This window comes from Nicotiana tabacum, chromosome 13 (assembly GCF_000715075.1).
Source record: "Nicotiana tabacum cultivar K326 chromosome 13, ASM71507v2, whole genome shotgun sequence".
NCBI lineage: Eukaryota > Viridiplantae > Streptophyta > Magnoliopsida > Solanales > Solanaceae > Nicotiana > Nicotiana tabacum.
Window position 1 is genome coordinate 14,779,519 of NC_134092.1, and position 72,089 is coordinate 14,851,607.

Here is a 72,089-nt window from a genome sequence, read left to right on the forward strand (position 1 = left end):
CAACAATTTCACTGCAGTCCATGTTTTCTTTAACTAAAAGAAGCTTCCTCATACCGGCCAAAACCTCATCTTCTTTGGTTACCCACATCATGTCGGCTTGACGGAATGTCTGGTACAGTGGTGGTACGGGTTGCTCCAGCGAATAATAAGGGGCGCGCCATGGTGGTATCCAATCCTGATGCTCTTGTACAGTGTATTCATATCCGAGTCCAAAGGTCGTTCCATGCTACTGTGGTTGTACATGTTTAGTGATCCCCAGAAGCTTTTTGCCAAGACCCTTGCGCGGTTCATATCCCGTCCACAACAATATGCTTTCTATCTTCTTGCTCCACCATCGATCCTTTTCAATTGTATTCACCCGTTCAATGCGGTGATATGCTTCCCCACCCAACTTTCACCTGTTTTTGATGACTGAAACAGTCTGGTTGGTGTAGATAGGGTTGCTTCCATCTCCATGAATGATCACCTCCTGATGATTCCACTCAAACTTCACAGCCTGGTGCAGAGTAGAAGCCACAACCCCAGCTTTATGTATCCATGGTCGTCCCAACAATAAGTTGTAAGTCGCAGACATATCTAGCACTTGGAACTCAACATCAAACCAAGTCGGACCCATCTGTAGATCAAGGTTGATTTCCCCGATAGTGGCTCTCTAAGATCCGTCAAATGCCTTCACATTCATGCTTCCCATTCGTATCTCGTGCAGGCCTTTACCTAATCTTTTTAGAGTGGTCAGTGGGCATATGTTCAGGCTCAAACCTCCATCTATCAGGACCCTGGCAATGAACTTGTCATCAAATTGCACTGTGATATGCAATGCCCTGTTATGACTGAGTCCTTCAGGTGGTAACTAATCTTCGTGGAAAGTGATTTTGTGACTTTTTAATACATGTCTAACCATGTTAGCCATCTCTCCACTAGTGATGCCAGCTGGTACATAAGCTCAACTTAACACCTTCATCAAAACATTCTTGTGCGTGTTTGAGTTTTGCAACAGTGATAAGATGGATATCTGAGCAAGGGTCTTGTTCAGTGGTCAACAATAGAGTATTCTCTTGCTTGTATCTTCCTCCAAAGATCATCAGTGCCGGTCTCAACAACAGGCGGTTTAGGTGCAGCTTCCTTGCTTGTTCCTCCTAGATTCTCAGGTGTGTAAACTCTGCCAGTTCTAGTCATACATTGCGCGACGTCTGTTTCTTCCATTTTGGATTTTCCCTTTCTTCTTGCTTTTACAAAATAATCCCATGGGACGGCATCAGGATTGTAAGATGGTGTGGGAGCTACCATTACAGTGAAAGGTGTAGCTATCTGTTGATACCCAATTTTTTCCTCATATTTTTTCAAATAATATATATACTTTCAAAAAAATATTTTGCATCACTATTTAGCTTACAAATCTATACAAGCACTTTTGATAATTTTTCATAATTTTTAGAGCTTTAAAATTAATTTTCTTGCATTTAAATTACATAAATATTTAGTAATTATCCCTTTGAATTATTTATGATGACTTAATCATCCAAAATTACTATTTTGTATCCTCATATATTTCTCATAATATTTTCACTTCATTATTTTTATAAAATTACATTAGCATTTTAAAGCTATTTGCACAATCTTGCAATAATAGCCTATATTCATATACAAGTGCTCCTTATTTATATTATTGGCATCAAAATAGTATTTTTATATTTTTATAATGCTAAATCATTATTTTAAATTATTTTAGTACATAAAAATATTTTTATTCATTTACTAATTATATTTATAAATTATTTTGATAAATTATGTGTGTTTAAAAGGCAGGCCCAATTTTTAAACCAATATTCGGATTAAATAATGGCCCAACACCTTAGCCCAGTAACCCCAGCCCAAATTCAAACGACCCCTTTACAAGGCCAGGCCGGTACCCGTTTTAATTAACCCGTCCCGTTCATTTTAAATCCCAGTCGTTGATCATTCAAGATCAACGGCCCTCATTTATTCCCCTCATTTTAATTACCCACCCCAACCCTAATCCTCTCATTCTCTTTAACCCGCCGCCCTAAAATTCTCTCTTCTCCTCTCCACAGAAACCCTAGCCGCCTTCTCAAATCTCTCCAAATCCGTCTCAACCATGGATTCTCTCCATGATTTCCTTACCTTTTGTGTGTTATCTCGTTATTTTCTACAAAACTATGGTATCACCTAGTACTTGCCTAAACATGGCAAGTACTATCTCTCAGAATCCAGTCATTCAACTTCAATCGCTTGAATCTGAACAGTATTTAGTTCATATACATCATGACTAGGCTATATGGGTCTGATTAACCAAGATTTTCGGCCAATTTTTGATTTCTCTCAACTAGGGTTTGCCTATTTTTTTCCCTAATTCGATTTTTATTGATTCTGCTATTATTACTTCCTTATTTATGTTTGATTTACAGTGTTTTCTTATTTACTTGTTTGATTTCTGTCACTATATAAACCCCTCCTCATTCCCCTTTGAAAGGGAGCTGAATCGATATACTTTCACTAAAAATTAGAGCTTTATTCTATGATTCCCTCATTCTCTTATTCTGTACTTTGTTTTTTGGCCGGCTGAAAGCCGAGGCCACTGAGATTCTATTATTCAAACTTTCTCTTGGTGCGAGAATTGCCCGGGGTTCTTTCGAAGCTCTTGGGAACTTTGATACATTGAGATTCTAGGTTCTTGTGGAATTTTTGTTCTTTATTATCGTCCGTTTAACTGGTAAGTCGCTTGACATTTGCAATTTCATTTTTTATGTGTCTCTGATTTGCATGTGCTCTCGTTTCGGAAATCTATGGCTTAATGTGTTTTGGGGCTACTTTATGCACAACTCTGTTAGTTTTACACTCATTTTAATCTCTTTAGCATTTAACTTCTCCTAATGCTGCTAGTTCTGAGATTGTCTATGTCTAACTTGGATAATCTGAACCCTCCTAAGCTCATTTAACTAGTGTATTGGGGCCTGAATGTTCATGAATATGCTTACCTGCTTTGTCCCGAATCTCTATAATGAATGCCTTACATCTGTGATAATCTGTGTTAAGACCTTCACTGTTAACTATGACTTGTTTCCTTGTTATTGTGTCACTCAGCATGCTCACTTGATCCTATATTGCTTTAGTGATTGCTTGAGGTTTTAGAACAGTTATCTCAACTTGTTTTCCCTACCATGTTTGAACTATTTTGTTTCATGATATTAGGATGAATCTCTGGCATAACTTGGACTTTCTCTAGTTAATTAGTTTATTGTGTCAATACCTGAATGCCTACATTTGCTATTTGACATGTGTTTACTTTCCCACTCTGTTTTGAATCTCTGTAATGATAGTCTTGCATATGTATTGTGTTCTAATATGTGCTAAGACCTTTTCTATCAACTGTGATCTACTCCCTCACAGCATGTTTCTGTTTTACTTAGTCTTATATCCTTTAGACTGTTTGAAACTTTTAAAATGGACATCTTAGTTTGTGTTTCCATACCATGTTTGACATAATTATGACCTTTAGGCTTCGAATCTCTAAGTCGGTGCCTTACTTAAACTTGTTTGGTATTATGCACCTGTGTATGATACCTTTTGTCAATCCTGCAAACTTGTTTCTCCCCTAACTCTTTCAATATGTGGCTACTTATGTGCTACTTTGCTAAGTGTTGAAGTCCTACTGAACCTGCTTCTAAGTCCCATGACCTCCTTGATTAGCTGCTCTTTATGCTTAACTTTGCTATGTCTACTTTAAGCTATAAGTGCATTTCCTCAACTATTGTCCCGTAACTGTTGTCCATTCTTTCTCATTTGTTACTTATGCTATTCTGAACCTATCATTCTTGGTCGGCTAAAAGCCAAGGCCACCAAGACTCTTGCTACTGACCTCCCTAGTGTGAGCAGCTCGGGGTCCATTTGAGACTCTTGTGAACTCTGACACACTAGGGTTTGGGGTCTTTTAGCCACTTTCTCTACTACTGAGACCTGAACTACCCCACTCAATCCCTTCTTCCTATTATCTAATGAACATGTAAGCTGGTTGGTTTAAGTGATTTAATGCCTGGGTAATATGGTTGATCTATGGTTGTATGATTTGCCTTTGAGTTCTTCTATGGATTCTGAGTTGTGCTGATGAATATGGTTCTTTGTTAAAAATTTGGGCATACCACGGGAGAATTGTTGCAGGCCCAGTAGTGTTGGGCCTGTAATAACTTTGTAATTTGTATAATATTTGTAGTAAGGTCCTGATACGACACTTAGTATTACCATATCATAGTGGTAAGCGTTCAAAAAAGGTAAGACGATCTCTGGTTCGAGGAAAAAATACATAGGGAAAAGGGTGCGAAGATTTCGGTCGCTAGGGTTTAGGTTTAAGAGACGAGAAGAATAGAGAGGCAGAGGCGGCTGAAGTAGGGAAATGGGATTAGGGTTTAGGTGAGGGGATATAAGGAAAGGTGATGATTTGTTATGGGTCGTTGATCATTTGAGATCAACGGCCAGGATAAAAGGGAAACGGGGCGGGTCGTTTAAACGGGTTGCGACCGGGTTCATTAAAAGGGTTATCTGGTTTGGGCTTAGGGTTATTGGGCTAGGTTTAGGTCTGAAATTAACTCAAAAATTGGGCCAGAGTTTTTAAATACACAAAAATTATAAAAATAATTTATATGGAGTAATTAACAAATAATAAAAATATTATTTGTGTAGTAAGGTACTTGAAAATAATAATTTAACATTATAAAAATACTATTTGGGCACAAATAATGTAATAAAAATGTAATTATGCACAGCATATAGGCTATTATTGCAAAGTTGTGTAAATAGCTCAAAACTACAAATATAATTACATGAAAATGAGGTAAAATACTATGAAACATATATGTGGATGAAAATAATAAATTTGGATGATTAAGTCATCACAAACTAATTTAAAAAGGATAATTAATACATATTCAAGTAATTTAAATGCAAGAAAAATTAATTTTAAAGTTTTAAAATTATAGAAAATACTTATATGACCTCCGTAAATTAGGTAATAATACAAAAAATAATATTTTGTAAATATGCATGATATCCATAAAACATGATTGCAAAATTGGGTATCAACACCCGGTCAAACTTTTCAAAAATTATCCAATTTCTAACTTTCGCCAATTAACGCCGAAATGACCTAAGGACCTCCAAATCAATATCTGAATACGCTCCTAAGACCAAAATCACCTTACGGAGCTATTGGAACCATGAAACTGCATTCCGAGGTTGTCTTCACACAATTCAAACTACGGTCAATTCCTACAACTTAAACTTTCATTTTAAGGATTATGTGTCCCATTTCACTCTGAAACCAAAAATCAAACCTCCCAGCATGTTATGTAACCATAAAAATGAAATAGAGGGAGAAATAAATATGGGTTCGGGGCTAATTCTCAAAACGACCGGCCGAGTCGTTACATCCTCCCCCTCTTAAAACAAACGTTCGTCCTCGAACGAGTATAGAGACATACCTGAAGTGGTGAAAAGATGAGGATAATGGATGTGCATGTCATGCTCGGTATCGCAAGTCACCTCCTGGATCGGATGACCCTTCCACTGAACCTTTACTGAAGCGATGTTCTTCGACCTCAACTTTCGAACATGCCTGTCAAAAATGCCCACCAGCTCCTCGACATAAGATAGATCCTTGTCTAACTGGACTGAGCTAAAATCCAACACATGAGACGGATCGCCGTGATATTTTCGGAGCATGGAAATATGGAACACTGGATGAACTGCAGAGAGACTAGGTGGCAGTGCAAGTTTGTAAGCCACCTATCCAACCCTCTCAAGAATCTTAAAAGGCCCGATATATCTAGGGCTCAACTTGCCCTTCCTTCTGAACCTCATAACACCCTTCATGGGCGAAACCCGGAGCAAGACCCGCTCCCCAACCATGAATGTAACGTCGCGAACCTTCTGATCCGCATAACTCTTCTGCCTGGATTGGGCTGTACGAAGTCGATCCTGAATCAATTTAACCTTTTCCAAAGCATCCCGCATTAAGTCTGTACCCAATAGCCTAGCCTCGCCCGACTCTAACCAACCTACTGGAGACCGGCACCGCCTACCGTACAATGCCTCATAAGGTGCCATCTGAATGCTCGACTGATAACTGTTGTTGTTGGCAAACTCTGCAAGTGGCAAGAACTTATTCCAAGCACCCCCAAAATCCATCACACATACACACGGAACATATCCTCCAAGATCTGAATAGTGCGCTCGGACTGTCCATCCATCTGAGGGTGAAATGTTGTACTTAACTTCACCCGAGTACCCAACTCATGCTATACGGATCTCTAAAACCGCGATATAAATTGGGTATCCCATCAGAGATGATAGATAAGATCCAAAACCTTGCTCGGCTCGGAAACATCCAATCTGACAAACTGGTTGGCCAAGGCCTAAACATCCAAGGCTAAAGGCCTCTCTGCTACCGGTAGATATGCTAAACTGCCCAAACTCTCTGCCTTATGACTCAAGGAATCGTCCACCACATTGGCCTTCCCGGAAGATAGAGAATGGTGATATCATAATTCTTAAGCAGCTCCAACCATCTCCGCTACCGCTAGTTAAGATCCTTCTATTTAAACAGATGTAGTAGACTCCGGTGATCGGTGTAGACCTCACAATGGACACCATACAAATTGTGACGCCAGATCTTCAAAGCATGAACAATAGTTGCTAACTCGAGGTCGTAGACATGATAGTTCTTCTCACGCACCTTTAGCTGTCTAGACGTGTAGGCAATCACCCTACCATCCTATATCAACACCGCGTCGAGACCAATGCGCGATGCATCACAATACACCGTATAGGACCACGAACCAGTAGGCAATACCAACACTGGATATAGTCAAAGCAGTCTTGAGCTTTTGAAAGCTCTCCTCACACTCCTCGGTCCACCTGAACGGAGCACCCTTCAGGGCTAATCTAGTCATAGGTATTGCAATAGACGAGAAACCCTCTACAAATCGACGGTAATACCCCGCCAAGACAAGAAAACTCCAAATATTCGTAGTTGAGCATGGTCTGGGCCAACTATGCACTGCTTCAATCTTCTTCGGATCTACTTTGATCCCCTCACTCGATACCACATGACCCAAGAATGCCACTGATTCTAGCCAGAACTCACACTTCAAAAATTCTGCATACAACTTCTTTTCTCTCAAGGTCTGAAGCACAGTCCTCAGGGGCTGCTCATGATCCTCCCGGCTCTGGGAGTACACCAAAATGTCGTCAATAAATATAATGACGAAGGAGTCAAGATTGGGATGAAATACACTGTTCATCAAGTGCATAAATGCTGCTAGGGAGTTGGTCATCCCAAAAGACATCACAAGGAAATGTAATGACCATACCGAGTCCTGAAAGCAGTCTTCGAAATATCTGACTCCCGAATCTTCAACTGATGATAGCCAGAACACAAATCGATTTTAGAGAACACTCTAGCACCCTGAAGCTGATAAAATAGGTCATCAATACGTGGTAATGGATACCTGTTCTTCATTATAACCTTGTTCAACTGGCGATAATCAATACGGATTCGCATCGAACCATCCTTCTTCTTTACAAACAAAACAGGATCACCCCAAGGCGATACACTGGGCCGAATGAAGCCCTTATCAAGCAACTTTTGCAACTGTTCCTTTAATTCTTTCAACTTTATTGGGCCATACGATAGGGTGGAATAGAATGGGCTGAGTGCCCGGTAACAAATCAATGCCAAAGTCGATATCTTTGTTGGGCGGCATGCCCGGAAGATCCGCCGAAAATACATCTGGATAATCCCTCACTACTGGAACTGACTCGACGGTAGGAGTATCAGCACTAATATCTCTCACATATACTAGATATGCATCACACCCCTTCTCAACCATCCGTTGAGCCTTTAGAAATGAGACAACCTTGCTAGGAACATGATATAAGGTACCTCTCCACTCTAGCCTCGATAGATCTGGCATAGCCAATGTCACCATCTTGGCGTGATAATCGAGGATAGTGTGATAGGGCAACAACTAGTCCATGCCTAAAATAACATAAAAATCCACCATACTGAGCAATAATAAATCGATTTTGGTCTCAAAACCACTAAGAACAACCAAACACGACTGATACATACGGTCAACAATAATAGAATCACCCACGGGTGTAGACACATACACAGGAGAACTCAGAGAATCACGGGATACACCTAAATACGGAGAAAAATAAGATGACACATAGGAATAAGTGGAGCCTGAATCAAATAAGACCGATGCATCTCTATGACAGACCGGAACAATACCTGTGATGACAGAATCGGATGCAACTGCCTCCGTCCTAGCAGGAATGGCATAATATTTGGCATGGCCTCCCCCCTCAGGGAGACCTCTACCTGTCCGACCTCCATCTCGAGCTAGTTGTACAGGTGGAGTGGTAGCTGGTTCTGTAACCATAGCCTGAGGACCCGGTAGAGCACGCGGTGCCTGAGTGGTCTGTGGAGGTGCACCCCTCCTGAGTCTGGGACAATCTCTCACCACATGACGAGTGTCACCACACTCAAAACAAGCTCTCGGAGGATGTGGCTGCTTAATGCGGTAAAATTTATAAACTTCTCATAACAAATCGTTGGGAAGTTCTTTCATCGGTGTTTTCAAAACATCAAATAAATACACTATACAATCAGGGGTCGTTTGATATGAGGTATAAGAAGGTATAGTGCTGGTATAAAATTTACTACTACTTTAATACTTTGTTTGGTTAGTAAACCTGGTATAAGTTATTTCGGGACTAAAATTAGCACCGGGATAAGTTATACCTTGTAGAGGGTGGGGTAATTAGTGTCGGGATAACTTATACATTCTTCTTAGAAATTATGCAATTGTCATTTTTTATACAACATACCAAACAGTGGATAAAAACTAATACCAGAATAACTAATCCCAGCATAACTAATCTCAGCATAATTTATCCCAACATAACTTATCCCGACATAAGTCGTATTCAAACCAAACGACTCGTCAAAGGATTATATATACCAAGTACTGACATATGATAATAAAAATAAAAAATAAAAGTATAACACATGGCACTTATTCAATACATATTTTTCTCATCATGTTTTAAAAGGGATAATATTTAATTATCCATTGAGATTGAACCAATTTGTGAAGTGCACCTTTTATCTTTGTAAGGGTTACTATGATCCCTTATACATGTTTGAAGTGAAATTATTACCCCATTTTTTGACAAGCACCAATTCACACAAATATATGAAACATGCGCACCAACTAGGTGATGTCGCGTTATTTTTTAAATATTATTTTTTATATTCTTTTTATTTACTATTTTTAATTTCACCTTTTATTTTCTTTTTTATTTTTTTTTGTTTCTTCTTCTACTACAACCTATATCAAAATATTTCCACCATAGCACCATCATTATTTCATAGCCATCACCACCCTCCTTCTTCCCCAACCTCCTTCTCCAGCTAATCACCTCCCTTCCCTGCCCTTTTCTCCTTTTTCTCCAACTAAACAACTTCAACACTATTAGAAGTATCATTTCTCTCTAATCACCAATTGCCCAAAAATTATTTTTAACTACAAAGATGATAAATTTCTCTCTCTTCTTCTCAATTTCTCTATTTCCTCGTCTTGTGGCACACCTTCTCTTTCCGGTTTCAACATCAACAACAACAAAATCAATATAATTTCACGAGTGTGATCTGAAAAGGATAGTGTGTACGCAGATCTTACCCCTACTTTGAGGGTAGAGAGGTTATTTCCGATAAGCAGCAACAACCAGCAATAGAAGCAGCAAGATAATAAGACAACAAACAGTATCAACAGCAAGATAATAAGAAAATATGTAATAATAAAGATTACCTATAACCGAATACAAGGGTAACTACTAATACTGCTAGTGTGGAAAAGACACACATTCGACTATCTACTAATTTTTTACCCTAATTCTCGACCTCCACACCTTTTGTTTTAAGTTTCACTTGCCCGAAATTTCCACCGGAGAACTCCTTTGTTTCTGACTAAGGAGCAACACTCTTTCTTCCTCTAACTCCTCCTATTCACGATTTCTTCCATCTCTCTATTTTAGAAATTGCATCGTTAAATATCCAAAAATAGAAAACACAAATTTTAATCTGGTGTGTTAGATTGGTAGAAAGAACAAAAAAAATTATGAAAAAGTTAATCCCCCAAGAAAAGAATTCTGATATCTGCTTACGAAGGAGAACTTTTACTGCAATTGGTTCAACCCTAATGGGTAATTACGTATTTTTCCTTTATAAAAGCTAAATCTTCCCGTCATAATTTCTTATGTTATTTACATAGTTTGTTGAGTTCATAAAACTTTTTTTCAAAGGGGCCCCACATGATAAGTTGGTATATTTATCAACTTCTCTTATACTTTGTGCTAGATTATTATAATCCATAGTAAACATATCCTAAGATATACAAGTGACATTTAATAGCTTATGACTTGTCAAAGCTACAATACAAATTTTATTCTTTTAATATATAAATATATTCGGATGAGTTTGTAACGGGGGATTGAAATTTCAAGACTAAAAAAATCCATATTCAAGACTAACTCCAAAAGACTGAACTATGAATGTTTCTTGATCTCACGATCAACATAAGCCAAATTATTCTTCTCTTTGTTCCCCTATTTAATCTCATACAATTTTTGTCTTTTCTCATTCCTTTACCGTAATGTTAATAATACAAATATAGAAGAAAGCATCTCGCTTCCCAAACTAATTAATAGCTTGTTTGGCCAAGCTTCTCAAGAGGTCAAAAGTATTTTATTTTTTTTCTCAAAAGCACTTTTTTCCTAATTTGAGATGTTTTGACCAAGCTTTTTTTGGGGAAAAAAATATTTTTGGGAAGAAGCACAAGTATTTTTTGAGAAGCAGAAAAAAGTAGTTTCTTCCCAAAAGCAGAAGTAGAAGCAATTTTGACTTTTCTTCTTACCAAAAATACCCTTAACAAAATATAGTATATATCAAAATAACCTTTAAACCTAATACTTAGGATATTAATGTATAAATATTTTTTATTATTTTTAGGATAGTTTTCTAATACATAGTGACTTTAGGGGTGAATGCTTTTATATTTGTTGAATGATTTTTAATATATTTAACATATATTAAAAGAATTAAGTACTTTCAAATTTTATTTTCATATTTTACTTAAATAAAATAAAAATATTTAATTATTGCCTGTAATAAAAAAAATTAAGATTATTTATTTACTTATAATATTAACTATTAAGTAAACTTATTCATGTCCTTATTCGTAATTTGATACTTAAAAGCACTTTCTGAAAAGCTTGGCCAAACACAAATTATTGCTCAAAAGTCTTTTCAGAGTGATTAGCCAAACATAAACTGCTTCTCTCTAAAAGTACTTTTTTCAAAAGCACTTTTGAAAAAAACACTTCTCAAAATAAGTTGATTTCTCCAGCTTGGACAAACAGGTTATAAGAGTTCATTCTCGAGAGAACCTAAGTGGTGAGTGAATCACCCCCTTAATTATTAGCAGTCAAACCCTATGTTATTACGTACAATGATGTAATTTTTTAATATGTATGGTAAAAAGGAGAGTGTCACGACCTGGAAATCCCACCATCAAGATTGTGATAATGCCTAACATTTCACTTGGTAGGCAAGCTAACGTTAGAATAGTTTATCCATTTTTAACACTTCAGATTAAATAATAATAAAGAAGCTGAAATAACTGAAATAATCTAAACTAAAGTGCGAAAAATCATAAAAACTAAAATATCTTATACAACCCCGACTCTGGTGTCACGGGTGCGCGAGCTACTAGAATGATACAGATAAAGGTCTGAATGAAAGTAAAATTGTCTAAAATAAAAATATACAGCTAAGATAAAGTAGAAGGGGACTTCAGGGCTGCAAACGCCGAGCAGTTGTACCTCAAATCTCCACACTGATAGTCAACCTGAGTAATCTACTGACCGCCGCTGGGACCGACACCAAAATCTGCACAAGAAGTGTAGAGTGTAGTATGAGTACAACCGACCTCATGTACTCTATAAGTGCCGAGTCTAACCTCAACGAAATAGTAAAGAGGTTAAAGCGGGTCACATACTATAACCTGTACGCAGTATAAAATAATGACAAGAAAGGAAAACACGAAAACGAAATAAAGTAGTTAACTCATGGAAATAACTCAATCCTTAAAGAAAATCAATACCAATCCTTAGAGTCTCGTACGAAAGTATCGAAGCGACCACAATATAATAAGGAATAGAAAACACATAAATTGTTGAGGCACGCAACCCGATCACACCATGCAACACTATCATCCCTTATTCCACAGTATAAATGTCAATAATAATAATAAGTAAGTAAATATATGTTGCGGTGTACAACCCGAGAGCGCAACCTGATCCCACCGTACAATATATATCCTCCCTTATTTAACCATATCAATCCACCCTTATTTCACCTGTTGCGGCGTGCAACCCGATCCCCCATATCAATAAATATACATATCTAAATATGCTCGCTAGTCAAAGATAGTATAAAAAATTATCGTATCTACGGGGATTGGAGTAAAACGGTATTTTCGTAGCTTGTAGCTAGATTTCTATCCAAGATGATCAACAATTGAGATTATATGATTAAGAACTAAAATTAACTAAGACTCTAGATCTAATTGTCTAATGACAATTGAACAAAATTAAGCAAAGAAGATATCAATAGGAGAAAATAGGGGTTGATTTGATAGGTGCGAGATAATTGTCTGGGATTTTAATTCTCGTTAATTCACTTCTAATGTTCAAGTGAGTCTCTCGAATTTACTCAATTATTAATTCAAATGTTTAGTAGAAACTCCTCTCTCGATTAAGTCTCAACCTTACAATATGAATCAATTTATGCTCGGTGAAGATATGCACGAATTCTTAGTGGACTGGTCTCCTAACTAGGTCTAAGCAATAATTCAACTAGCCTCTTTTAATTACTAAGAAGAATCAATAAATTCAACCAATGAGATGATGCAAAAACATCCCAAGTTATGCTTCTCTCGATTACATGAACATGTGAATATAGATAAAATTATTAAATCACCCAAAATAATTCAATACATAAAAACTAGAGTTAATATCCACAAACAATCATCAAAACACTAAATCCATCAATCCCTAAAGAGAATTACTCCATAGATATGGAGTAATTCATCACAAATATAAAGAAAAGCATTAAACGATCCAAACTCTTGTCTCAAGTGAGGATTGAATGATGAATTCCTTGTGCTTTGGCTTCTCCACTTCTCTCTAGCCTTCTTAGGTATTAGATGTGTCAAAAGTCCAAAAAATACTATTTTTCCATGTATTTATACCAAGTAGGGTCGGACCCAAACGAAATCACCCTTTCCTAGCCGAAATAGGAAAACTTGCAAACTTATTGTATTTCATGCGTCACACTGTGCGTAGCAGGGTGCGTAGCATCAGTGCTTTTTCTAGACAGACCCCATAAACCCAGCCTCTAAAGTTTGCTATTTTCTGACAGATTTTTACACCGATGCATCGCACTATGCGTCGCCCAGTGCACCGCACCAGTGCATTTTTTCAGCAGATTATTCTTCCTTGAATTTTGACGCCCAGAAGTGATCCTCGACCCCCGAACACGATTCCGGCTTACTCAGACTTCAAAGCTCCAATTAGTTCCATAATATCTATATAGCTCGGAATCACTCCTACAAGGCATAAAATACATAATTAGTGCAAAACACTAGAAATTAACGCTCAAACTCAATTAAAGTGCAGTAAATTAGAATGTAATAAGCGACTAAAACACAAGATTATAGCCTATCATCAACACCCCACATTTAAACCATTGCTCGTCCTCGATCAATCACACCACACTTTATATAGACACAACATTACTAAGCAACTCTCCTAACGCATTACACCAAGAAAATTTAAAATAGACTAAGCACAATAGTGTAACATCTTCACCTCAAGAATTGACTTAAAAGCACCATGCATTATTTACAACTCACTCACTTACTCTAATATAGAGGTCAACAACATTGCCTTTCCTTCATGAATCAATTGCCCTCACAATAATAGAGAATAGTTTCACACACAATAAAAGTTAAGAATAATTAGGAACTCAAAATAGAAAGAATTCACTCACTCTCAGAAACAACATTCATATGCCACAAAAGATGCACCATAGGCTTGCCCGTAGTGTACTACTCAACTAATCGAGCCCATTCAGTCAAGGATCAAATAGAACTTTCATTGGTTGTAATGTAAGCTGCGGGACGGGTAGGATACATTTAGATATAAGAGTGACTACACCTCCTCCCTAAGCACTTTAATACATACATTTTATTGTTCGAAACCCCACACTTATGTCAAACCATAACTCCACCTTCACATTAATATACATTAACTCCCAACTTATTTAAGCACAACTACATCATAAGTAACCACTATCAAGGAATATTTCACAATCGTACAATTAATCTCTCTTTTTTTTCAGTTCAAGTGGCTCTTACTTTTTCAAAACAGTGCACATTTTTCCTTATTTCAATAGTTCCACTCGAAAGCCCAACCAACACCCCACACTTTAACTTTTACAAAGTTCATACTAAATTCAAGTGCTCACAAGAGGTAAATGGTTCAAATAGATGGTCAATTCAAACAAATGGGTAAGGCTTGTAATGTGGTTGCCAAAAGAAACAGGATTACAGGCTCAACGGGGTTAACTAAGGTACATAACAATTAGGTGGGTAAAAGCATATAACTGGCTCAACAAAAAAATGCCTATATCACTTCCCAGACTAAACAAAACTACTATTTCGCTTTGCAAACACACGGGGCAAGTTCTAGACATCAAATGCAATGCACAGAATAACACAAAAACCTCACACACACACACGGCACATAAATCACTCAAGATTGAATGATCAAGACTCTCTAGTCAAAGCAGTTAAGCAAAGTTAAACTTATACAATTTAAGGTGCTTATGCAAAAGTCAAAAACTGAGCCTAAGCGTCACAACTAAAGCACTCACTATTTTCAAGGCATAATAAAGTCAAGAGACATTGCTTCCAATTCAAATCATAGCATAAGGTTTCCTACTTCTAAAAACAAAAACTAACTACACCCGGTTCAAACAAAACCCTTGGAAAAGAACTACGGCACAAAGAAAAATCAAGGGGGAATTATTACTCTACCTAACAAAAGAAAATCTTTCGATCTTTTTATTTCGACTTAAATCCCTCAAGAAACCTGTCGAATGATATCCATCGTCGGGAAAAGTCTAAAATTTTAAAAAAAATTATGTTTTTTTTTTCAATTTTACTAAACAAAAACTAAAACTAACATACATACAACATACAACATATAATTATCCCCCTACCCCATACTTTAAGGTGTGGCATGTCCCCATGACACACAATTAAAAAGTATAAAGTTGAGAAAACTTCCCTAAATATCTAGTCGGGGTTTGAGTCGAAGTCGGGCTCCATTCCACGCGCCTGAACCAGTGCAGACAGCTTCTTCTCAACCTTTTTGGGGTACACCCCACACTTATTTTTTCCACTCGTTGTAGCCTTTTCTTTCGAACTCTTCACTTTCCATTCAACACTTGTAGCTGGATTCTCTTTTTTAACCCCCGTTTCTACATTCATCTCAAAAGTTACAGTCTCATCCCCCACTCTAAGCATGATTTTTCTATCATGTATGTCTAATATTGCTCTGCCCGTTGCTAAGAATGGTCTTCCTAAAATGAGAGTGACCTCCTTATTATCCTCCATATTTACTACAATAAAGTCCACAGGAAATACAAACTTATCTACCCGTACTAAAACATCTTCCACTATCCCCTCGGGTATCAGAGTTGTTTGGTCAGCCAGCTACAAAGATATTGGTACCGACCTTATCTCTCCAATCTCACTCTCTAACTTCCTGTAAATAGACAAAGGTATTAAATTAATTGAGGCGCCAGAATTACATAAAAATTTATCAAATTTAATAGAGCCTAAAGAGCAAGATATAGTAAAACTTTTTGGATCTCCACATTTTTGTGGGAGTTTATTTTGCAAGATAGCACTACAATGCTCTGTGAGTTTGACCATTGATGTCTCCTCGACCTTCCTTTTCTTTATAAGGATCTCCTTCAAGAATTTTGCATAAGTTGGCATTTGGGAGAGCACCTCTGTGAATGGCAAGTTTACATTAACATATCTCAGCATATCTAGGAACCTCTAAAATTGTTTATCCAGCTTCTTTCTATAAAGCTTTTGGGGAAAAGGTAAAGCAGGCATGTGCTTGCTCTCTTCATTAGATTTATCCCTTCTCGAAGTGTCCTCCTTCTTCTTCTTGACAGCTCCCTTCTTTATTGTCTTCTTTGTTATCAACTTCATTTTTCAGTTGCTCCCCAATTTCTTTTTCAGGAACAATCTCTTTTTGGACCGGAGTGGGCTCTTCCAACACTTGCCCGCTTCTCAAAGTTACAACATTTACAGTTTCTTTGGGGTTCCTTTCAGTGTCAGCTGGCAAAATACCTGGGATCCTCTCAGACAATATGTTGGCAATTTGTCCCACTTGCTTCTCCAAATTTCGCAACCCTGTGCCAAGTTCTTTGATAGCTGCACCATGATCATGTAATCTCTCATATGTCTTGACAATGAAGGACTTCATTAGATCTTCTAACCCAGACTGAATTGGCTGTTGAGGGTGAAACTGCTGCCTTTGCTGATTTTGGAAAACAGGCGCCCCTTGTCCTTGAGGTCTTGCATTATTTTGTTTCCATGCATTTGTTGTACCTCCTGGTGAACTCCATGAAAAAGCGGGGTGCCTCTCACCCATTGCATTAAAGTTGTAATTTCCAACAGCATTAACTTCCTTAGTTGAGGCTTGACACTCATGAGTAGGGTGTCATCTTTCACAAATATCACATGCTGCATAAGTTTCACTCTGTAAGTCTGTATTGAAGCTAAGGTCAGCTTCCTTATCTCCTTCGCCATATCGTCAAGTTGTACCTACACAGATGTGTTAGCATCAACTGGGTGAACATCATTCGCCCGTCTTCTTTCAGGACTTTCAGAGGGCCACTGATTTGCATCTTCAGATAATTCATTGAGAATATTGACTATCTCCTATGGTGTCTTCTTCATTAATGGACCTCCAGTTACATTGCTCAATGTTTTGCGTGAGGCCGGTGTCATCCCATCCCAAAAATCCTGAAGTTGCATCCAGAGTACAATACCACTGTGTTGACACTTTCTGACTATCTCCTTAAACCTCTCCCAAGCTTCAAAAACTGTTTTATTATCTTTCTGGCAGAAGTTATGGATCTCTCTTCTAAACTTGCCCGTTTTAGTTGAGGAGAAATATTTGTTAAGAAATTTTCCGGTCATCTCCTCCCATGTTCGAATTGATCCTTGAGGCAAGCTTCGAAGCCACTGCTTCGCATCATCTTTCAGTGTGAAGGGGAATGCCATTACATAAACTGCATCTTGTGAAACACCATTATATTGAAAGGTGTTCATGATCTTCTCGAAGTCCATTAGAAGATTGTTTGGATCTTCGTTCATCTTTCCTCTGAAGACACAACAGTTTTGCCGAGTTTGAAGCAACCCTTGCTTCAATTCGAAATTGTTTGTTATAACTGGAGGTAGTCGAATGCTTGACAAACCTTGGTTGTAGACCTATCTAGAGTAATCACCAAGTGGTCTCCCAGCACCGGGAGCTATGTTTCTATAATGTCCTGCACCCACACGTTGAATTTGATTAAGTCTGTGACCCCTCTCTTCTTCATAAATATGTTGTGCATCTCTAAAACCTGCTTCTTCAGTATTTCGTGCCACTTTTTCTCTTTGTTGGGCTACCTCTCTCGTAGCCAGGTCCACATTATCTTCACCATTTCCGGCCATATCTTTGGTTGAGGATTGCCCAACCTTTTCTAACGTCTTGGTGAGATTTCTTTCCTTCTTCAATTGTTGTTGTTGTTTTTCTATTTCTGGCTCGTATGGCAGTAATTCTTTCCCAGAAGATCAAGTCATGCACCAATCTAACCTGTAACCTGCGCACAGTCAAAGAACACCAACCGTAAAAAGGGAAAAAACAAAAAAAAAAAATTCTTGAATTAGCACTAAAAACTATTTCAAACACTATTGATTGCCAATTCCCGGCAACGGCTCCAAAATTTGTCGAGCTCAAAACACACACTTAAATATGCTCGCTAGTCAAAGATAGTATAGAAAATTATCGTATCCTCATGGATTGGAGTTAAACAGTATTTTCGTAGCTTGTAGCTAGATTGCTATCCAAGATGATCAACAATTGAGATTATATGATTAAGAACTAAAATTAACTAAGACTTTAGATCTAATTGACTAATGACAATTAAACAAAATTAAGCAAAGAAGTTATCAATAGGAGAAAATTGGGGTTGGTTGGATAGGTGCAAGATAATTGTCTGGGATTTAACTCTCTTTAATTCACTTCTAATGTTCAAGTAAGTCTCTCGAATTCACTCAATTATTAATTCAAACGTTTAGTACAAACTCCTCTCTCGATTAAGTCTCAACCTCACAATATGAACCAATTTATGCTCGGTGAAGATATGCACGAATTCGTAGTGGACTGGTCTTTAGGAGAACCTCTTTCAATTATCCTCCTAACTAGGTCTAAATAATATTTTAACTAGCCTCTTTCGATTACTAAGAAGAATCAATAAATTCAACCAACAAGATGATGCAAAAACATCCAAAGTTATGCCTCTCTCGATTACATGAACATGTGAATATAGATAAAATTATTAAATCACCCAAAATAATTCAATACATAAAAACTAGAGTTAATATCCACAAACAATCATCAAAACACCAAATACATCAATCCCTAAAGAGAACTACTCCATAGATATGGAGTAATTCATCACAAATATAAAGAAAAGCATTAAACGATCCAAACTCTTGTCTCGAGTGAGGATTGAATGATGAATTCCTTGTGCTTTGGCTTCTCCATCTTCTCTCTAGCCTCCTTAGGTCTTAGATGTGTCAAAAGTCCAGAAAATACCATTTTTACATGTATTTATACCAAGTAGGGTGGGGCCCAAATGAAATCACCCTTTCCTAGGCAAAATAGGAAAACTTGCAAACTTATTGTATTTCATGCGTCGCACTGTGCGTAGCAGGGTGCGTAGCATTAGTGCTTTTTTCTGACCGACCCCAAAAACCAAGTCTCTGAAGTTTGCTATTTTCTCACAGATTTTTACACTGATGCGTCGCCCAGTGCGTCGCACCAGTGCATTTTTCAGCAGATTATTCTTCCTTGAATTTTGACACCCAGAAGTGATCCTCGACCCCCGAACACGATTCCGGCTTATTCCTCTGGGCTTTTACCCAAACTTCGAAGCTCCAATTAGCTCGAATTAGTTCCATAACATCTACATAGCTCGGAATCACTCCTACAAGGCATAAAACACACAATTAGTGCAAAATACTAGCAATTAACACTCAAACTCAATTAAAGTGCAGTAAATTGGAATGTAATAAATGACTAAAACACAAGATTATAGCCTAACATCAACACCGTATCAATATAAATCCTTCTTTATTTCACCATATCAATCCACACTTATTTCACCTATTGCGGCGTGCCACCCGATCCCACCATATCAATAAAAATAAATAATTAAGTGCAATCAATTTAACAATTCGAATCACAAGAATCTCTACAGTTAATGAATATAAAAACTACACATCAAGAAGGAATCTCGTACCAAATCTTGGAAGGCTACACTTAATACTAATCAGCAAGACTGTCAAATATATAACAGATAAAGGGGTACCAGTAAGACAATTAAGGCAAATATCAATTAAGCATAAAAGCATGAAAGAAATTAGCATTATAATGCGAGAATAATATATGACAAGTAACAAGTTAAGGCATGGGACGCAATTAAGGCATGTAACAATCAAGACATGAAATGCTATAATTAATGAAATACGGGTAGACATGGAAACAAGTAATTGACGGCGTATAGACACTCGTCACCTCGCATATACGCCGCTACTCATGAAAATAGCATCAAGGGTGCCTAATTCCGTCAAATCAAGGTTGGACCCAATAGTTACCTCACTCTGCAATCCACTCAAAATTCAACCACGGCCTAGCCTTTCGAATAAGCCGCTGAACCAACCAAATCTAGCAAATTATCAACCAAACGATTCAAAATAAGCCTTAAGAACTACCCACGAATGAAAGAGGTTCAATTTAGACTATTATAGAAAAGTCAACAAATATCAACCTCGGACCCGCTTAGTCAAAACCTGATCACCCATTTGCCCCCGAGTTCGGTTATGCAATTCAATTCGAAATCCGACCTCAACTTGAGGTCTAAATCCCAATTTTACAAAAATTCCTAATTCTACCCAAATCCCTAATTCCTACCATGAAAATTCTGGATTTGATGTTGAAATCTTATAAAATGTAACGGGTAATTAAAAGAAAGTAGATTAGAGTCACTTACCAATGAATTTAGGAAGAAAAGCTCTTGGGAAAATATCCTCTAAGGTTTTTAGGGTTGAGAATTTAGAAGAATGAGCTAAAATCCCGTTTTTCTCCTCTTTTACCAGCTGCAAATATTGCAATTGTGATATTTTGTTCGCAATTGCGAACATCGCAAATGCAAAAAGGAGGTCGCAAATGCGAGCCCTTCTAAAAAAACAGTCATCGCAAATGCGATGTTTTGGTAGAAAATGTGAAATAATGCCCTCGCAAATGCGTACCACCCTTCGCATATGCGAAGATTGCCCAAAAACATGCTCGGTCGCAAATGCAACTCTGCCTTCGCAAAAGAGGAAGAAGCAAGTTCGCAAATGTGAACTTTCACCTCGCAAATGCGAAAGTCCCCCAATCAGCCCATGCTCGCAAATGCGAAGCCTTGTTCGCAGAAGCGAGGCTTGTAAATGCGAGCCAGATCTCGCAAATACAAGACCTGTAGCAGAGAACCAGTAACAGAAGAGGCATCAATTATTCTAATAAGTCCGAAATCACTCTGTAGCCTATCCGAAACTCACCCGAGTCCTTGGCCCTCGAAGCCAAACATGCACACAAGTTCAAAAACATTATGTGAACTCGCTCGCGCAATCAAAATACCAAAATAACACTTAGAACTACGAATCAGACACCAAAAAACTTAAGAACATGCAACTTTCAACCGGACATCTCAAATCAACTCTGTTTTGCACCAAATTTTGCAGATAATTCATAAATACAGTAATGAACATAGACCAAGTTTCGAAACCAAAATCTGGACCCGGTAGTAACAAAGTCACACTACGGTCAAGCTTGGAATTTCTTTACACTTCTAAACTTCTAATTTTTAACAAATGGCGATAATTCGGGCTAGGGACTTCCAAATTCGATTCTGGGCATACACTTAAGTACTAAATCACAATACGAAGCAATCGGGACAGTCAAAACACTGGTCATGCTCAAAATGTTGACCGAAGTCAACTTAAATGAGTTTTAAAGCACGATTTCACATTTTTATTAACTTTTCACATAGAAATCTTCCGGAAAAAGACACATATTGTGCATGCAAATCGAGAAAGGCTAAACTGAGCTGCTCGGGGTTTCAAAACACAGAATTGAGGGTTAAAATCATAAATGACCTATCGGGTCATTACATTCTCACCCTTTAAACAAACGTTCGTCCTCGAACGGACATAAAAAGTACCTGGACTGGTAAAAAGGTATGGATATCTACTCCGCATGTCTGACTCGGACTCCCAAGTGGATGCCTCGATCGGCTGACCTCTCCACGGCACTCAAACTGAAGGATAACTCTTAGACCTCAACTGACGGACCTGACAGACTACAATAACCACCTGCTCCTCCTCATAAGTCAAATCCTTGTCCATTTGGACTGAGCTGAAATCTAACACATGGGCGATCACCGTGATACTTCTAGAGCATGGACATATGGAATACCGGATGGACTATTGATAAACTAAGTGGAAATGTGAGCCTGTAGGCCACTTTACCCACTCTCTCAAGAATCTCAAAGGGTTCGATATACCTAGGGCTCAACTTGCCCTTCTTTTCGAACCTCATCATATCCTTCATGGGTGAAACCCGGAGCAATACCCTTTCTTCACCGTGAATGCAACATCACAAACTCTACGTTCAGCATAACTCTTCTACCTACACTGAGCGGTGCGAAGTCGATCCTGAATAATTTTGACCTTATCCAAGGCATCCTGTACCAAATCTGTACCCAACAATCGAGCCTCCCCCGGCTCGAACCATCCAACTGGCGAACGGCACTGCCTCCCGTACAATGCCTTATAGGGAACCATCTGAATGCTAGACTGGTAGCTGTTGTTGTAGGTAAACTCCGCAAGAGGTAAGAAATGATCCCAAGAACCCCCAAAGTCTATAACACAAGCGCGAAGCATATCCTCCAAAATCTGAATAGTGTGCTCGGACTGTCCGTCCGTCTGGGGATGAAATGTTGTACTCAACTCAACATGCATGCCCAACTCACATTGTACGGCCCTCCAAAAGTGCAAGGTGAACTGTGTACATCGGTCAGAAATGATAGACACGGGCATACCGTGAAGACGGATGATCTTGCAGATATAGATCTCAGCTAACCGCTCTGAAGAATAGGTAACTACCACTGGAATGAAATGTGTTGACTTGGTCAACCAGTCCATAATGACCCATACCGCATTGAACTTCTTCTGAGTCCGTGGGAGTCCAGCAAGAAAATTTATAGTGATACGCTCCCACTTCCACTATGGAATCTCTAACTTCTGAAGCAAACCACCAAGTCTCTGATGCTCGTACTTAACTTGCTGACAACTTAGACACCGAGCTACATATGCAACTATATCCTTCTTCGTCCTTCTCCACCAATAATGATGTCGCAAGTCCTGATATATCTTGGCGGCACCCGAGTGAAGAATACCCAGAACTGTGGGCCTCCTTAAGGATCAACTCACGAAGCCCATCCATATTGGGCACACAAATACAGCCATGCATCCTCAAAACCCCATCATCTCCGACGGTAACCTGCTTGGCACCACCGTGCCGCATCGTGTCCTTAAGGACAAAGCAAATGGGGATCATCATATTGACGCTCTCTGATGCAATCATACAAGGAAGATCTAGTGACTGTGCAAGCTAGCACACAACTAGGCTTTGAAACATCTAACCTCACAAATCGATTGGCCAAAGCCTGAACATCTGTAGCTAGCGGTCTCTCACCAAGCCAGCGGTCTCTCACCAACTTGGATATACGCAAGGCTACCCATACTTACAGCCTTTCTACTTAAGGCAACGGCCACCACATTGGCCTTCCCAGGATGATACAAAATGGTGATATCATAGTCTTTCAATAACTCCAACAATCTCATCTGCCTCAAGCTGAGATCCTTTTGTTTGAACAAATACTGTAGACTCCGATGATCCGTGAATACCTCACACTATTGCGACGCGTATGTAATCACCCTGCCATCATACATCAATACTTCACCGATCCCAATACGAGATGCATCACAATATACCATGTAAGATCCTGAACCGGTGGGCAACACCAACACTGGCGTCGTAGTCAAAGCAGTCTTGAGCTTCTGAAATCTCAACTCACACTCATTCGACCATCTGAATGGGGCACCCTTCTGGGTCAATCTGCTCAATGGGGCTGCTATAGATGAAAACCCCTCCACGGACCGGCGGTAATAACCCGCCAAACCTAGGAAACTTCGGATCTCTGTAGCTGAAGTAGGTATAGGCCAGTTCTGAACTGCCTCAATCTTCTTAGGATCCACCTTTATGCCCTCTGCCGATATAACATGTCCCAAAAGGCGACTGAGTCTAACCAAAACTCACACTTTGAGAACTTGGCATATAATTGGTTGTCTCTCAGAGTCTGAAGTACAATCCGAAGATGCTTCTCATACTCCTCTCGACTGTGGGAGTAGATCAAGATATCATCAATGAATACAATCACAAAAGAATCTAAGTAGGGCTTGAACACTCGGTTCATCGAGTCCATAAATGTTGCTGGGGCATTTGTCAACCCGAATGACATCACTAGGAACTCATAATGCCCATACTGAGTCCGAAAAGCCGTCTTAGGGACATCGGATGCCCTAATCCTCAATTGATGGTAGCCAGACCTCAAATCAATATTCGAAAACACTTTGGCACCCTGAAACTGATCAAATAAGTCATCAATCCTCGGCAACGGATACTTGTTCTTGATAGTAACTTTGTTCAGCTACCGATAGTCTATACACGTCCTCATCGACCCATCCTTCTTCACGAACAACACGGGCGCACCCTAGGGCGAGACACTAGGTCTAATGAAGCCCTTATCAAGCAAATCTTACAACTGTTCTTTCAACTCCGGCGAGGCCATACGGTATGGCATAATAGAAATGGGCTGAGTGCCCAGAGCCAAATCAATACAAAAATCAATATCCATGCCGGGTGGCATCCCCGGCAAGTCTGCAGGAAATACCTCTGGAAACACACGAACAACTGGCACTGAATCCATGGAAGGAACCTCCGCACTAGAATCATGGACATAACCCAACTAAGATAGACATCCCTTCTTGACCATGCGTCGAGCCTTCACATAGGAGATAACTCGGCTAGTAGAATGACCAGGAATCCCCCTCCACTCTAATCGAGGCAACCCCAACATAGCTAAGGTCACCATCTTGGCGTGACAGTCCAATATAGCATGATAAGGTAACAGCCAATCCATACCCAAGATAACATCAAAATCTACCATATCAAGAAGTAGGAGATCTACACTAGTCTCACGACTCCCAATAGTAACCACACACGAGCGATAGACACGATCTACATTAATAGAATCTCCCACATGTGTGGACACATACATAAGAGCACTCAAAGAATCACGAGGCACAACCAGATATGAAGTAAAATAGGATGACACATAGGAATAAGTAGATCCCAGATCAAATAAAATTGAAGCATCCCTATGAAAAATTAGAACAATACCTGTGATAACGACATTAGATGACCCGACCTTAGGCCTAGCTCGGAAAGCACAACATCAGGGTTGGGGCCCATCACTCTGAACTACATCTCTGGGACGGCCTCTAGTTGGCTGGCCTCTACCTCTAATGGCCTGACCTCCACCTCTAACGGCCTGACCCCCACCTCTGGCTGCCTGACCCCTGCCCCTGGCTGGCTAAGCGGGCGTGGAGAAACCAGTGCCAAAACCATGGCATGAGAACTCTGTTGTGGCATGCCGCCCAATAATCTCGGACAGGACCTCCTGATGTGCCCAACACCACCACACTCGAAACACCCATCATGCTGTTGTGGCTGTTGAAACTTGAGCTGACCCGAACGTGCTGGATAACCATATTGATAGCTCTGAATTGGAGGTGCACTGATAGGAGCTGATGGTGCACTGTAGGATAGCTGCCAAGAATAAGGCACATAAGGACCAGGACTCACTGAAGCACTATGAGATGCCTGAAGCACTGAATGAAATGGCTTGGGGTGATAGCCTCTACCAAAAGCATCCTTACCTCTAGATGAGGCACCACTGAAACTACCGGAATTACGGGGTCTCCTATCTAACACTGGCCCCCTCTCCTGAGCACGAACCGACTCGATACGTCTGACAATATCAACGGTCATCTGAAAGGAAATATTACTCCCAGTCTCCTTGGCCATCTGAAGCCTGATAGTGTAAGTGAGTTCATCAATGAATCTCCTCACTCACTCCTTCTTAGTAGGAAGCAAGATAGTGGCATGGTGGGCTAAGTCCACAAATCAAGTCTCGTAGTGGGTGACAGTCATACCACCCTGCTGAAGTCGCTCAAACTTCCTACGATACTCCTATCTCAGGGTGACAGGGATGAACTTCTCTAGAAATAGTTGTGAGAACTGATCCCAGGTAAGTGCAGGCGACCCAGCCGGTCTAGTCAACATATAATCTCTCCACCATCTCCGGGCGGAACCAGTCATCTGAAATGCGGCAAAATCGACCCCATTGGTCTCAACTATACCCATGTTCCGCAACACCTCGTGGTAACGATCCAGAAAATCATGTGGGTCCTCAAAAGATGCAACACTAAAATGAATAAGAAAGAGCTTAGTGAACTTATCCAACCTTAACATAGCTTCAGAAGACAAAGCGGGCCTATCACCGGTATGTGCCGTAATAACCGGGTGAACTACCCCAACTGAAGGGGCTGCAGAAGTTTGAAACTAGGGAGCCACCTGCTCTGAGGTGTGAGTAGCGGGAGTCTGTGCTCCTCCCACAGCCCGAGAGACGACTAGTGTCCCCGGAAATGTACCGGTCTGGGCCACACTCTCCATAAGGCCCACCAAACGGACTAGAGCGTCTTGAAGCACTGGAGTGGCTATGAACCCCTCCGAGACCTGAGTTGGTCCGATAGGAACAGTCTGAGCGGGAACCTCCTCGTCCTCAAAATCCACATGGGGCTCCACTGCGGGTGCTGCTGCTCGAGCTCTGCCTCTGCAGTTAACAACTCGAATCACAAGAATCTCTACAGTTAACGAATATGAAAACTACACATCAAGAAGGAATCTCGTACCAAATCATGAAAGGCTACACTTAATAATGAGCAACAAAACTGTCAAATATATGACAGGTAAAGGGGTACAAGTAAGACAATTAAGGCAAATACCAATTAAGCATAGAAGCATGAAAGAAATTAGCATTATAATACGAGAATAAAAAATGACAAGTAACAAGTTAAGGCGTGGAAAGCAATTAAGGCATGTAACAACCAAGACATGAAATGTTATAATTAATGAAATACGGGTAGACATGAAAACAAGTAATTGATGGCGTATAGACACTCGTCACCTTGCATATTCGCCGCTACTCATGAAATTCACATAGCACATAGTATCAAGGGTGTCTAATTTTCCCAAATCAAGGTTAGACCCAACACTTACCTCACTCTGCAATCCACTCAAAATTCAACCACGGCCTTGCCTTTCGAACAAGCCTCCAAACCAACCAAATCTAGAAAATTATCAACCAAATGATTCAAAATAAGCCTTAGGAACTACCCACGAATGAAAGAGGTTCAATTTAGATCATTATTGAAAAGTCAACAAAAGTCAACCCCGGGCTCGCTTGGTCAAAATCCGAGGTTCGGACCAAAACCTGATCACACATTTGCCCCCGATCTCATTTATGCAATTCAATTCGAAATACGACCTCAATTTGAGGTCTAAATCCCAATTTTACAAAAATTTTTAATTCTATTCAAATCCCTAATTTCTACCATGAAAATCCTTGATTCGGTATTGAAATCTTATGAAATATAATAGGTAATTGAAAGAAAGTAGATTAGAGGCACTTACCAATGAATTTAAGAAGAAAAGCTCTTGGGAAATTCGCCTCTAAGGTTTTTAGGTTTGAGAATTTGGAAGAATGAGCTAAAATATTATTTTCCCCTCTTTTACCATGCCCTCGCAAATGCGGACCACCCTTCGCATATGCGAAGATTTCCCAAAAACACGTTGAGTCGCAAATGCGAACTTTCACCTCGTAAAAGCGAAAGTCCCCCAATCAGACCATGCTCGCAAATGCGAAGCCTTGTTCGCAGAAGCGAGGCTCGCAGAAGCGAGGCTCGCAAATGCGAGACCTGCAGTAGAGCACCAGTAACAGAAGAGGCATCAGCTATTCTACTAAGTCTGAAATCACTTTGTAGCCTATTCGAAACTCACCCGAGCCCTCGGGGCTCCAAACCAAACATGCACGCAAGACCAAAAACATCATATGAACTTGCTCGGGCGATCAAAATACCAAAATAACACCTAGAACTATGAATCGGACACCAAAACGAATGAAACTTAAGAACATGTAACTTTTCAACCGGATGTCTGAATCACGTCAAATCAACTCCGTCTTGCACCAAATTTTGCAGACAAGTCATAAATACAGTAATGAACTTATACCATATTTCGAAACCAAAATCTGGACCCGGTAGCAATAAAGTCAAACTACGACCATACTTGAAATTTCTTTAAACTTTTAAACTTCTAATTTTTAACAAATGGCGATAATTCGGGTTAGGGACTTCCGAATTCGATTCCGGGCATACGCTCAAGTCCCAAATCACGATACGGATCCACCGACACTATCAAAATACTGATCTGGGTCTGTTTGCTCAAAACGTTGACCGAAATCGACTCAAATGAGTCGTAAAGCACGATTTTATATTTTTATTAATTTTTCACATATAAACCTTCCGGAAAAAGACACGGACTACACACGCAAATCGAAGAAGGCTAAACAGAGCTACTCAAGATTTCGAAACACAAAATTGAGGTTAAAACTATAAATGACCTATCGGGTCATCACAGAAAGTATTCATGTAAGCTCGTTTATACCGATCTAATTTCTTCCTAAATTTAAACACTCCAAAGCTATAACTTCTCGATGTACTAAAATCGAGGATTATATATGCAATGTTCTGAATTTATAGAGGCTAAATGATTTAGAAGTTAGAACTGGCTAAAAATTAAAGTAATCACTAGACACATCGGAGGGCCACTTGAAATATAATCTTTAATTGTCTCTAAATTGGTGAACTAAAAGTTCTTAATTACGTCAAAATAAAAAGTAAATCGATATTGCTTTTTTATTGCTCGAGCTTTGTATTTTATGAGTGATATAGAGCTGTTTCTATAGTAATATCCCAATGTCATTGTACATAACTCTTCAGCTTATCGAAAGATATTTTCTTTGAGGATTAAGAGACCTTTATGTCTTCAAAAAGAAAAAAGAAACTTTTATATTTTGAATTAACTTAAATATGCGTGTATCATTTTAAGTATCCTTAAATATCTTTACAAAAGTTACACGGGGTTTATTTTACTTATGTTAATACAATTTTTCCTCCGTTGTACTTTTTAAGAATGAAAATATAACGTGTAAGTCATGTATTCATATTTCATACAATTTATAATTCGTGTTTGAGGGTGATAACATAACGAAACAACAATAACAAATTCATTGTAATTTCACACATAGGGTATGGGGAGGATAATGCATACACAGACCTTACCCTTACCTTGTGAAGGTAGAGAAGCTACTATAGACCCTCGGCTCAAGGAAAGTAAAGTTGCAGCAATATTGAAAAAAATACAATAGTGTAGAAGTCATGGAAAAAGAGACAGTAATAACTAGGGGTGTTCAAACCGAACCAAAAAATTGCACCAAATCGAAAAGTCAAACCAAACCGATTAAAAAATCTGACTACGTTTGATTTGATTCGATTTGGTATCGAGTAAAAAAATCTGAACCAAACCGACATATAAATATATAATTTTTATATATACTTTTAAGATTTTATATAGAATTTTCTTTAAAAAATGTCTATAAAATATTTGGGTTTATCTTGCAGGATATAATATTTAATAGTACTATGAAGAGCATCTATTTTTATGTGATTTAAATAACGGGTTGTATCATCACTTTGTTATCACGTATTATTGAAATACATCAATTTTTTTGTTCTTTCATATTCATATCTCAAGATCTATTAAATTCTTATATCTTTTTCGAATTTGAAATGGTATTTTGATAACTTAAAATTAAATAGAACATATCATTATTTAGGTATCATATTGACTTTTTAATTTAATTATTAAATTTGGTTAACCTTGAAAGCATACATCAACGAAAATTATTGTTAGACGACTAAGAAAATAACTTTCATATGTTACTAAAAATATTCTCTCATGAGAATATTTTAATAGATCACGTATTTGTCAGGTTTTTTTATTTTTACTAAATATATATTCACTTATCAAAACTTTATCTATAACTTTAACAAAGTAAGATTCAAATAATATTTTTGTACGAAAAAAACCCGAAAACCCCGACAACCCGAACCGATCCAAACCGATATAGTTGGGTTGGGTTGGTTTTGATAAAAACCAAACGAACCCGATCCATGTCAGCAAGCAGTAACAACAGCAAGATAATAAGATAATAAGATAACCGAATCAAAACAAAAAAAAATAATTAGGTAGTAATGAAAGACTAACATTATTAAGTTCTATCTCAATGATTGCATTGCAATTTTCCTTATCCAGTTTGATAGTAATATTTGATTTTGTAATTAGTAACCAGTATTAATTATACTATAATTATGATATTATTTTTTTAATCAAATTATATTATACCTAATATATCTTATTTTTAAACTAAGAATAAATATTTATCAATAAAAATATATTTACTAGTTAATCTGTTATTATTTAATTTTCGAATTATAATTCCAAAATAATTTGTTACCAACCAAACGACCCGTTAAGCATGGTATGAGCAGCAGTTCATAAAGCTATGACGTGAGAGTTGAGACTTTTGGCATTGAAGTTTTTCCATAATTGTTGCTCAGATTGTGATTCTCTCCCTATCTTCAATTCTTCATTAGTAAAAAGCATCTTTTCAGATTCAGATTTGCCAGCCATATTTTTTGCAGATCATAGCCACATTTATTCTTCTTTTCTCTGTCACATGAGATACAGAGTGATACGTGTAAAAAAAAAAAAAAAACAGTGAGTTCAATGGGATACACAAGATTACAACTAATTTGTATGGTTGCAAGCGAATATGGTCGAGCCGTGAAAGCGGTCACTAATACTTGTATTAGGATAAGTTGTCTACATTACATTCCTTAGAATCAGGGCCAGCTCTAACGTGATGAGGGGTAAGGCATGTGCCTAGACTCCCTAAATTTGGGGATCCCATTTTTTAAAAAAGAATAGGTTTATAGGTATTTTAAAAATAATATTTAGTACTTTTAAATACAAAATTAGAGTTTTTAATATAAAAGGAAATAGAACTCTTTAGATATGTAAATAAAGTAATAATTTGACACATTTAAAAATGGATAGATGAATAGTTTTCGCAATGTTTCACTTTTACTCCTTCATTAAATAATGTATACAAAAATTCACTCTCCCTTTCTTAATATGTCCAAATCAATCTTTCTTTTCTCCAATCTCTTTATATTTCAGAAATCCCTATATATTTTCTGTCTTTCTCTTTAATATTCTTACTCACTTTCTTTCTCCAATATTTCATTATTCACTTTCTTTCTACAAGATTTCATTAGCTCCATTGTTCAACAATACTTTTAAACTTCCAATAATTCTATACTTCTATTGCTCTATAAAATATTATCTAATATCAACAATATCTCAAGAAAAATTAAATGAGCTGGCTATATTATCAATTGAATAAAGATAATTAGAGAAAATCGATTATAAAAAAGATTATTAACAACTTTGTATTTCAAAAAGTTAGAAGAATATATTTCAAATAAAACGTATGTTATAACTATATTTTAAAAATTTAGGCCCCATATTAATCTTTGGCTTTAGGCCCCGCATATTCTTGAGTCGCCCCTACTTGGGATGCGACCTTTACTGGACTCTGCATAAATACAAAATATTTTGTGCATCGTGTTATCGTTAACAGATACAAGATTGAGTCACTTTTTGGTCCGCTTTTTAAGTTCAGTCGCCGTGTAAAATATAATTGAGAAATAGTGAATTTTCAGTTACAAAAAACTATTTTTCCCTTATCTTCTTTATTTGATAGCGGGAAAGACCCGCTTCTTCATTGTCTCCGTTTTTTTCAAACATCAGACCGTAAAACTTCACACAGTGTGCATTATATAATATTGAAATAGGATGCCACTTTATTATTGTTCTATACCTTGAGAGCGTCAATATTCTTACACTATCTAAATTGTAATATGTGAAAGTAAATTAATTACTATTTTTACCCGCTAGCCTTAATAATATTATTATAGAATTTGCTTATAATTACTTTGTAATTGACCTAACAACAATTATGTCTAAATAGCCAAAAAGTTGGGGTCAACTATTTCCATTGACCCCAACTTTTATTATTTAAATTCATTTCGGATCATTATTATACAATATAAAAAGTACTAAAAATTCTCTATATTTTTAATCTCTGATTAAGCTAAAAGAGTATTAGGCCATCTCCAACCCTTACCTCCATTTTCTCCTCCAAAATGGAGTAAAGTTACTCCAACCATTACTCCATTTTTTACTCCAAAAAAAAATATTACATTTTATATTCTTCTCTCTCTTCAATATTATATTATTATATTTTATTTAAATTTAATTACTTATTTCTATTAAAGAAATTTTATCTTTTTTTATTTTTTTACATATTCATCTCATATAATTTAATATAAAATTATTTTATACCATAAAATTTTAAATAATATAATTTGTAAGAAAATATAAAAGTGAAATCATTGAGATACAAGATAATTAAATACATATTACATTATGATAAAATTTAGATTAAATATTACATAAATATTCAACTTCCACCTCTAGTATGCTCTCATAAATGAAATTAATTTACATAAAAATAACTTATAATAAAATTAACTTACAATTTACATAAAATAATAAATGCACGAAAATTAATTTATCAAAATTATACGCCAAAGTTAAGATGTCAAATTAATATTATAAAGATATTATATAAACATAATTAGGTATATATAAAGAGATAAATTAAAAGAGTTAAATAATAAAAATAATAATAAAGTAAGGATGAATAGTAACAGAGGAGATGAATAGTGTCACTCCAAATTTGGAGTAACACTATTCATCCCCATTTTGGGGCGCAAAAATGGGGAGCATTGGAGCTACATTTTTGCAAATAAAAACTGCATTTTGGAGAAATGAATGAGGGTTGGAGATGCCTTCCAGAGCATAAATACTAATGTAAACATAATTGACTTTTAATTATATAAATTCTATTACATCATTACTACGTAGAATTTAATTTTTTTTAATGTAGTACTTTAATTGGATAGAAAGATATTTGGAACAGCTTTTCATTGTTGCAAGGGAATCATATTAGGAATCTGACAAAGAGCTGCAGATTTGTCCAAATTCAGACAAAGAGTAAAGCAATGATGAAACCAAACATGGCAGGAACAAATAGTAAGTATTGGCTAATACTTTCCATTTACTTCCCATTCCCATTTGTGCAGCATCAATCATCTATATGATTGATAATATTAAATTTTTGTCCAGCACTTCCAGAAATAAAAAAGATTGTAACTTTATATATTTCTTAATATATGCTCTATTATATTTTAAAAATAAAAAACCGTTCTTGATTTACGAATATTGTTGTTTTTGTTGTGCACTTCTTAGGCCTCATTTGTTTCTATTAAAATTAAGACGTCTAAATTTGAATATAAATATATATTAATATTAAGATGTATATTAAAATATGAATACTAACTAATTAAAATTGTTATTTTTAAACATTTGAATATATAAAATTATTTTTGTTTAAAATTTAGTAATACATATAAAATTCAAATAAATTACTAATTAATCTAATACTATATAAACAAAATATTTATAAAAAAATAATATGATAGTTAATGATGGTGCTTGGGTGTCGACTGATGGTGGTAGTGGTGGTTATGATTAGTATCTAATGGTGATGGTGGCAATAGTGACTAAGTAATGGTTGATGGTGGTAGGTGGTGCGGTGGCGGATAATAGTGATAGCTAATGGTGGTGGTTGGTGACATATAATAATAACTGATTTTGGTGATCGTTGGTAGTGATTCGTAGCTGTATAGCAATGGCAATTGGTAATGACGATTATTAATGGTAGCTCGTGGTGGTAATTGCTGACCATGGCGATGGTTGTGGTAGTGGTTGATTGAGGATGGTGATTGCGAGTGGTGAGTAATGGGTGATGGTAGTTAATAGCGTTAGTGGTTAGTGCTAAAAGTGATCATAGCATTTCCATTACATTAAGACTTTGTTATAAGTCTTAATCATTTAGATCCATTAAGTGATTATAAAATAAGAAGAAATACATATGTTTGAGATCTGAATGATTAAGCAGACTCGTGATGCAGATTTAAATAATTAAGATTCAAACGTTTATCAGATGCAAACAAATGAGGCCTTATAGTAACTAGTGTAGGATTTAATTATTTTTCATCAATGTTTTTTTGGAGTTGTGAATGTAATTATTTCTTCTTCTTTTTTGAGAAACTGGAATAATTATTCATTAATACTACGAAAAGTCAGACATAAGATCCATGGGATCATTACAAACAACTGTAATTAATTCATTACAAACAACTGAAATTATAGGTAAATACTTACCGTAGAAATTTACCTATAGGCTATAATAACTACCTTATAAATGAATTAATTATGTGATTATCTTTTATATCATCATAATATAAAACTTAAATTCAAAAGATAATGTTACTCCTTCTGTTTCATTTTATACGAAAATTTGATTGAGCATGAAATTTTAAGAAAGAAAAACTTTTGAAATTTTTTATCTCAAATATGTCATGATTTTGTGTGAATATATAATTAAATTATTAGGATAAGAAATGGCAAGTTATAATTAAATTACTTTTAAATATAATTCTTTTAAAATAAACTAAAAAATAGTTTCATATAAAATAAAATACAGGGTATCATAAAATATGATTAAAGAAAAGTAATAAGGCGCATTAAACATATATTAGGTAGCAATAAATTTTGGTTTGGTTTAGAAATGAATAAATGTGCATGCAGGTGGAGCATTAATAATGTTGGTAATAGGCAAGACAATGACAAAGGTAAAAGGAATCATAAATAACTACAGCTTTATTTACAGAGACGTCAAGTACTCCGTACCGACCGACAAGAAATGTGGTGGAGTTGTAAGTACTAAGTTCAAGTCAAGGAAAAACAAGAAATCTCACGCTGCACAGAGTTCAGATAGGCAGTTAAGACATATAGGCATGCTATCCTAAACTAAACAGGATAGTTACATATGCTAGTGTAGCTCAAATAAGGAGAAACATGTTATTACTTAGTGAAGAATAGGGTTTTACAATAAATAGCCTGTGTACGTACTCGTCACCTCGCGTACACGGCGCTCACATATCAATCTTTTGTTGTTTTTTATTTGGTGTCCATTGTTCATATTGAGGCACCGATTAATCTAGATTCATATTGTATAAGGCTCTTTAAAGGAAATAATACTTTTTACCAAGCATTTTTTCATTGTCAAAACTCAACTCAAAATTTGTGATTAAAGATAATGAAATCTTATTCATCATATGTAATTACATTTGAAATGACCTTTTTACACATTGTGCATGTACTGAAGTGAATCTCAAAAAGGAGTAACACGTCAGCAGCAGTAGTAAACTAGTAATAGTACTAACCCCATACCCCCAGTTCAGAAACATACAATTCCAAATTCCCCATACATTTACATTTTACAATTACACATTGCTTTCTGAGATATTTCTTGAACTTTTCACTTTCACATGTTATTTTCTTTTTCCTGTTATCAAATCTTGTTACTTTTGTCTCTCGTCTTGTTTCTCTTCTACCAACACAACACCCCCTTTTAACTGAAACTCACATTCTTCTTACCCTTCATTTTAGGCGGATAAACCGGTGTTTCACAGATCCAAGTGTACAAAAATCTTGGTAATTTTATGCTCTTTTGAGTATTTTTTTCTCTTCTACTGACACCCTTTTCTTCTTTTTACATTCCTTGAGTTTTGCATTAAACTACAAAGTCATGTTCATCTGACTTTAGCCTCTGTTCATCAGCTTTGAGTAATACAATTATTGTGGTTCTTGCTTTTGGGGTTGTAGAAATACCTCTATTTACTTACATAAAATGAGTATCTTCATATTTAATGGTGAAACTTTTCAAATTTTTTTGATACAGAAATTTCCAAAATGTCATTGCTTTTCTTGAGTTTTATGACTGTTTCTTGATTTAAGCATTTTTTTTGTCAACAGGGTGTTGATTGATTTCAGCATTTAACTCAGCTGGGAAATGGTAATCTCTGTGGCCAATTGAATTGAATCTCATTGTTTTAGTATTTTGCTGTGGCAATATGGATAAATAAAGGTTGGTCCTTTTCTTTATTTTCCCTTTCCTTATCATTTTTATTGGTAGTTAACAAATATGTTTGTATAAAGATTGTGTCTTTCTGCTGTTTAACATTGTCAATTTGATGTCTTTTGAGAAATCTTGTTTTCCTTTTCAATTAGTTTTCTCTCCTTTCCAGTTTTAGATTTCCTTTCTCTTTATTATTGGCATTGTTAACAAACATGGCTGTGTAAAGATTGTGTCTTTCTGCTGTTTGTCATCACCACTTTGATGTCTTTACGAAAATCTTGTCTTTCTCTTAGATAGTCTTTCTGTATTTGCATAATATTGGCATGAGATGATTTAAATAGAATAACTTGGTCAGTGAGGATTTATATAGCCGACCCCAACTTGTTTGCAATTGAGGCGTAGTAGTTGTTGTTGTTTGCCTCGATTGAGTTGATTTTAGGTTTGTGATTTCACTTATTCACTAGTGCATTGCTGATTTTTTCACTTCTTTTGCATCTTTTTATTGTGTGGAAACTTTTGTGATGGCAAACTGACTCCAATTTATAGCTGTTGATTGCCCAAATTTCCTAGTTTTGCTCATCTTTCAATGGTGACAGTTCGAAATAAATAGGTGAAATGTGATTCAACATTCTTTTGTCCTAAATATATCTCATTACTTTGGCAGAAAAACAAGAGTTAAGATGGAGAGTCAGGAGTTTCGGCGGTGGGATGAATTAATTCCTGATGCACTTGGGCTAATATTTAGGAACCTTTCACTTCAAGAGGTATTAACTATAGTTCCAAGGGTTTGCAAATCATGGGGAAAAGCCGCAAGAGGTCCTTATTGTTGGCAAGAGATCGACATTGAGGAATGGAGCAAAAATCTTAGCCCTGATAACCTTGATCGGATGCTTCAATTTCTTATTACAAGAAGCTGTGGTTCTCTCCGTAAGCTTTGTGTTTTTGGTCTCTCCAGGGAATCAAGCTTCACATTCATTGCAAACAAGTTAGTACTTTTTCACCTCTTGACGCTATTTACATCTCTCAGCTACTGCAATAGTCTACAAATCACATATTTTAAGATGCTATACTCAAGTCAAATTGAGTTACTTTGATTGAATTTGAATGTTTTCTTGTTTTGCTTGCTAGTGCCAAATCTTTGCAGATGTTGCGGTTGCCAAAAAGTGATATAGGCGATTCCATCGTGGAACAGGTCGCTGGAATGTTCTCGAACATTACATTTTTGGATGTGAGCTACTGCATAAAAATAGGAGCCAGAGCGCTTGAAGCTATAGGGAAGCAGTGTAGATGTCTAACTGGTTTGCGTCGAACAATGCATCCCCTTGAGGTTATTGACAAGCTTTCCCAAGACGATGAAGCCCTTGCAATAGCTAGTACAATGTCAAAGCTCAAGCAGCTCGAAATTGCTTATATGCTGGTTGGTACAACAAGCATAACCGAGGTCCTTAAAAACTGCAGACATCTTGAGCTGCTCGATGTAAGGGGTTGTTGGAATGTGAACCTTGAAGAAAATTTCGTAAAGAAATTCCATCAGCTAAAGGTGGTCGGTCCCCTTGTCGTAGATTGCTATGATCGAAACGGATGGGACAATTGCTCTGATTATTCAAGTTCTTCAGGCTATGTACCATGGGAATTTGTGGCTGGTGACATGGACGATGACGACTTTGATGGCATGTCCGATGTGTATTGGGAGGAAGATGACCAAAGTATTGAGGACGTCGAAATGTGGTTTTATGATGACTTAAATGCTGTGGACTCTGGATACGATTGGCCGCAATCTCCTTGAGGTTTGCCTGATCAAATTCTACTTATTCAATTTCGACAAGTTCTACATTACTTCTCTCTTCGCTTCTAAATACCTCTACATAAGAAAGTTTGCTTGCTTTCTACAATGTATATGTGAATTATGTGTCTGTGTACCTTCTCCTCTTTCTTCGTTTCTTTTCCTGTTTTATTACTATCCCGATTGTATGTAATTTCTTATTCATAGCAAAGATTTCTATGCTATCAGCTTAATCAATTCAGTCTCTGCAGTTCTTTTTTGGGTTGCCAAGATAGATATTTTGATAATTTACTTGTTTGTCCCTTGCCAAATCGCCATAACCTCAAGCCGTATTATGATTTTTATAACTATAGGAAAGGAGATACAGGGGATATGGTTTCTATTCTATTTTGTGGAAGTATCACCTATACTTTGCTACTCCAAATACTCATTGTCGAAAAGAGCAGAGTTAAGGTAATGAAGAGAGATTGCAATAGGAGTTGATTTTCGTCTAGTTTCACTAACTATGAGGAAAAGGCTTTAGAAGAACAATTGGAAGAGTGAAGTGAAAGCTAGAAGCTAACAAGTTTTATGTGATTTCTTGGATCCTCAAAGAGACACCTAAGGAAAGGTGTGCGAAAGCATTGTCGACCCTGCTTGTCCAGAAGAGAACTGTAGTTAGGGTGGCAAATGGGCGTGTCGGGGTTGGATATGAGCGGGTCGAAAACGGGTGATTCAAAAAACGGATAAATTATCCGACCCGACCCGTATTTGAGACGGATAAAAAACGGGTTATCCAATGGATAATATGGATATTCATATTATCTATAACTTCTTGAATATGATCACTTATTGGAGAATTTCTAGTCTTCCAAACTTGAGGAACTTCCAATATGAGGCTTTACAAATGTAAAAGTTAAACTACTTAAACACGTTAGTTATCCATTGGTTATACATTTGGTTAACCATTTTCTAAGTGGATAATATGGTTCTTATCCATATTCGACCCATTTTTAAAAAGTTCATTATTCAACCCATTTTTTAATGGATAATATGGGTGGATAACTATTTTCTTTTAACCATTTTGTCACCTCTAACTGTAGTCCTTGATAACATCTGAGTGATGCAAAGTTATCCGCTATTTGTGCTGGTGAATGGATTAGTCGAGTTGCACGCATTCGTCTCAACACCTCTCTTATTAAAAAGAATGTGAGTAATGCTCGTTGTACTTTGTATCATGTCAATGACTGTTAGAAACCTACTAGTTATGTTTGGCCCGAGCTGCGCCCGGACCCAATTATTAAATTTAAGCTTTTCTTGTTATAGACATATTAGTCAATGTACAAGTTTAAATTTTATCCAAAATTATTTTTCTTGCATATGATTTGTTGCATTTTTGCTAAAAATTATATTCTCAGCTCCTCGGTCGTTATTAGTTAAGCAAATTGTAGCATCTTTGAAGATTCTTTTAAGAATTCACTTGTTTTTCCTTTTAAACTATAGAGTAGGATTATGAAATGGTCGACATGATCTAACAAATGAGTTGGAACTGATGAATACAAGACATTTTTCTAATAATCAAGTGTAACTAATTTCTTCTGTAATTTTCTATTGATTTTTTTCATATTAAACCAGATTAAAGATAGTGTTATAATTAGTTCAACTATCTTCCACCATTATCTGCCTCTCTAAGTTGTGTTCTAGAAATGAACATTTATAAATAAGAATTGCTTTTGAGAGTGAAAACATTAAGTTTTCCGTGGAGGACAAGATGCGGGAGGCGAGACTAAGATGATTCGGGCATATGAAGAGGAGAGGTACAGATGCACCAATGAGAAGGTGTGAGAGGTTGGCCTTGGACGGTCAACGGAGAGATAGAGGCAGACCGAAGAAGTATTGGGGAGAGGTGATTAGGCATGATATTATATTGCTCCAGCTTACTATGGACATGACCATTGATAGGAAGGGGTGGAGGTTAAGAATTGGGATAGAGGGTTAAGTAGCTGAGCTTTGTCATTATTTGTTACAGTAGCTTTAGTACTTCACTCAGTGTCTTTCGTGTATTTTTATATTTCTAGACTTCTGTTATTACTTGCTTCCTTCGTTCGGTTTTCTAATTGCACTACCTAGTGTTAGTTTTGTGTTTTCGCTTGGTTTTTTGATTGGTTTGCTTGTCATTGTCATTACCCCTTTTCTTTATCTTTCCTGAGTCGAGGGTTTACCAGAAACAACCTCTTTGTCTTCAATCGGAAACAACTTCTATGCGTACACACTATCCTCGTCAGACCTCGCTTGTGGGAATATACTGAGTTTGTTGTTGTTGTTGTTGTTGTTGTTAAGTGCAAATATTTTCCAAATCCTTTCTAACTTTACACTAAGAATTAAACTATAGTATTAATCTGGTGCAAATACCATATGAAGATGAAAATATTTCTGGATTTACCCGTAGTTGCTATACCCCAATTGAAATCCCAAATTTAAAAGGCGAAAATCAGTATTCGCTGATAAAAAATATCAAGCAGAGAGTGAGTCACAAGGTGACTTATCACATCATTGTTAGTCCTAATTAATTTGTTGTATCTTACCGTTTCAACTCTACTTTTATTGACATACAAAACCAGAATTTAGTGCATCTAATTTAATCTAAGTAATTATTTATGACATACATTTTTATATTGGTGATATAATCAAGATATATCTTATCTACATATTACGAAGTTGCCATTATACATTGTCTTCTAAAAAAATCTACGCCTTCTCGATTTATTTTTCGAGTCTACCATAAATTTATCCTTACTTAAGCATAAGACAAAAAATAATGAAAAAGAGGATTAAATACAATTATGCACAATAGTAAAAGGAAAAAGAATAGGTTCTACAAAAGGTGTTTAAACTAAATCATAAGAAAAAATTATTTTTTCTTCAAAACTTTCGAATGCAATTCTCCATTTATAATAGTATAAACTTTTTTATGTAGTCCAGTATAGTCCTAATTACAAGAAAAGTAGTGAAATGTTGTCATGTTTATTCAATTAATCATGTGTTAGTTATTTATCCATTATTATCCAAATTTCAGTTCAACAGAGATAGTCAAATTTTTCCATGATTATCTAATTACTATATACTCCATTAGTTACGCTTTCAAGTTTAACTCTACTTATATTGAAATGCCACTTGTATTCTCAAATACTCGGTCAGTACCCCAAATAAATTACGGTTAAGATCTCTAATTATTTTATATTTTTTAGTTTATCTTAGTAGCACTGTTAGAGCTTCCGACAGAAGAACTATTATTAGTTCTCTAAATCAATTACGTAAAAATTCAAGCTGTAATATAAATTCAAGAGTGCTCGGATATGACTATATTTAAGGAAGAGAATTAGGATTAATTAGGGAAATAAATTAAGATATTTGAGCTTTTTTTGGTCATTTTACAATGACAGGAAGCTCCTCTATTCCCCCTTATATGTAGTAGTAATTTCTTTAACTTCCTAAACTTTTGAGAAAAGGGAACTTTGCCAACAAAATTCATGATATCTAACAAATTTTGGGTAGAAGGAAGAATATAAAAGTCAGTTAGTAAATAATTTTATGTTCACTTAGTATTATTAGTGATATATACTTACTATTCAATTAGAATTTAGAGTGCATCAACCAAATTTAATCTGTAAGCATTAAAATTAACTCAGATATTAGGATTAGTTTATACACATCAATAAAAATAAAAAATTTAATTGAGGGTAATTTAGTTAAAATACTTTTTTCTTCTTTTTGCTATAACTAAATAGTAACGTGACAACCAATAAAAAAGGGCTTTAAATGCATGTCCAAATATCACAAATGATAAAGGAAAACTACACCTGTGGGCCCAGTCATTCCCACGTGCTCTTCACATGTAAAAGCAGAAAAGTGTGCTAAAGCAAGTTAATCCTATAAATGCAGATGGACCAATATGAAATAAAGTCAAAAAGTTATGGTCTTTTAGTAACTTCACAATAACCGGACTCCTATTCAACTCATTCTGAATTCCTTTTTGATGAGCCATTTGTATTCTCGAGGAGAGGGTCAACATATTTTTTCTATTAAGGAATGTACTTTGTAATTGTTCATCCGACAAGTATGTTGTGTTCGATAGGTCTATTACTTTTGTCTTAATGAAATGATTTATTGTTATTATTAAGTGTTTGGCATATCTGTTCGAAGTCTGTCACGGTCCAGGTGAATCCTATATCGATAAAATACGGGAGGGAAAATATTGGTATACACTAGTAACACGTTTTAAAGTCATGCTGGTCTAGGTCTAAAGTGAACAGTATTACTAGTGGATTAGGCTGTTAAGAATGATATCAGAATCACTCCGCGTGTAACTTTGAATGATGGTGGGGCAAACATTAGCGAGGACGTTGAGTTCCTAGGAGAGGGGTGTATGTGGCACACGAGGCGAATCTCACATCGAGAAAACACGGGAGGGAGAAATGATGGGTATACCCTAGTTACACGTTTTAAAGTCATGGGGGGCTAGGCCCAAAGTGAAACATCATTAGTGGGCTGAGTTGTTGAAAAATTCACGTGAAAATAGCACAGGCTAGCCAGTTTTCGAACTGAAAATTGAAAAATAGCCCGTGTTTGCAAAGTCATTAAAAAATAGCCATTATTTTATCGCAACACGGAAAGTTCCGGCATAATATACTGGAAATTGGTGCATTTGTATATGAACTTCCAGCATATTATGCTGGAACTCCCGCACACGGAAAGTTCCAGCATAATATACTGGAGATTGGAGCACTTGTGTATGAACTTCTAGCATATTATGCTGGAACTCCAGTATATTATGCTGGAATATTTTCCGGATTTTGAACAATATTTTTGTTCAGATATATCTTTACATGAAAAGTGGCTAAATTCACAATTACTTTTGAAACTGTGTCTATTTTTCAATTACCACATGTAAATCTTACTATTTTTGAATTTCACCCAAAATTCACAAATGCCATAAGCAAAGAGAAATAGTGCGTTCCAGCTTAGGTAACGATTGCAGATTTTATTGTTGATACAACAGTTATGGTGTATCCAACTTATAGTTGTATTCTCTTGGTTAAGAATAGGGTCCATTTGATGTAAGGATTGTTTTGCTTGAATACTATCTCTAAAGATATGATAAGTAGTTTCATAATTATTTCCACGTTGTGGAAATTTCCTAATCATTAAGTACTTTTTGTCAATCGTTTTCTTACCCCTTTAGGTTCTCATTAACAGAAGTGGTTTGGTTGTCTTGAGTGGATACTGATAACATTAGGTTGTTTTTATCAAGAAACATCTGCAAAGTTTTCCAGCAGAGTTCATCATCATTGACTGTGTAGAGGAGCAGAAATCAAAGACTCTCTTGAGGCAAATTGTATATAATTAATGGTTAAAAAAAAGTAAACAATTAATATGTCCGACTAATTGTTTAAAGATCCCTTTTGTGTTTTTGTTGTACCTTAGCTTAGCCTTTTGGTCTAAAATTGAACATGGTACAAGCGGACAGGATATTTGATTTCCTTAGTTCTTTTTCACATGGATCTAATGCACTAAGGGGTCATTTGGTAGGATGTATTAGAAAAAATAATACAAGTATTAGTTTTGATATTATTAATTCTTTGTTTGGTAAGTAGTATTTTTCAACAGTATGTATAACTAATTTTTAATAACATGAATAAACATGTATAAAGACAAAACTACCCTTTCAAACGACCCCTAAGATGCATATTGCTGGGGTTGTACTACTTATCCATTGCACTCTCTGGATGTTATTCTTTCATTGCATTTCCAAGAACAAGTATTTCTTGATCCTAAAATAAGCCCCAAAACTAGCCTGAATCTTGCACACAAGCTGTGTGCCTATTATAGAGTGCAATTTATATTATGGCCTACTCAACACACTCCCAGGTGTAATTCCGAGAAGCAAGAAAGCTGAACTTCATTCTATCAAGATAGTTGCTAACTCCCCAATACTCCACAGAAATGGTTCAAGTATACTGTTTTTCAAATAGGTAAATACTTCGAGAATACTAATAGATAAGAGATTTTCCTAAAGATCAAATGCAGGAAGGCTACATAAACTTATGCTAGTCAACTGCTATAATGTCTCAACATAAAACCCAGCTGACACATGGAGAAATGGAAAAGGATGCGTCCCAATTGACAGCATCGTGATCTTTTACGAGTCAAGTGTCCGCTTGTATTTAGATTTGGTAGCAGCATATCACATCTTTTAATAGTAAGGCATGAACCGCGTAGCCCTCCTGAACCTTGGAACTTTCCTGTAGCATACAAAACAATATACATGTGATTCATCCACTTGGAACTGTCAAAGCCTGAGATAATCAACTGAATCAAACACTCACCCGAATCCATAAGGGGAGTAGAAATAAGGAGGTGTATAAGGCCTTCTGAATCCGTAAGCCATATAAGGATTGAAGCGCCTACCACGAAACTGCTTCATCCCTGGAACATTAGTTCTCTTGGGCATAACCTGCAATAGAGGGAGAATCACAAGCGGATGTAAAATTGTAAAGTGTTGGATTTTTAAATATTAAACTGTACGAGCTGATTGATTATCTGATTTTTTGTTGTAAAATAAGAAAGGCATGTTCACCTCAGTAAAAGTGATAATTTGGTTGCAAAAACAGAACTAAAAATATTTATAAAAGGGACTCAGGAGTTTAGTTGTCTAATTGAACAACAATCATATCCTCTATTTAAGCTATCCCTTCCACAATCATATTCTCAATCCATGTACGCAACACTACAATCCCCATATATGCTGCGGTGAACCATATATCATTTTATATGGTAAAGTCTGACAAGTGAAAATGTCAGCAAGGCAGAACAATAAAATGATAGATTTCTATCTATACAAGGTAGTCGTACGTCCTTACTTTCCATAACAATAGTAGCAGTAGTAGTATTTTTTTGCATTCTCTTATTCTTGGATTTATAGTACTATCGGTTATCGCACCATCTTCCTGTTGTGCTGCTTCTTTTCCTTTCCTTGCTTTTTTTTTTCGAGCCGGGGGTCTATCGGAACAGCCTCTCTACCTTTCACAAGGTAGGGGTAAGATCTGCTTACACACTACCCTCCCCAGTTCCCACTTGTGGGATTACACTGGGTTTGTTGTTGTTATATAAAAGATGCAACATCATAATAAGCTTGATACTTCTGAATTGTCACAGCCCATCCAATATACCCCACATCCTATTTTGCAGTGAGGCCTTTCCTGTTTCTATATCTTTTCTCCTACCAGAAATGTGACTGGTTGATGGAGAGCAACAATTTTATTCAACTAAAAGATTGTGGGGGGTGGGGGTGTACCTTCAACTGGCGTCCATGCAGTTCGGACTCATTCAGCTGAAGTGCCTCCTGAATAGCTTCTTGTTCAACGAATTCAACATATGCAAAACCTTTAGGTTGACCAAACTTATCAGTTAGAATAGTAACTCGATTCACAGTGCCACATGCCTGGAAATGCTGCTGAACTTCCTCCGGGGTACATGCATAATCAACCTGTCACATGAAATTCATTCAACACGAGCTGGTAACTGCAAGTGACAATAAAATAGGGAATTTGACACTTCACAGAGAGCTAAATTTCTTATTTGCACTTCTAAGCATTTGGACTTACATATTATTTGCAAATAATGAAATATTTATTTTATACTTTTATCAATTATTGCAACTACACATTGAATGGAGAATTTGAAGTTGAACTGGTTGAGTATTTCAATAATGTTTTTTTCTTTTTTCCAAGATTAAAATAATGGTTCTTACAAACTTTCGAACTTTTTCCAAGCGAAATACATGTCTAAATACAATTTAATCAACTTTCAAATATTAATACATTATAGTATATAACATCCTGGTATCAGCATATAAAGGAAGAGAAACAAAAATTTGCACCCAACACCTCCCAAACACCAATCAAAAGATCATCCCAGCACAGTAGACTTATTTTTGCTGGCTTTACTTATGCTTGATACCAAAAGAGAATTTCAACTTCTGTTGCTGTAAAATCAAATGTCGCCACTATAAATGACTTCAATGCCCTAAAAGGATTTAACTAGCTAGGTGGTTTCAAGAAACACTTTCATCATTCAATTACAAGTCCAGAGATATTTATTTCTCTTTCGCCAAACTTTGGAGGGGGTTAAAATGCTTGACCATCTTCTTTTACATATTAACCAAACAAGACATACATCTCATCCCTCATTCTTTCATCCCAACGAGACATATTGTAGGTACAATGGCAACTGAATGCCACATCACCATACAAGCACAGGATAGAACATATCATATGGTTCAGTATAATAATTTGGGTCGCCATAGAAGAAATATGAGATAAGGCCGAAGGCAAAGAGTAATGACACCTCACCGCATCAGGCTTAAATAGCTAGTCATATCTGAATACTCACGTCCACCAGCTGCCTGCAGCAATCAGACTCGGCAACTAGAACTTGCATGACAGTGACAATGGCTTTGCGCTTTATATAGGCAAGTGTAAATTTCTTCTTGCAAGAAGGTAGAAACTTGAACCTAAGGTGAAAATTCTTTAACAAAGAAATGACTTTTGCGGTTTCAACAAGAATCTTACATCCCCAAATATTCTTTTCCATTTTCTCATACTTTTTCTTTGCCTCTCCCCTCCAAATTGTATTTCAATTTCATCTTTTTTTTCCAGTGGGGCTTCACAATATTTTTTTTTCTCATGCTTTTTTATCTTCTTTTAAGCTTTATTTTTTTCTCCTCTCTTCTTTTTTGCTTACTTTCTTTTTTCAAACTTTTTACAAGTCAGCCTACAGGTAAAGTGCCTCATAAGAGAAATTTTTAAAATCAGAACAACTCTCTCCCACCATCAAAAAATATGGTGCCAGCGCTATTCAGAAAATGCACCTGCGATTATAGTGACAGAAAGTCAAATCATGACTCTCAAGATGCATCCAAGTCAAACCAAAATGAAGAGAACATCAAGAAAAAGAAACATTCCTAATAACTACAAGAAGTAAAGAGACAATGACACCAAGAAGTTCACATTGCAAGAAAAGAAACAAAAGAAAATGATGCAAAATTCAGGTTAAGATCAAGTTCTATCATTTCAAGCATAATTGCTAAACACCATATGTAACAAAAAGAAGCGAAAATGTTCAACCATCATAACTAACTCCGCAAATAAGATCACACTGCACAAACTTTTTTAACTGTTCATGTTCTAATTCCACACATCGATAATGAGATAGGTCAAGATGCTGCAACTCTTTAGTGCCAAACACATGAATTAGGAACAAAAAAATGCTTCCATTGCTTACAGGAAATAATATACATTATTTCTTTCATTATCCCAAGACGTGATGAAAACAGAAAAATATACCTGCGGTGCCTCAATAAGTACTAACAGCTTTAGTAAGGAATAGAAATTGTCCCTGGCTACAATGGAACCGGAACATACTTTGTACAAAACTAGCCCCCCAATCAGGATTCAAGTACATAATTTAACCACCGGATACCAGTTCAAAATTTCCAAACTAAAACAGAAAAAATACAAGTCCACAAAGCTCTTGGTGACAGTTTGTAATAATGAATCAAAATCATCATATATTCTTCCAAATAGTAACTGAAAGGCACTCATGGGGTCAAAAAGATATGACGATCCCAAGTAGGTTATCTCACAAAGGAAATTTCACCTTAATAGTTCAAACCTTAAGAGTTGCCTCATATTATTTGAGCTTATACATTACAATACTCAATTGTTCATCATAAAGCCGGTGCCCCCGACAAATGTTCAATTCTGAAACAAATATACAACTTTATAGTACTTCCTCCAACCCATAATAGACACTCGGTTAGTCTAGATCCAAACCTAAGAGAAAATTCATGACTAGATCATTGTACTAGAGTCACATGGAGATGTGTCTGATTGATAGTTTCAAACAAAAGAGAGCAGCTAGTTGAAATATGTCATAGGATGATAAAAAGCAGTGTTGTTTTTATTTTAAATTGGAGAAGGAAGTTTGTGATATTGTCAAGACTTCATGCTGAGCACTCCAAAATGACAATCATCTTCGTTGGTATATACTAGTACTTCTTTGCGGAAAAAAGTAGAAGTATCCAGAAACAATTAGACCAGATCAAACAAAATGCTGATACATGTATGCCAAAGAGACACCAAAGTCGTAACACAGGCGTATGCAATACAAATATGCACTTGCTGACCAAACTGAAACGTGCACTGCATCAACAAACTTATTTCGCATGCAAATACATACTTATATTAAACAGCGGCACTATCAAATGTACAACAACATTACTATGTCTCAATACAAACAGGTGGTATCTGCTACATGAATCTCTATAAGTTTCTCTTGATTTGGGCCTGCTTCATTCCATCATTCAAACGGTTAAACACATGTCTAAAAATAAGTATGTCACAATGTATCCAATATTGTGAGGATTCACAAATTAACTCATTGCAATCTGGCTATCAGCCTACCACAACCATCCGTTATGGGGCTTGGAATCAGTAATATGGGCAAGCTCACACATACTAAGTTTAGGATTATCAAATATAAGCAACAAAGTAGCTCCACTAGAAAATCAAACAAATGGCTTAACTACACACACAACAAGTTTTTATCTGAAAACATCCTTGGATCAAGTAAAGCTTCTCCAAGAATGCAATCACCGATTAGAAATTACAGATGTCAGGTTCTTACATTGCCAACAAATATTGATCTTGAATCCACTTCCTCACGGCTTGCCTGAGAAGCAGCTGCACTAGCAGGATCTGCATAACAAATGATTCGACAAATGATTAGTCCATGTAAAATAGAAATTGAGAAAATAAACAAACAATGCAATAACAATAAGGAAACAAAGAGAAAATTGAATTTCAGTTTCTAAGTTACTGAAAATCTTAAGTTTAATCTTTGATAGCCGACTAATCACATTGCAATTCGTAGAAAATGCTTTTGGTCCCACTGACAATTCCTGCAATTGATTTTCATTCATTAAACCACGTCATTACTCATATTTTAGGCTAAGAGAAGGTCACTTTGATACTCTACTCTTTTCTAAATTGAAAATTGGTTATATTGGTGGATATTTTATCAGCTGAGTTGAAAAAGATAGTCAATGCACAATCAAGAACTAGAGGCAACAGATAAGAAGCAAAAGGAGGAATTTACGGGAAAAACTAAAATGAGAAGTGACCCCTACAATTATTACTGTTTTGGTCCTATTAAAATTCACACTTCCCATGATTCATGCTTTCTTCAACCTTTGTGCCTTCGTTCTTTCATAGTCAATAATATTCTTTGTTTGTTACTCAAAACAGCGTAAAACAACAATTAGGCTTCCATTCCAAACTACTTAGGATTGGCTTTGGCTATATGAATCCTCCATATCAATTCCACTCAATTTGGACTCCGTATGATTCCACTACGCTACGAAAGGAGCTAAAAACAAAAAATTCTCGCCCTCTCTCTTTGCCCGTGTTCATAGAGCAGAACAAGAGATTTAATTATGCCAAATAAGAGGAGCTGAAAAATTTACAGCTCGCTGTAGTAAAAATTGGAGCTTTTATTTCCAACCATAAGAAATCCATCAATGTCTTGGGTAATATTTTATAATATTTTAATCAGTTACTATAGCAAACTCTAGCGAAAAGAAGTATCCTTTTAGTAGTCTCAAATAAGGCGTGCAGTAGGCATTCTTTTTAGGGGTTTAAAACAGAAAAAGCATCCTTATTTAGATCCAATAATCCAAAGATCACAAAAAAAAATTATTGGTTCAAAGATCACAAATTTTTTACAGAAATTGTCAGAATATCTAAACATACATCCACTAAAAGTAAAAGATCAAACATAAATCAAGGATAAAAAGAGAGACCTTGAACAGAACCCATTTCTTTTTCAACTTTGGCTTGCATCTCACGGAGAGCAACAGCTTCATCTTCCATCTCCTTTAATCGTTTCTTCATTTCATCCAACTCCTGACAATCAATCAGATCCACTCCTAATTAGGGTTTTATTTTAACAAAACATAAAAAGACTAAATCAAAAAAAAAAAAAAAAAAAGATAAGGAGTACCTACCTTAACGGCATCATCATCGGCGGCACCGCCGTGATGCTCCATGTCAGCTTCCATTTCAGCTTCCATTGGGATTTCTCCTCCGTACACTTCGTGCTCTTCTTCCTCCATCTTTCTCTCTCTCGCCGCCACTCCTTTTTCCCTAATAGGAGTGTGCTACTACTTTACCCAAACAAGTATTTTATTGAATGATGTCGTTTTTATACTTGTCAGCCCAAGTCCTGAACAGAATCTGTGAATTCTAATACAATAAATAAGACAGAGATTTTTTTTACCTTTAAAAAAAATAAAAAATATTATTTATTCATAGAATTTTATTATTTTTTGAAATTTTTTCGAAGAAAAATATTCAAATTACAATAAGTAAGAAAAAATTATTTCACTCCGAAAACTTCAACTTTTTTCAAATAAAATGCATGTTCAAACACAATTTTAACTTTCAAAAATAACTTTTCAACACAATTTCACAAAACTCTTTTATTTTTAAATTTCAATCAAATTTATATCCAAACGCTAGCTTAATGTGACAATTACTTTTTTATTTATTGTGATAGTTACTTGTATTTATATTTATAAGTAATAAAACAGAAAATAGCAACAAAGTGTGTCATGAGAAAAAAATCAAATAGGGAATTAGGTAGTATATGAGCTGAAGTCGAAATAATGTATTTGAAAATTTAAAAGAATTGTAGATAGTGAAATTGTATTTGGATATAAACTAGGGTGAGATTTGGTGAAAAAGTAAGTCGTATAGCATGAAGGGACAGTTTTTTTGAAACCAGAAAACTCTCTAAAAATGACCCAACCACCAGACCAACCACCCTCCAATCAAGTTGAATCACCAGACATTAGCACCATGCAAATCGATGAAGCACACCCCCTTTCAACTCAAGGCACTTTCCGTCAGAAGCTTCTTTCCAGTTCTCCAGATGCTATAAATTGCCAAACCACCCTTTCCCATAGATAACTATTAGACCTCTCCGATGAAACAAGCACTGCCATAAATACTGAAGATTTTATCCCGTTATCTTCCATTGATAAGAGCAAATTGTACCTCCCCTGGCAATATTCGATTATTGTTAAAGTTTTTGGCAGGAAAATAGGTCATCAACTACTCAAGCAAAAGCTCACTACTACGTGGAAGCCTACAAAAGACTTACCACTCATTGATTTAGGCCATGATTTCTTCCTAATTAAATTCGAAAAGGAGAAAAACATGATGCGTGCCCTTCATGAGGGACCTTGGTTTGTGTTTAATCATTTTCTATCAGTGAGACGTTGGGAGCCCCAAGTTCATTGCCTCCTCTGCGCAACTCACATACTCTGCGATATGGATCCGCCTTCCAGAACTCCCAATTGAGTTTTATGATCTGGAAATCCTGGAAAGGGTTGGAACGAAAGTGGGTAAACTACTAAAAGTGGATGCCCGCACTACCTCCACAACACAAAGACGTTATGCTCGTGTTTGCATAGAGGTACCACTCGAGAAAATGCTCAAATCACATGTGTATATTGGCTCCCATAAACAAATTATTTTGTGTGGGGGTCTTAATCTACTCTGCACAACTTGTGGAATGCTTGGCCATAATTCAAATCTATGTCCTTCTCAAACTACCCCAACCACCTCATCACAATATCTTTCCCCTACTTCAAGCACTGCAACTACAAGTACCTACTCAACCAATCAAATAGAATCATTGCAATCCAGTGATCATGAATGGAAAACAATTGATTTCCCATCCAAGCATACTCGAAAAGGAAAAGGCATGCAACGAGTTCAAGATGATTTTATCAATACACCATTGCCCATGAAACCACCACTCGCCAAATCAGGTAGAGCAGCCGCCATCGCAAGGCCTACTGGTAAGTCTCATATCTCCACTCCACTAAAACCTAATCACGTTTCTAATAAAAATTCGAGCTCTATTAATGATGGACTTTTTAACTCCACTAATTTATTTAATTGTTTAACCACTAATAATGAAGAGTTAGTGGACCCTCATTCCTTCCACATCATATCCATCTATATAGCACATACAACATATGCCAACTATGACTCATCATGCTCTACTCCTGCAAATTTTCCACGTTGATCCACAAAATTCCATCGCCCATACCAGTAAACCCATCTTAACACGTCTAACCCTACTCAAGCCACATCCATAGTGGATCAAATAAAATCTTTCTTCCCCAGTCAAGATATACACTGTGCAAGCCCATTACAATCTGTGAAAGCCATCGCCAGCCCAGTAGCTTCCCAAACATTGCCTCTCCTAACTAAAAAGAACGGCGTAGCCCACATCTCAAGTTCCTATAATACTCATGGCATTCCCTCACGCCCCCAAAGTCTGATAGCCCAAATATCCCATCACATCCCATTACACCAATTTCCTCATCCCAAACTAAGATACATATTTCGCAAGTAAACTTAGAGGCTTCACAAAGCTCCTCGCACTCCTCTATATCTAATGACCCTTCCTCATCATAAATGCCCATATACAGGCATTCACCTACATCACACTCCTTCTCCACCATACAATCTTGGACAATTTCTTCCTTTCACCATGCGGAATCCACACCTTCCACTCCAGTACCGTCGCATCTACACCTCCTTGACTCCTCAACCCCTTGCACCAGCACAGTCCTGGCTCGAGATAGGGCTAGTAGGCCATGCACTGACCTTTATGTTGGAGATCAACAATCAAGATGTTCTCATCATTATGCAAAACCCTATGGACATTGCCCAAACCACCCTTTCCTCGTCCTCAATCGGCCCCTTTGACCTACATCCTCCATAACACACTCCACTAGTACATAAGTCAACAAGAAATATCAGCTCTAGCCGCAGAACTGCGTGAAACTCAAACAGAGTTGGTCACCCTCGACGGAATACAACTCTTGATCCTAAAGGAGCAGTATCAAAAAAATTGTATCTCAAGTGTCCACCAAATCTCAAAAAATGCCTAATCAAACATCGCCCCACTGTTAACCCCAATGTGGAAAAGTTTGCACCAGTCCTCATACCTACCATGCGCCCATTGGAGCAAGGGAATGTGGAGAATCCCCCAGGTGAACCCCAAATTTCTAGTGTCACCCACACTGCCCTTCAATAATCCAGAAATGAAGCTCATTATTTGGAACTATAGGGGTGTTCGCTCGCCAGATTTTCGTCGCAATTTCCGCTCACTATTGGACTACCATCACCCTGCGTTGGTTGTTCTTCTAGAAACTCATATGATGGATCATCTACCTTTACATGATGATTTTAATTTTACTAGTATCACTTCTGTAGCGGTTGAAGGGAACTCTGGTGATATTGCCGTCCTTTGAGATGAAAATCTTCTACTTGTGGAAGAGGTAGTTATCACTAACCAAGATGTTCACTACATGGTAGAGGTATTATCTCTTACTAAAAGATTTTTATTTTCATCGATTTATGCTAGTCCTACTTTAGCACATAGACAAATTCTCTGGCAAAATCTTAAATGCATTTCGGACCACTACCAAGGACCTTGGTTGGCGGGGGTTTGATTTTAATGAAGTTACTCGTGCTTCCGGAAAATTTAGGGGACAACACTGTCACGACCCAAAATTCCACCACATGCATTGTGATGGCACTTAGTCTCTAAGACTAGGTAAGCCGATTACAATTACAATTCAAGCCATCTTTTTTTATAATCGAAACAACAACGGAAACAATTATAACACCTTCCCAAGACTGGTAATACTGAGTCACGAATTCTAACTGAATACATGCAATGATCTCAAAGATCGAATATACAATACTGTTCGAATAAGAGTTGACAGTACAATAAAATGAAAAGACTCCAAGGGACTGCGATGACCAAACAGCTCTACCTTGAATCCTTGCGATCAACACACTAACTCTGCCCAGGTACGATATCTCTAATATTTGGCTCTGCACAAAAATGTACAGAAGTGTAGTATGAGTATACCACAGTCGGTACTCAGTAAGTATCAATACTAAATTCGGTGGAGTAGTGACGAGGTACAGTCAAGACACTCACTAATCAAATAACTTGTGTAATATAGCAGTATACAATAGTACTGGAAAATAACTAGCAATGATAACAACAAAATCAACCAGTGATATAATAGCAAGGCAATAAGAACATCATAATTATTGCTCAGGCGAATAAGGAACACAAGTACAACCAATTAATCAAGTCTTTCAAATATAAATACTTCACATATTATTCTTTAAGATAAATATCTTTCGAATATATTTCTTTTGAATAAATATCTTTTGAATATACTTCTTTCAAATAAATATATTTTCAAGTAAAATTCACTATGTGACACCTCATTTCACAATCATAAAAGTTACGGGTCTCAGCCCACTTTCATATTTTTTATGGTACCTCGTGCCCATATTTCTATCACAACCACACGGACAACTCACGTGTCAATAATAAAATCATCATATTTTCTCCGACACCTCATACCCATATTATTTTTCATAACCGCACGGACAACTCACGTACAAAATTTATCAATGTATATAAGATCCGCAGGATCAATTTATTTTCAATAAAGTAAGTTTATAATTTTTTAAACCAAGTAAGAAATCATCAAAGAAATGAGTTTATTTTTTGAACTCGGTTGGGTGAAGAAAATGACATTTCAATTAAAATGAAGTATCCGATGACTGCTAATTTGGATGTAAAATTTATTAAATTAAACCATAATAGCAGTTTCTTTTATTCGAAACAACTCAAATCTCGAAAACCAATAAAAATCATAAACACAAATCCTCAGAATCTTGTATAAAGAGCCAAAGCCAACACAATACAACAAGGAATACAAAACACATAATAAAATCAAATAATACATCACGGAAGAACATAAGAATTTACATATCACGAAAAAACAAAATAACCAAAGGCAAGTGCAACCATAGACAAATATCAACAAAGGGCACTCCCGAGGTACCGCCTCGTAGTCCCAAATCATAAATAAATTTCAACAAAGGGCACTCCTGAGGTACCGCCTCGTAGTCCCAACACAAATATCAATAACAACAATGCCCCCGGGCCATCACAAATCAATCCTCGATATTTTCCACTTTGTCTCGCCACATGTGCAATAATAAAGTAAATGCCTACCTTGTCTCGCCGCACACGCATAATAATATTCCCACCTTGTCTCGCCACATGCGCAAACCCACATATATAGCCCGTCTTGTCACGCCGTATGTGCATATATCAATAGTAACAATAGCACAACAGAAACCTCGTGCAAACACCCGAACAATCCTCCCAACAATATCATGTGCCAATATCACAACATATCACAAATTGCACATCGAGTGGTCAAATATCAAAACATATCGCAAATTGCACCTCAAGTGCTCAAATATTTTAACTTGCCACAGAAATCAATAATACATCATTTTCCACAATAAGGAGCTCTTGGCTCGACCATAATGTGCACAAAATCTTAACAAACATATCCGGGAGCGAACAACTCAAATATTTCACAATTTAACACTTTGCCTCAAATATCATTTACGGCCTTTATAACTCAATACCAATTGCAACAACATGAACTGAAAAGTAATTCATAAAGGAACAACGCCTTCTTTAATCCAAATTTTTGGCAAATAGATTAATGCCTCCTTTAAAACTTACATAATAAATTATTTACAAATAAATAATCCATAATGAAATTATCTCCAGGAAATATCAATTCAACAAAAACACGGGACTCATATAAATATCAAAGTAGTAATCACACAAAATTATCATATAAAAACAAATTCAACAAACAAGGATTTATGCATGACAAATAAAGGATTTACTATGTTCCAATAATTTTTCAATTTAATACATAAGGACGTCTACGAATTTCAACCAATATAATTTGCACATATAAACCAAATACGTACTCGTCACCTCACGTACATGGTTTCAATTACACAATTTTCACATAAGACTCAATGCCTAAGAGGTAATTTTTCCCACTCAAGATTAGGCAAGATACTTACCCTTTTGAAGTTATGCCGATATTCTAAAATCGCCTTCTTGCTTGAATTGTCCTCCTGACAGCTCAAATCTATCCAAATTAATTGTATAACTTCATTAAAATTCATCGAAAATAATTCCGGATAATAAAATGTCAACTTAAAATTTTATTTTAAAAAGTCAACACGGGGCCCGCCTCTCGGAACCCGACAGAATTTTTACAAAATTTGAACACCCATTCCGATACGAGTCCAACCATACTAATTTCACTCAAATCCGAATCTGAATCGGTATTCAAATCCCAAAAAACCGTTTTATGAAATTTCTAAAATTTTCCCCAAATTTTCATCTCAAAATATTGATTAAATGATGAAAACAATGATATATTCATGTATGTTAACCAAATTTGCGTTAGAATCACTTACCACGATGAATTTCTTGAAAATCTCACAAAACATCGCCACAAACCGAGCTCCCAAAGTCTAAAAATAAAATAATACCCTAACCTTCGGCTATATAGTACCATGTTTGATATCCCAATGTGCGGTCCGCACATTTTCAAGTTCTGCAGCCGCATAATTTTGAGTGCGGCCACACTTCTCTGTGACAGCTTACTAGGCTTCAGTAAAATGCCCATAACTTTCTGTACAAATGTCCAAATGATTCGTGCTATACATTTATGAAAACTAGATTCAAAGGACTACAACTTTAGTTGTTGAATCATCTCCAAATTCGTTGTGTATTAAAAGATATAAGCCTCCGAAATTGGACCACCGAACCTGCAGAACCCCTGATGTGCGGCCACAAACAAAATTGTATGGTCCGCACTTTTTCTCTGGAGTACGGCCGCGCACAAAATTGTGTGGTCCGCACTTGTCCTCTGCGGTCCGCACTTTTTCTCTGCCATCCGCACTTTTCCAAAAGTTCCAGAACAACATTAGAGTGTCGAAATGCCCAGACATCGCTCAAAACTCACTACAAAACTCACCTAGCCACTCGGGATCTCATTCAAATATACCAACAAGTTCTATAATATAACACGGACCTACTCGAGGTCTCAAATAACATCAAACAACATCAAAACAACGAATCGCACCTCAAATCAAAATCTATAAACTTTGAACTTTGAAATTCTATATTTTGTGCCGAAACACATCAAATCAATCCGGAATGACTTCAATTTTGTACACAAGTCATAAATGACATAACAGAGCTATAAAAATTTTCAGAACTGAATTTCGACCCCGATATAAAAAAAGTCAACTCCCCGGTCAAACTTTCCGAAATTCAATTTTTGCCATTTCAAGCCAAATTCCACTACGGACTTCCAAATAATTTTTCGGACACACTCCTAAGTCCAAAATCACCATACGAAACTATTGGAATTATCAAAATTCGAATCCGAGGTCGTTTACACATAAGTCAAACCTCCGGTCAACTCTTTTCATTTAAGCTTCAAAAATGAGAATTGTTCTTTTAATTAAATTCTGAATCTTCCGAAAATCAAACTCGACCACACCCGCGGGTCATAGTACACATTACGAAGCTGCTCGAGAGTTTAAGTCACTGAACGGGGTATTAATTCTTAAAATAACAAATCGGGTCGTTACAGACACTTAAATAATACTCGAGTTTATCACTTTTTAAATTGCCTAAATTATTGCAAATTAGTAGACCCTGGGTTTAAAGGTAACCGATTCACTTGATCAAATAATAATTGAAGTAACTCCGCCACTATTCTAGAACGCTTAGATAGCTTAGTGACCAATTATGGCTGGATTAATTTATTTTCCAACATAGTTGTTCGTCATCTACCTCGTACCCATTCCAATCACTGTATATTACTTCTTACCCTTACTACTCCAAATGTAGTTTTGAATAAACCTTTCCGTTTTGAACCAATTTGGACATCTCATCCGGAATTCCGTCATTTTATTTCGTACATTTGGCATGATAATAATGATTCTCTTCTTCCTGCCATAAAAAAATTTCAAATTGAGGTGACTAGAACAAAAATACTTTTGGAGACATCTTTGGGAAAAATAAATTTTACTTTCTAGGTTAAGCGGCCTTCAGCAGTCTCCTCATTACCCTACCAGCACATTCCTTAAAAATCTAGAATCTGATTTGATTCGAAAATTTAATAATATATTAAAATTAAAAGAGGATTTTTGGAAATTAAAGTCACGAAATGGCTAAATGACGGGGATGCTAATACCGGATTTTTTCATCTTACCACTTTACAGCGTCGCAAGCGTAATCGTATTATCGCGTTGTATGACAAATCTAGTAATTGGACTTTTGATAATTCTATTATTAAAGATTCAATCTACAGTTATTTCGAACAGCTTTTCACCATTGAACATGAGTACTCCACAACTCATTTATTTTCTAACTCACACCAATCCTTATCATACATGGATTTCCAACATCTTGCTCGTCCACTCCTACATATAGAAGTGACACAAGCTATTAACTCTTTCAAACCACTTAAATCTCCCAGTTCGGATGGGCTACATCTATATTTTTATCAACAATACTGGACTGAAATCCAAACCTCAGTTCTTAATTTTTGTCACCAAGTTTTTACCACTTATGAAATTCCTCCAGAAATTAACTCTACCTACATTTGCCTCATACCAAAAACCAAACTGCAAACTCCCTTAGCCATTCTAGACCTATTAGCTTATGTAATACTAGTTACAAAATCATTACAAAAATCATCGTTGCTCGTATTATGCCTTTCCTTCAGCAATTAGTGGGGCCTACCCAATCCGGTTTCCTCCAAAATCGTCGTGCGGCAGACAATGCTATTATAGTCCAAGAAATCCTAGATCACTTTAAGAGGACTAAGGGGAAGAAGGGACTTATGCTTCTTAAACTCGATTTAGAGAAAGCTTTTGACCGTATTGAATGGTCTTTCATATACCAAGCACTAAACTTTTTTAATTTTTCAAAGCCTTTAATCAAGCTTATCATGTCGTGTGTTTCTTCATCTAGTATCTCTATACTTATTAATGGATCACCAACCACCTATTTTTCTCCCACAAGAAGAATACGGCAAGGCGATCCTCTATCCTCATATTTATTCATACTATGTTTAGAGATGTTTTCCATAAGTATTAATGTAGTTGTGTACTACAACTCATGGGATAGGTCCCCAAATCTCGCACATTTTATTTGCAGATGATATCATACTCACAGCAAAAATCTCTCGTAAATCTTGCCATACAATCATTGACCATCTCAATATGTTCACCAATGTCTCGCGCCAAAAATTGAATTTTGAAAAATCACAATTATTTTTTCCCAATAACTGCTCCCATGAGGACAAGATGGCAACCCGTGAATGGCCCACGTCATTTTTTGGACTGAACCTTAGCTCAAAGCAAATCTAACTTTAACGTCTCTTATACATAGACCATTAACAAGATCTGAAACTAGAGCAACTATAGCATCCTATCACACAAACTCTTGTTGGGATTTTTCTTTTGTATCTTTCTTGCTACCTGATACGGTGCTCCAACGTATCTATAGCACATATTTTCCTATAACTCCATCATCTCATGATCGTATTATTTGGGGCCATAACAATACTAGCCTATTCTCAGTCAAATCCAGTTGCACGTCTATTTCGAAACGCACCACTAATCATCCTTTTCGTTAAATTTGGCGCTTGAAATTCCCTCCTAAGATCCTCCACTTCATATGGTTATTCTGTCACAAACACTTTCCTACTGCTTCCTATATTGCTCACCTAAATCTACTCCCATCTCCCATTTGCAAAACCTGTAACATAGGAATAAAAATGATCCATCATATTTCTTTGCTTGTGCTTATGTTGCAACCTTTTGGAATTCCCTAAGTCTCTATCAAGGGTCTCCTATTCTGCCAAATGAAGACGATTCTCCCCTTACATATCTTAAGGAGCTCATTCACCAAAGTCATATAGAGTACCTCAAACAACTTTCACCTACTCTCTTTATACTATTCTCTCTGTGGCATATCTGGAATATTCGCAACCATAACACATTTGATAACACTCATCACCCTATTAGCACTTCTTGCATAATTAATAAAGTTACTGAATATCTTTATTGTGCACAACCTTTTGAGGTTTAGAACCACCTTAATTCCCATATATGTTAAGTGGGAACCCCCAAATCAGAATTTCTATAAACTTAATTCAGATGGATCCGCATGCACTATGACTGGCGCTGCAGGTTATGGAGGAGTCATTAGTGACTCTAATGGGAACTGGATTGTTGGATACACTGGTAGTTCTAAGCACACAACTAGTTTACATATGGAGCTAATGGGTCTTTTACATGGCCTTCGTTTAGCACACCTCCGCCAGCTCACACATTTGGAAGTAGCTGTTGATGCAAAAGAGGTATTAAATTTGTTAAATGCAGATAACATATTTTACTCACACATTCTTAATGACTACAGATCCGCTCTCCACCAGCTGGCTGATCCTCATGTTACTCATACATATCGGGAGCAAAATCAAGTGGCGGATACTATGAAAAAACACGACCTTATGGAATATCGTGGACCATCAATGCTCGTTTTTTAAGACGCTCCAATTTTTGTCTTGAAGATACTACTAGATGATAAACAAGGCTCAACCTATCAGTGTCTACTTAATCCAACTATATTCTGCCAATCAACTAATCACAGCTCCTTTTTGTTAAACTCTCATGTATCTGCACCTCATACAAATCAATGTACTCAAATAGCCCTTTGGCTGTGGACTCACACCTAGATCCACCAAGGAATGGTAACGCTTTTTTGTATAGTGTAGAAAATCAGTCACCCTAGCTTGCTCCTGTTATGTAACTGCTTTTGTATTATACTAGCCTCCTTATGATATGCGCTTTGCGCGTGTATTTATATTAATTGAATATATAATATAAAAATTTAGAACAATATTTTTGAATAATGTATTCGAGTTATATAATAAAATTATATTATAAAATATAAATTTTAGAAAATGATAGAATATTGATCCCAATTAGATAGATTGTCTCATGTGAAATATATTTGTGAAGGGTAAAAATGTCGATCAAGATTTCGCGAAGGAAGCCCTTTTAGAGTACGCAAAGCGCGTGTCTACCAATATTTGACATTCAATTCTTATGTGTCATTTTGAAAGTATTTGTTGGATTTGATGTTGAGCTAAAGAATATCATAATTATGAATATTTTAAGTTAGTTTATATCTAATTATAGTATTTAGTAAAATGTGTATTTACATTTTAGTACATAAATTATTCCTAATGAGAGTTGCACCTTGAACCTAAATTATTCCTAATGTAATTATGTTTTAATAAAGCTTACAGAACTAAATTATGTGTCTATGGGAACTTTTATACCTTTCTAACAACTCAAATTGATTCTAAGGATTCACATCCCTCTTGTTCACGTTGACCGAGTGGAACTTGCAATAAGATTGAAAGTTTGGAACTCTTCCTCGCATGGTAAATACAATTTGGTGAATACCGAATACTTACTTGAAAATTTAGTTGATTAATATAAGGTAACAATATTTATTATTTTGGAGTCATAAATATTAGGACTTCAGACATTCAAATAAGGAATAATTTAATGAGCAAAATTTTAGTTGATTTTAATGTTCTAAATATTAGAAAATTAATTAAATTGACTATTTTATCCAATATAAACTCTATTATTAAGGGATAAAAAAGTCGAACGACATTTCGCTAAGGACATTCGTGCTTTTAATATAGTATAGATAATACTAATCTTTCAAGACAAAAAAAGGACATAAACTAGGGTAGAATTTAACTCATATAATTGTGATCCGATCAATCCAATTTAAATTTAGGGAGAAATGTGAATAACTACAATTCCTTGAATGAAATTACTAATAAAGAATATAAGTTTTTACACATTGTTTATCCTTTAATAAGTGAAAAGTTGATAAACCGTGTTTGCGTATACCACTTAGAAGATTTTCTCTACCCAAAAATTTAACTTTTTCATAGATTTTATTAAAAAAAATTGGATTAGCCCATGGGCCAGCCCGCTCAACGTAACAAGTATATTTTTACACACACTCTTTTTGTATATATATATATATATATACATTTTGTATGTTATATACAAAAATTATATAAATTTTATATATTTTTTCGGCTACAAAATGTAAATAGTTTCTACATGAATTATACAGGCTATTTTTAGTTTAAATGATTAGGTGAGCGGCTATTTAAGTTACGTGTAACACTTGCAAAATGAAGTATTAAGTTGGGTTGGGCTGTTAATTTTTCCATTTCGTAAGGGTTGGATTGGGCTAGACTGGAGTAGTTCGTTTTGACGGCTTTACTTAATTTTTTTTTTTTATTTAATGTTAATATTTGAGTGTGGATAAATATTTATTCTTTTACTGCTTCCTTCATGGTATGATTCGAGAGCTAAATAAAGTGATATTTGACTCACTCTATATTCTGATTCGACTTTTCTCAAGCATTTTGGTCAATTATTTTTTTACCGTCAAATCTCTCTATAACAACCTTATTTGTTCTGAATTTTTTTGGAAATGCTGATATAAAGAATATAACATTGCATAAAAAATGGTTCAATAAACTTGACTTTTATAGTGAATGACTATTATATAACAATGCTGTTATAGAGAGGTCTTACTGTACTTTTCATTTTCAAGACGTTAGCGAAGGTGGCTACGCGATGATCCAAATAAGCAGAAACCACCATTTTGATCAAAATTTAGTCAAAGTTACGGCATTTTTTATGATATTAAGTCATCATTGCCAAAAGGATAAATTATTTAGTTCTCATAGCAAAACAATGGCGACAATGGACATTGATTTAATCCAAAGTAAATCTATTTTAGTGCTAGAATTTCTCTCATCAAAGCAACAACCGTCATGTTGTTCCAAGTATTATTTTATCATTCCAACATGATAAATTGATCATATTCTAACGTGTCAAGTCAAAAATTTAGTAGTATTCGATTTCCACCTACTCTCTACATGGCAAGAAAAGACAATACTATACTATTTTAGGACTCCCCATCAATGAAATTTAAGAGAAGATGATATGACAAAACAAACACTGGATTCTCTTTGCGTATGACGTGAAACTCGTCAAAGTATGACTACAAACAAAAGGACAACATAATAAAACTAAGATAACAACTTCTGACTTGGTAATTACATTTTCAAAATCTATGAAATGTGGTTATGGACCTTTTACTATTTAAATATATACTCGATTATTTGGGAATTCCTCGTACGTCTTTGTAAGATTAAGATTCAAAAGTATTACATAACAATAAATTAATAAATACATCGTTATCTTCTTTCTTTCCCTTTGCATTTTCAGTATCGTAATAAATTTAAATTTTTTCTACAATTCAACCTTTTCAAGCACATATATGCTATGTTGGAAACCTTAGCATATATACCTACGTACAAAGACGACAACAGAGAATAAACTCTTATATTATAACAATCCATCAAACAAGTAGGGAAAAACAAATTATTCCAACATTTAATACTCTCAAAAGTAGGTAGAAGCTTGTCTAGTGCGGTTTATATATCCTCCTCTGAGGTTTGCAAATTACTATTTTACAGGAGCGAGATTTATCCTATGCGCATCCGAATGATAGCGACTGCGAGTTCCCTTCTTAACCAAAAAAAAGTAGACAGAAGACCAACAAGGCATTGGTCTTGAATACAACAAAACTTTTATTTTACATCAACAACATATATCATAAACACGCTATAATAATTATTTTTCAAGCATCCATAGGAGAAGCATATGGATCTTCAGCATGAGTTGGAATTTTGGAAGTTCGAGCCATAAATGCTCTAATCAGAGGTTTAACCTTCTCCACAGTCTTAATTATTCCCAAGAACATAAACCTATAGAGAATCACCATTCCAAAAACAATTGCAACATCAACCCATTTTGAATATCCCATTTGCACTTGCCATATATTTCTCAAAATTTCATCACCAGTAATTGTAGCTGGCCCTCCAATTTGCTCATTAGGAAAACTTAATCCCAAGAACTCATTTTTGTAAAACCCTTGATTTGCATATTTGTGAAATGCAATATAATACATTGGATATTTCCAAAATGGATTAGGAAGATCATTAGGCAATCGAAAGAAACCCCCGTTAAGCATCATAACACCTTGAATTCCAGCTCCTGTTATAATTCCCATGAGAAAATCTGGTACTATACTTGCTACAATCATCATTAGGCTTTCGACTAACATCATTGTTGTGAATAGCATTAGGGCAAAATAAGCAAAGTGATCAAATTCCTTTTGTAATCCAACAAGGTAATAAGCCATAGCACCAGGTATTACTGAGATCATTGCTAGGTATGGAATGGAAGAGAATGTATTTCCCACAACATATGCAGCCACACCATAGTGCCCATTTAATCTTTCTCGAGTGAAAATCTAGCAACAATTAGGAGCAAATGACAAATAATTAGCACCATTAACTGTTATTATGTGAAAGATTATAAAGGGAAGGCCAGTGCACTAAGCTCCCGCTATGTGTGGGGTCCTAGGAAGGGCCGGACCACAAGGGTCTATTGTACGCAGCCTTACCTTGCATTTCTATAAGAGGCTGTTTTCACGGCTTGAACCCGTGACATCATTGTCACATGGTAGCAACTTTACTAGTTACACCAATGCTCCCTTCTTATTGTGAAAGATTATGTGTAAAATAAATGAGGGTGATAGTTAGAAGTGCATACTTTCATATCCTCCACAAAGGAAGGGAATCCACCAATGGCCATAAAGGTTAAGAAGGCAGCAACAAACATAAGCATTGAACCTCTAGCCTGAAAAGGTATCAAAAGGGAAGAAAGGAAAATGTTATAGTCTGACATGTCAACTAAAAGTTAACTTTAGATAACTGTCTATACGTTGCAGGTCTAATTCAAATTAATAAGAAAAGTAAAATGTCTCACCTGAATGGAGCCATAGTCGTGGCCAATGTCATGAAATATAGTGCCAACACACAAGCACAAAGCAATATATATTGCAAAACGAAGCCAGTAATAACCAAGATCACGATACATGTTCACAAAAGATCTCCTGGTTAGAACCATGCACTGAGTAATGAAACTGGCTTGGTTTCCTTTCTTTGCCTCTTGTCCACCATTCTATACACAAATATTCATAGTTAGACCAATTTAAGTAATTTTGTTGGGTTTGTACAATATATAAGATCAAAATTACGATTTTGATAATCACATGACGTGTATATATTCAAACCTGTTGGCAAATCTCCAGAACTCGACGTTGAACTTGTTGACAACCCTGTGAGGTCTTGTATGACTTAACCAGAATATTGATTGCTTCTGTCGCTGTGGCTTTTCCACTAACTCCTTTTTCGATATCCTAAGGTCATCAAATAGAGAATAAAGTACAATATTATAATTACTTCTCGGCAAATAAATAGATTTTAAATGTAGAAGATGGAAATATATATACTTACAGCATCAAAGTCCTTGTTGATTGTCCTTAGGTAGTGATCAGAAGGATTTCTCATAGTTGGACAAGGGAAGCCATTCAATGCAAAAAACTGAAAAACATTGGTATTAAAAATTCATCGTTAAATATTTTAGATTTTTCATAATATTGAGTGACATCATCGACCGATCATTTAACAGTATAGTTTAACCTACTATAGTAGGTTGCCAGTTTAATTTTCAGGTGATTAATTGCACTTTTATTAACCATGATAGCATTTTAGAAAGAAAAAAGACTTTTGTACTGTTGGTGCATTGAAGTTAAGCTCGTTTGAAATTAATAACTATATATTAGCTAGTATTATAGCAGGTTGCCTTCCCTGCTTTATTTTCACGTATTATGGACAGCTAACTGTAGGATTTAATTTTTAAAACCAGATAGCATAAAAAGAAACTTTTAGACTGTCAATGTATAGAAGTTAAGCTCGTGTGAGTAATGTTATAGTACCTCATTTGCAGCAGAAATGGAACCAAAGTAGACAGTCCTACCAGAGGAGAGAAGGCAAAGATTGTGAAAAAGCTCAAAAACTTCACTACTTGGTTGATGAATAGAAGCAACAACAGTTCTTCCATCTTGTTTAGCCAATTGAACTATTCGATTCATAACATGGTAAGATGCTGCACTATCAAGTCCACTAGTTGGCTCGTCAAGGAATAGAAGCTTTGGACGTGTTAGTATTTCAATGCAAATACTAACTCTTCTTTTTTGTCCACCACTTAATCCTTTTACACTCCACCCTCCAATTCTTGTATTCATTGCATCTTGTAAACCCATTTCTCTGATTGTTGCTTCAGCTCTTTCTTTCTTCTCGGATCTTGACATTGAATCTGGTAATTGGAGTTGTGCTGAATAGTATATTGCTTCTCTCACTGTTAATGTTGTCATCAGGGTATCATCTTGTGTCACATAAGCCTTTTGAAAAAGAAAAATAGAAAATAAAATGAGTCATTAAGTCAAAATATGTATTTCGTTGATCAGTGTATAGAAGTTAAACCCCACAAATAAAGGTAGAGATATTCGTTCAACTGCGGAAGTGCCATAAACAATTTACAGGGTTATTACGGGGCACGTGAACGCATGATTTCTCCTCAAAATTAGATATTTTATGTACATATTTTTTAAAATTGATATAATATTAATTATTAGCACCCATACTCCAAGAAGACTGAATGATGCACTTGGTTAAAGGTAATTGAGTTATTTACCAAGAGGAATATATTTTTTCCTTTGTTTTTTAGTAGTGCACTCATTTGTTGAAAATTCTAGATTCACCTCTGGCTAAGTTATATCTTAATTTAAAAATATTTCCACTTATTACTGAGAGTTACATGTAATTGTATTTTAGGTAAAGTTCTTTTGTATTGTAAGTATTTATAAAAATTAAATTAGTGAAGAAATAGCTTATAGTAATATTTATTCTCCTTACCGAAGTGCCAAAAGCAAGAGCTTGCCTCCGACCATTGATGAGGATTTCTCCAGTTTGTCTGGTGTTCGAATCCAGTCTCCCTGAAATAATATTAAATAATTATTGAGTTTCAAGTGAATTAAAACATTTCATTTTGCTTTTTTCTTGCTCTTTGCCGGCCAGAAACTACAGGGGAATAAAATTAGTGGAAGACTGTCAACTTGGTGGTGTTTGAGTCAAATTCTGTGGACCTTAGACATCATAATAATTAATAAGTGGAGTAGTTCCTAAGCAAATTTTATACGATAAAGTCAATATTACTCCTAGTAATATCAGAGCACTGAATTAACATCGAAATACTCTAATTTCTCGTGAATCAATCAATTCCAAGTAACATAGTGGGCATTTGGACATAAGAATTGTGAATTTTCTGAAAAAAGTGATTTTTTAAAAACTAAAAATAATATTTAAAAATTAGAGTTGTGTTTGGACATTAATACAACTTGGGTCTGTTTTTGAATTTTTGTGAAATGAAAATTTTGGAAATAACTTTTTAGAATTTTTCAAATTTTCGAATTTTTTTGAAATTCAACTTCAAGTGGAATTCGGAAATTTCATGGTCAAACATTGATTTCGAAAAAAAATAAAAAAAATTCGAGAAAAAGTAATTTTTTATGGCCAAACGGGCCATAATATAAAATTTATAATTTATAATTTAGTCAAGTTTGTAAGAAATTTAATCAATTAATCACTCCTTTGAGCTAGAGAGCATTAGAGAAAAATCTTATATGATGGTTTCGGATAAGGAAGGTTAAATTAGAAAAAAAGTATTACAGTCAGACCTCTCTATATATAACAATATATCTTTATAACAGTTATTTACTATAAAAATCATAGTTTTCTCGAAACTGATTCATATGTTATATTATAATATATGTCCTCTATAACAGTACGACACTATAGCAATCAAAAAATATCAAAACAAACGAAACTATTATAGAAAAGTTTGACTATACATCTCTATAACAACCTCATTTGTTCTAAATATTATTGGATGTTATAGCGAATTACTGTTATAAAAAATACATAAGTATTATAATAGAATATGAAATTTGGTTCTATAAAAACTTGACTTTTATAGTGAAGTCCTGTTATATAAATTCGGTGTTATATAGAGGTGTGAGTGTATCTGTGAGAGTAATACCTGCTAAAGTATCAAGAAGAGTAGATTTGCCACAACCAGAAGGACCCATAATGGCCAAAACTTGACCAGGTTGTACATAACCAGTTAGCCCTTGTAATATAGCTCTCCGCCCTGTTTTCTTGTCCGGCACTGTCACCCACAAATCTTTCCATGTCAAGTAAATTCCTTCATTATCACCACCTTTATTAAAAGGGACTACTTCTTCATATTCAAAACCAGTAGTAGTACTATTTCCTTTTATCTCTTCCCTAAATATTGGTGGTGCTTCATATTTTTCCATCTCTAAGGACCTTTTTATCTCAGAATCAACCCTAAGAGAAGGTGCTTCAATAGCAGCAATATGAGGTGGTGGAGTATTACTAAATGGGAAATTTTTGGTTGGGTTGTTGTTATTGTTGTTAAAAGGAATATCATCTTGAGAATAAGTTACACTTTCATTATCTGTTTCAGATTCTTGGCGTCTATGTGGTGATCTGTTTGGACTAGGTGTCCATCTTGGAACATTAACCTGCAACTCCATTTCTAATATTTTTTTCTCTCTAAATAAGTATAGGAAGAAGAAGATAAAGAGAAAGGTGTAGAAATAAGTAAAGCTAATGCATGGGAATGAAGAGAGTGGATAAAGAGGGTACATATATATAATGGAAATGAGGAAGGTGTTGGGAAGTTAGAGTAATAATCTAGTTGTATAAAATAGTTAAATTAAATAAACCAGATTGACTTCTAACAAGGGATGGAAACTAAGAAACAAATGTATATATTCCGTGAAACTCGACAATTTTGTCCTATATAGGTCGTCTTCTTTTACTATTTTCTGTAGTGATAAGTATGATTGCACTTCATCTGATGAATTGTGTGAAAAGGAATTGCTTAGCATCTTCACTATTTGATATTCCATTTCTTAACAGTTTTCTTTCTTTTTATTTTCTCCTTCCCTTTTAGCTCTAATGGCTCGTTTGGTACGAGGGATGGAGAATAATTAATCTCGGAATCAAATTGAGATAAGTTTATTCCATGTTTTGTTGGGATAAAATTGCGGTATAACTAATCTCAGGATTAATTATTTCGGGGTTGTAATATTTTTTTATTCTTATGGGAGAGTGGGGTAACTAATCCCCGAATAATTAATCTTGGGATAACTTATTTTTAACCAAACGACCCCTAAGTTAATTGATAGCACCACCAAAGGCTAATTGAAATATTTTCACTTTTAATTAGAAATTTCGGGCTCAAGTGCAGGAATAGAGACTTTTACGTAGGACGCACGTTAAAAAATACTACAATTCCGGGATAACTAATCTACATAATGATTTTATCCCAATTAAATGTGAGATAAACTCATCTCAAATTTAATCCCGTCATTAATTATCTCTTATCACTCGTACCAAACAAGCCTTGAGTTGGTCTACTTGGTGTGATTTCAAATTAGGAGAGTTAATTGCTTCAAATATTAAATGATTAAACCGAATAAAAAAGGTTTAATGACTAAATCAATTGCTTAGCTACTCTCTGACGTTCAGAAACCATCTGCTTTCCAAATCTAACATTCTATAATTAGTTTACTACTCAAGATTCCTCTTTGAGAAATCTCATGTCATTATTCAGAAAGCAACTGTTGAATCCGCAAATCTAGCCGTGGGGATGGCTACCATTAACTGATTAAAAGATGAAAAAAGAAAAAGTCAAAAAATAAAAAATACACGCAAACTGCAATTTCAGCTAAAGTTGAAATCAAAATATTGTTAAAACATGTTTGACCGTAACTTGAAAAATATCATTCATCTTGCCTATATTCTTTTTAAATGTCTATTATATTGATCACGAAAGAGCCGAAAGGGAGAAGGAAAAGGTGAGAATTGATCAACATGTTAGGTATTAAATTATACTTAATTCCTAGTTATGAATAGTTTGGTCTTTTTGGAAAAAAAATTAAAAAGAAGATTGTTTGATATCAAAGCTTCAAAAAAAGTTGAAAAATGTATATTTTTAGCCGATTCTAAAAATAATGGAGTAGTCGATAAAATGTATATATTTTTCTATATATATGTTTATTATTGTATACGGGTAAAATCAAGATCATGGTGCATCCTAGCCTCCGACAAGATAAGCCAGGCTCGAGATATGGCAATAAGGGACCGAAATCGAGCCAAAGTCCCACTGGACTAGAACCCGGGGGCATGACGCCTGCCTTCGAGGATATCGAGGCCATGATTCCGGAATCGGTCCTAACCTCAAACGACTTCAAAGAATATCGTCAGACGATCTAGCATGGCCAATAGAAGGCCGAAATATCCGTGACCGACCGAATGTTACGGCGAAAATCTCAGCATGTATCAATAAAGAACCGACAATCAGCGAATCAGCAGATTTTTTATCTTTTATATAATTGTACCTAAAATGGGACTCCCCTACTATATAAAGGGGTTCTAACAATTCATTTGACACACTGCAACACGCACTAAAAAGCAATACATTATTATTTTCTCTGTATTTAAGCTCTTGTTCTTTTTGATCGGCATCGGTTGTGGTGAGCCCGACTCGAAAGCGACTATTCCATCAAAGCTGAAACTATCCAACTCGTGCAGTTTGAATTTATTTTATTTTTATTTATTCAATAGCAACTTAATTTATCGCTTTGTACCAAGTTAATCCGCGTATCCTTAAAACCATTTACAAATTTAATTGTTATCCGATTTTGAGGGTAAACAGTTTGGCGCCCACCGTGGGGCTAAGGATAACACCGGTAATTTGATATAAGTTCCCGTAACACACCCTATTTTACACTTGTTCTTTGAAGCATCTTTGATTCTAGGTTAAGATCAAAATGTCAAACCCATAGTGTGCCCCTCTAAACACGGATACGGAGTCCGCCACCATGAAAAAAAATAATAATGTAGCACCAGGTAACGAGGTGCCCCCAGTCGATCTCGGCGGAGTCCCGGTGGCAGATCCCGTCGACGCCAGTTCGCACGTGGCCATCAACACAAATTTGCCTACCGATCCCGAGAACAGCGTACGCAGGGAAGCCCGATCAATTTTCCAGAATACCCACGGTGGTGAAAACGATGGGATCAACTTGCGAGTGATCTTCGAAATGTTACAGACTCAACAGGCGGCGATAGCCCAGTTACAGAACCAAACCCGAGTGCCGAACAAGGTTGAGCCCGAGCCATCCCGGGAAGTCTCCCGCGGAAATGAGTTGATCACGAAGAGGCTGAATGAAAATGAATCGGGGACTAACCCCGAGATCATAAAAATGCTCGAGGAATTGACAAAACGGATAGAATCGGGGGAGAAGAAAATCAAAGCCAATGACAAAAAAGTGGAAACCTATAATTCAGGGTCGACCAAATCCCAGGAGCACCTCCAATATTGAAGGGCGTGGATTCCAAGAAGTTTGTTCAAAAATCTTTTCCTCCGAGCGCAACGCCAAAGCCAATCCCGAAAAAGTTCTGCATGCCCGAAATTCCTAAGTACAACGGGACGATTGACCCAAATGAACATGTGACCTCCTATACATGCGCCATCAAAGGAAACGATTTGGAAGATGACGAGATCGAATCTGTCTTGCTGAAAATATTCGGGGAAACGCTATCTAATGGAGCTATGATATTGTATCATAACCTACCTCCTAATTCTATTGACTCGTTTGCTATGCTTGCAGATTCATTCGTAAAAGCACACGCCAGGTCTATCAAGGTCGATACCAGGAAGTCAGACCTTTTCAAAGTGAAACAGAGGGATAATGAGATGCTCAGGGAATTCGTGTCCCGGTTTCAAATGGAACGGATGGACTTGCCTCTGATCGCGGACGATTGGGCCGTTCAAGCCTTTACCCAGGGACTCAATGCTCGAAGCTCGTTGGCTTCACAGTAGTTGAAGCAAAATTTGGCGGAGTACCCGGATGTCACTTGGGCCGACGTGCATAATTGGTATCAATCAAAAATCAGGGTCGAAGACGATCAACTCGGGGCATCTTCTGGGTCTGTTTATCACGTCAGATCAGTTGACAGAGTCAAGAGATATATTGATCGTGAGCCAAGGTCGAACAGGGATC

The 72,089-nt window shown here is 36.2% G+C and overlaps 4 protein-coding genes and 1 non-coding gene across 6 annotated transcripts; 3 read left to right on the plus strand and 2 right to left on the minus strand.

The window, feature by feature from the left end:
• The first annotated feature begins 17,271 nt into the window (after window positions 1–17,271).
• LOC142168471 (small nucleolar RNA R71) lies at window positions 17,272–17,378 on the plus strand. Its single transcript, XR_012698330.1, has one exon. It is a non-coding gene; the product is annotated as a small nucleolar RNA R71 (small nucleolar RNA).
• A 17,975-nt stretch (window positions 17,379–35,353) lies between these two features.
• LOC107766540 (F-box protein FBW2-like) lies at window positions 35,354–38,036 on the plus strand. 2 transcript variants are annotated; one of them, XM_016585337.2, is made up of 4 exons: window positions 35,354–35,592; window positions 35,914–36,025; window positions 36,681–37,001; window positions 37,145–38,036. In XM_016585337.2, the coding sequence occupies exons 3-4, from the start codon at window positions 36,697–36,699 to the stop codon at window positions 37,800–37,802; spliced, it is 963 nt and encodes a 320-aa protein (XP_016440823.1). In that variant the 5' UTR covers window positions 35,354–35,592; window positions 35,914–36,025; window positions 36,681–36,696; the 3' UTR covers window positions 37,803–38,036. The 2 variants fall into 2 exon arrangements, with proteins under 2 accessions (XP_016440823.1, XP_016440830.1); XM_016585344.2 differs by lacking the exon at window positions 35,354–35,592 and adding an exon at window positions 35,639–35,810.
• Window positions 38,037–43,720: 5,684 nt separating this feature from the next.
• LOC107766555 (polyadenylate-binding protein 2) lies at window positions 43,721–50,117 on the minus strand. The gene is made up of 6 exons (XM_016585353.2): window positions 49,903–50,117; window positions 49,699–49,801; window positions 48,525–48,595; window positions 45,133–45,324; window positions 44,165–44,292; window positions 43,721–44,080 (listed from the first exon to the last, which is right to left on the minus strand). Exons 1-6 carry the CDS (start codon window positions 50,008–50,010, stop codon window positions 44,032–44,034), a joined length of 651 nt encoding a protein of 216 aa, XP_016440839.1. The 5' UTR covers window positions 50,011–50,117; the 3' UTR covers window positions 43,721–44,031.
• A 9,973-nt stretch (window positions 50,118–60,090) lies between these two features.
• On the plus strand, window positions 60,091–60,462 carry LOC107766521 (uncharacterized). The gene has a single exon (XM_016585321.1). The coding sequence runs from the start codon at window positions 60,091–60,093 to the stop codon at window positions 60,460–60,462; it is 372 nt and encodes a 123-aa protein (XP_016440807.1).
• A 2,888-nt stretch (window positions 60,463–63,350) lies between these two features.
• Window positions 63,351–68,669, minus strand: LOC107766530 (ABC transporter G family member 1-like). Its single transcript, XM_075227750.1, has 8 exons — window positions 68,033–68,669; window positions 66,850–66,929; window positions 65,871–66,335; window positions 65,389–65,475; window positions 65,166–65,291; window positions 64,859–65,053; window positions 64,643–64,729; window positions 63,351–64,340 (listed from the first exon to the last, which is right to left on the minus strand). Exons 1-8 carry the CDS (start codon window positions 68,664–68,666, stop codon window positions 63,666–63,668), a joined length of 2,349 nt encoding a protein of 782 aa, XP_075083851.1. The 5' UTR covers window positions 68,667–68,669; the 3' UTR covers window positions 63,351–63,665.
• Window positions 68,670–72,089: the final 3,420 nt, after the last annotated feature.

Bases quoted from the DNA above. Each gene is read 5' to 3' on its own strand.
- LOC107766540 (XM_016585337.2), top strand. From the start codon at position 36,697: ATGGAGAGTCAGGAGTTTCGGCGGTGGGATGAATTAATTCCTGATGCA. The intron at 37,002-37,144 runs GTTAGTACTTTT...TTTGCTTGCTAG, and splicing joins TTCACATTCATTGCAAACAA to TGCCAAATCTTTGCAGATGT.
- LOC107766555 (XM_016585353.2), bottom strand. From the start codon at position 50,010: ATGGAGGAAGAAGAGCACGAAGTGTACGGAGGAGAAATCCCAATGGAA. The intron at 44,293-45,132 runs GTACACCCCCAC...CCTCTATTGCAG, and splicing joins TGCATGGACGCCAGTTGAAG to GTTATGCCCAAGAGAACTAA. The intron at 44,081-44,164 runs GTGAGTGTTTGA...TGTATGCTACAG, and splicing joins TACTCCCCTTATGGATTCGG to GAAAGTTCCAAGGTTCAGGA.
- LOC107766521 (XM_016585321.1), top strand. From the start codon at position 60,091: ATGACTGGCGCTGCAGGTTATGGAGGAGTCATTAGTGACTCTAATGGG.
- LOC107766530 (XM_075227750.1), bottom strand. From the start codon at position 68,666: ATGTACCCTCTTTATCCACTCTCTTCATTCCCATGCATTAGCTTTACT. The intron at 66,930-68,032 runs GTATTACTCTCA...ATATTATTTCAG, and splicing joins TCTTCTTGATACTTTAGCAG to GGAGACTGGATTCGAACACC. The intron at 65,476-65,870 runs GTACTATAACAT...AATGTTTTTCAG, and splicing joins CCATTTCTGCTGCAAATGAG to TTTTTTGCATTGAATGGCTT.